The sequence below is a fragment of the Sylvia atricapilla genome, chromosome 6 (assembly GCF_009819655.1).
Source record: "Sylvia atricapilla isolate bSylAtr1 chromosome 6, bSylAtr1.pri, whole genome shotgun sequence".
Lineage (NCBI taxonomy): Eukaryota > Metazoa > Chordata > Aves > Passeriformes > Sylviidae > Sylvia > Sylvia atricapilla.
In genome coordinates, this window is record NC_089145.1 from 9,862,770 (window position 1) to 9,916,492 (window position 53,723).

A 53,723-nucleotide genomic window follows, 5' to 3' on the forward strand; every position below is an offset into this window, starting at 1 on the left:
AAATATCCCAGCTCCTTCTCTTGCCTTCCCCAGGCTGAGAATTTATATCCCAAATCCTCATAGGAAGAATATTTATGTGCAAGGGATGAATTAGTCTGGGATATCTCAGGATGCTCGGAGGGAACTGGCTCACTGTCAGTCACACTTGGAAATGGTGTGAACATATGGGCGGCCTCAGAGCGAATGTGGCTGCGCTCCCAGCACACAGCACCGGGGAAAATGGGACAATATTGCTACAGTGAGACTTCCCCTGCCAAGACAAAGCTGAATTGGGTCTCATGGGCCTCCTGCCCCTTCAAACACACTGCAAATTCAGCACATCTCTTATTTGCCTCAGTTTGCAGTGTACCAGTGCCCAGAAACATAACTGCCATATGCCTGCAACCTTCTCAGCCCTGGTATTGGGTCAACAACTATTCAGAGGTTTCCAGCACTGCAGGAGCCTCACAGAAGCCTGAGAAAGAGAGAAGGGCCCTGCATGGATCTCTCCTTTCTGTGCAGCATGTGGGCCACACTCCAGCACACACCCTGGGTAGAAATAATGACAGTCAAAAACAGCCTGTGAGCCTAATTCCTGAGCCCCTTTCAACCTCATGCCTTTAAGTGGTGCATACTGGTGAGGATGCTTTTTATCAACACTGCACAAATTTTGGAAGGTGGTGGCTCCTCCAAACCCATCCCAGTTCAGAGTGGTCACAAATGGCACTGAACAAATCTTATTCTTTTAGGTAGTTATACTTCTAAAGCCTCAAATTTTTGCTGCACCTATGAACCAGAAAAAGGCCATCATGGACCAGTAGCAAGCAGGAAAAAGGTGGGCTTTGTGGAGTGGAAACATCTGCAGAGACACACATCCTTCTGTGCACAAGGAAATTGCTTGTGCCTTGCTTCTGGAACAGCAGCAAATTAAACTGGCCGTGTAGAGGAGACCCAGCATCCATCTGGGCCTTTCTCTTCAGGCACTCAGCACCAATGGCTTTGGTGTGAAGTGTAAATGTTCAGACAAACAGCTCTGACTCAGGTCCTGGCACTGAAACCATGACTAAAGCACTTTCTATCTCTAAATGAACCTCTTCTGAAGCCTCAGAAGGTAGGCAGCTACATTCACCTGTAAAATAAGCTCTGCACAGTGAAGTGACTGGGGCTTGGTTGGCTAATGCAGCACTGCTCCCACTAGAGAGCTGTTCTCTGGCTAAGGAAGCAATTTCAGTGGCTGAGACAATGGGAGGTTTATGCAGCAGGAGCAGCCAGGACTGCTGCTGTACTCATGGAAATCTTCCAGCACGGGAGGTGTCTGGCACACTGTCACTAGCTTCGAGCAGCAGAAATACCCTGGCTATTTCATTGCTCCAGTGAGCAGTGACAAACCAGGCTCCATAAGCTGGCTGCAGATCCACAAGCCATTGCACATTGCCTGGAAACCAGCAGTCTGCTGCAATCCGAGGCAGCTGCACAATGATCTCCAGCCTTGCTTTGGCCATGATGACTCCAAAGGCTTGGGTATCCATGAAACTCATGACATGAGTGTTTTTGCACTGTGCAAAACATCACAATGGTGTCACCACTGCAAGTTCTTAGCTTTGAGCATTGCTTCTCTGAGAGGCAGGGTAGCACTGCCCGCAGAAAGAGAGGCAGGGATTCATCCCAGTCCAAAGAGACTGCTCCGGACCACTTGGCCCCATCCTGCTGACTCAGCCATCATGGCTCGCCAGGCATCGTGAAAGAAAGAGTTCCTCTGGATGAAGGATGTTCTCATCCTGATGGAATTGTCTTGTGAGAAGCATTTATGTTCCTAAAAGAGTTTGGAAATCCCAATTATTTGTTCTTCCTGCTCATCCTTAGGTTGTTTCTGTAAGGAGAGGAACTCAGGATCAGCACATCCCTCCACTGGAATGACGCTGTGATCTGCCTCACCAGTCTCAAACTGGCCAAGCACAAGGAGATCACAGAGTGGCAATATTCCAAATGACACAACTGCTCCTCCACTGAGAGGAGCATCAGCTTCCGGCTGATGGGAGAGGCAGCTCCTCCTCTGCTGCACTGCAGGGGCAAGAGCCAAGCAGGTTTTCAACTGAGGGACTCCTGGGTTCTCGGATTTGGCCACCACAGCCGGTCCCTCCCAGCCGTGGCAGTGCAGCAGCAGCCCCAGGAGGGACGCAGGCAGCGCTGCTTGTGTGCCTCGGGCAATGCTTTGCAGCCAGCTGGGAGCACAAGCCCTGCTGTAGCCCCTGGCTAAGGGCAATGAAAAATAATTAATCCATGTGTTGAATACCTTGCAGCAGTACAGAGGAAACCTGCCAAGCTGTGGGAGTGAGGAAGCGTGATCACCCCCACTTACCAGACAAGGAGTTCACACCTCGGGCTGAGCCAAACTAAAGCTGTAAGATGTGCCTGTCTGTCAGAAGCAGTGGGATGTTTGTAATCCAGCTGATTCCCACCATCCTTGCAGCTCCCATGGCTCTATTATTATCATTACTGTTGCAAGAATTATTATTTCACATCGGGAGGAATGAAAAGGAAATATCACCCATGTCCTTGTCACCACATTAATGCCAGCCAATCTTTTCAGCAGATACCAGGTTTCAGTCTTTCCTGCTGGGCCACACAATACACGCTGCTCTGGAGCTGCTCCTTGCAGTGGATCTCATCCTATCAAGCAAGTGACATTTCTGTGGCTAAGGCTCAGAACAGCAGGCTGATCCCCTGCAGCCGAGCCCAGCAGAGAGCACCACACTGGGCCAGCGTGCTGCCCATAGCCTGTCCTTGAAACTCCCTCCTGCTGGGTTTGGAGAGGTGTCAGCCTTCGGTGGTAGAGTCACCCACCCTGGCATTAGGAAAAGCTTTTTGTTCTTTAAACTGCCTCGGGCATTTAAGTCATTAAGGCAGGAAGGGCTTACTCTAAGCAGCTAGAGGATTAGTGGGAGTTATAGGATACTCTCCACTCTAATACTTTCCCTTTTTGCTTCAGCTGTTCTGTATATGTGAAGCAAAAAGGATGCCACCCTCATGAGAAAGAAGGTCACTGCCACTGTGAGGTCCACAGACATGGCCACGAGGAAGAAGAAGGTCACAGCTATCCCCACAGCCACACAAAGGATGATGACAAGGCAGAGAAGGTCGCTGCCACTCCCATGGCTATATACACAGCCATGATACACAGCCATGAGAAAGCCCCGAGCCCTTCCTACACGAGTCATTGGCATGGTCATTGGCATGAGAGCAGCTACAGAAGGAGCAGCCATCTTCCAACAGCTCTCTGAGAAACTGTCCCCATGCACAAGGAGCCACATGTGGCTATCACTCAGCTCAGAGCAATGTCATGGTATGGATAGACAAGGACTGAAGGATCCTGCAAGGTGATGGACATGCCTGACCTCCCTATGTTCTCCATGCTTTAAACTCAGTTGCTTCAAACCTACCATCTGTTTCAAAAAATAATTACTTATTTAGTGCTTCTAAAAGCCAACAATTCAAAACGCTGCCCTGCACCTGCCATACAAGGCCAGGAGCGCTTCTAAGAGCATTCCCAGCCCGGGCCAAGCAGGAGCACAGCTGCGGGGATGTCACCCAAAGGATGTCCGGTGCCCCCAGCTCCTGTTCCACACGCACACGCTGAGCCCCATCCCCGACAGCCAGGCTGGCCCCGGGGCTCACAGTTCCCCCCGCAGTTTTCCCGTCGCCGGCGGCTGCTCCCCCGTGCCCGCCCCGCGCCGGGCCCGCCTCCGCCTCCGCGGCCGCGCAAGCGCCGCGCCGAGCCGGGCAGAGCCCAGCCGGGCAGAGCCGCGCCGAGTCGAGCCGAACAGAACCGAGCCGGGCGGAGTTCAGCCGGGCCGGGCCAGGCCGGGCCAGGCCGGGCCGGGCCGGGCCGGGTAGAGAGGCGCCGAATTGGGCAGAGCCGCGCCGAGTCGAGCCGTGCAGAGCCGGGACGCGCCGGGGCGCTACCGCCGTCGTCGCTCCAGAGCGTTCAGCACCGCGGGCACGGACAGCGCCCGCCGCCGCCGGCCATGGAGGCCGCGCCCTCCCCGCCGCTCCGGGAGCCGCCACCCGAGGGGACTCACCGCGGTCGCGACCCCGCCTCGCCCAGGTAGGAGCTGCGGGATCGGGACAGGGGCGGGGAGCCGGTGCCCCGGCGGGTGGGAACTGCCGCCCTGCCGCCACTCCCGGCTCTGTGTGTGGAAGTGGTCGGTGTCACCAGGTTTTCCTCGGACCAGGGCCCCCCCGGTCCCGCCGAGGTGTGTTCCGTCCTCCCACCGGGGGTGCAAACAGAGTCTCTCGCTGCCTATCCAGCTGCCCACCCGCGATTTGGGCTCTGGCGATGTGCGCTGCCCAACGGGGGCCCTGGTTGCTCCTTCCCTGGGGTCAGGAACACCATACAGAGCCAGTCCTGCCGAGGGGGCTTCCTGGTTTGGCCTCCCGGGCAGGTTTCGATCCTGCAACGTGGTGTGCTCTCCCTTCTGCAGCAACGGGAGAGCTATTGTTGGGAAGCCCAGCGTGTTTCAGACAGAGCCCTACTGCACTCAGCTGTGGGCAAACATGGGTTTCAGTCCAAAGATCTCCTCCATAAACTCCCACATACCTCATTCCCCTGTACCATATACTCCCTTACATGGTGTCTTAAGCCAGGTTAGCAGCCACAATCATCATTTTCTGGAAGTATCAACAAGCCCATAATGATGGGCAAGGAGGCATCCCATATTCACAAACACATTGGCATTTGTTAGACCAGGATAACAGACCTAAGCTCTTCCGATTCTGCTTGACCAGAGCATGCCCCCAGGTCAGCAGCACACAAATCCTTTCTGAAAGCCCAGGGTTCAATTTCTGTCTGGTACAGGATATTCACGCTGAGAGAGCCCCACCCGCCCGGGGGCACTGACAGGGCACTCACTGCTCGTCAGACAGCTCTGATGTCCTCGGCCAGAGGCTGCCGTGCCTCTGGATCTCAGTCTTCAGCGACAGCCCAGCACTGGCTTGGACCTCGCGCATTCAGTGGGGCCCGAAATGTCGCTGGAGCCATTTTCTGTGCTTGTCTCGGTACTCCTTGGCTGTTCAGACAGGTCTTGAAATGAACACTTGAGCCTGGGAGAGGTAAGTTACAGAGAGTTAAGACACCTTACACAGGTGTATTTCAAACTTCACCCATGCTGCTCACTCAGTCTTAGCTCTGTGGTCCCCACCCTCTGCCCTAGCCAAGGCTCTTCATCATGAATTCTCACCTCATCAGCAGAAAAACACAGATGTCAGAAAACACCACCTTTCTTCCTGGCCTCTTTTAGCCTAGGACACCGAGGTAAAAATGTCTTTCCCTTTCCCTTTTCATTTCACTCCTTTTTTTTTTTTTTTTTTTTTTTTTTTTTTTTTTTTTTTTTTTTTTTTTTTTTTTTTTTTTTTTCTTCTTCAAAACAAGGCTTAGCAAACATGATTTTCCCAGAGCTATTCTGGTACTGAAGGCTGGGTGGGAACCTTGAGCCCTCCGTGTCTGGCTCTATCCCAGCACACACACCTGTACCCACGGCAGCAGCAACAGCTGTCTGGGGTAAAGGTAAGGTAAGGCTGTTCGCACGAGTCACTGGAAAGGATTATAAAACTAAACTTTTCCTGGCAGACTGTGGGAAGCAGAGTTTTGCAGTCTCATTAATTTTTCATGATGATTTAACATACTCGGGAGTCTCACTAACAAAAAGACTGTAGGTCTTCTCAAGGGTATGCACGATCCTGCTGCTAGACTGAAAAAGCAAAACAAAAGAACACCGCAGGAATTGTTCAGTGCACAAGGATTTGCCGCAGCCAAAGGGGGAGATGGATTGCTCAGGAGTGCCTGTCTCTCCCTGTCAGGGAGACAAGGAGCTAGATAACGAGGTGACAGTGAGATGCAATGAACCTTTCCCTAATCCAAGGGAAAGGGCATTCTTACCTCCTTAGAAAATACAAGGAAAAAAGATCTTTTTCTCAAGAGCTCCGCTGCAGTTTTGCTGGTGGTATGTTCAAAGAGAAATTTAAATTTCGTTATAAAAGCACATTCTTGAAAAGTCATTTACAGCTCTCCAGGAAAAAGCTATTAGTCTAGATGGAAGCTGACCTATAGCACATGGAATTAATCCAGAAAGAATTCATATTTCTTTTTCATTTGGGAACACTTGTACAGCTGATATGCAAACAAAACTTTGCTAGGGGGAGGAAAAAAAAGGGGAAAGAGAATCAAACTAGCTTCTTTTCTTTAATGAATGAAATTTTGTGGCACTTAATGTCTAATTGAGCAAAGTTTCTTCATGAAAAAGGGCTCTGGTTGTAGGCAAGATACAGACTTCTGCCATTTTTCTCCTTGTTTTTATACCCCCTTGAGATTCCTCTGGCAACAGAAAAAGTTGTAGTTTGAGTCAGGCATCAGACAGCTCCATTCACTCGGTAGGTGTTTCCCATCTTTCATATGCAAAGTGCTTCTTTCTTGATCCTCTCTTTAGTATGCAAAGGGGGAAATGATCTATTAAAAAAAAAATAAAAAGCAGTGCTTATAGAAATGAGTTTGAGGATGAGGGTGGAATTAGGCAGACGGAGAAAGGAGCCATTCCTGCAAAAGGCTGAATATTTTTGGCCCATTACCCTCTCAGAATCACATGTGCTCTCCTGCTGCGTGGCTTGGGGGGGGACAGCAACACCAGACAAAAACTGGAGTGGCTTAGGAAAAGGAAGGCGACCGTATGCTACTCCGTCCCTGCCTGCAAAGCTCCCTCCGTCCCAGCTCGGCTCTGTGTGCTGTAGAGCGAAACCATCCTGAGGGGAGCAAGAAGCCAACACGGCGTGTTTCCAGTAAACCACCCTGCTGGGGCCGAGAGAGCAGGTGAGGCCTAAAGCCAAGTCCTGCAGCCATTCTCTGGGGGACAGAAGGATGCTGGTCTCTGGAAGAGGGAGATAATCCCTGCCAGGGGTGGGGACTGACAGCATACAGCCCTTGGCTCCTGCCACAGACCCTGTATCCCACCATTGCTACACATCCTTGCAGACCTGGAATGGCAGAAGGCTGTCTCCTTAGAAATCCTGACCCTCTCTTTTCTGTTTTCTTGTGGGAATAAGCTCCAGTCCTTTTGCTGGGTCCCCCACACAAGGTGTTCGTGCCCTGACAGTCGTCTCAGAGAAGCACTGCTGCATTCAGAGTGGCTTGGGCAGGTCCATAAATTGGATTATTATTCTGTCTAGACATCTCAGGGCAAGAGATGGAGAGGCAAACAGCAAGAGCAACACAGCTCACTGCTGTGGGTAACAGGAGCAGTTAACCCTAGTCCATTCCTTCCTTTACACCCCTTCTTTTCTCCTTTCCCAGCATCTCTCTGGTCGCATCCAGTTGAGCCTGGAAGAGAAAACAAGCTGTCAGCTGCCTCTATAGGCTTTTCTGCAGCTGAGACTCCATTTTTGCCCATTTTATCCCAAAGATATTAAATATCTGACACAGCCCAGAGTGGGAATAAATGTTAAAAATAAAGGTCTTTGTCAGCGTGGCAGGCAGAGTCCAGTGTGGTGCTTTGCCCTCTTCTCCTCGTGCCTGACAGCAAACAGACATCAGAAATCCCCAGAAACATTTTTCTAGCATATTTCAGGGTCCTGAGGGCCCAGAAAAGTAATAGCGACATGGTTTTATGCAAAGATGGAGCAGCCTACGTGTCTGGTGCAGACCTCAGCAGACCGAAGGTTAAGCTCACCAGCACTACAGCTAATTGGGAGAGCAGCAAGTGGAGACTCGAACTCTGCCAAGCTGCCAGCAGTGATTATCCAAACTGATCATTATTTGCAAGCTCCAGGTTTCCCTGGAGATTATAGATAGCCAAGGTCACATCGTCATGGAGTTGGAGAGGGATGAGCATAAGGGAACTCATATCCGGAGAGTGATTGACAGAGCTGTAATTGTTTAGTCTGAAAAAGAGATAATGGAGAGAAGTCATGAGTGAATGATCCTAACTTGCAAAAGTTATTCCAGAATCTGAAGTCACTGAGCAGGCCAGGGATTGAGTTAGGAAACGACATGCGGGGGAAGAGCAGAACTTGACAGCATTTCACAGCAAAGATGGTAAACAAGAAGAGTGTGATTTTGTGTGAAATATTAGACTCAATGTTATCAACGTATGTGCAGAAAACCCGGAGGCAATCTGCGATATCCAAGGGTTTGGCATCTGCTTTCCCTACCCGGAGGTTTTGTAGCTGAGGGGTTTGTGGGGGAAGAAATTTTCACTGCATGGTCTCCTGCCTCTCCCAGACCATGTTCAAAGTGTATTTTGTAAAAGCCCTTTTGTTCCATCCAGTGTCCCATACTCACTCTTAGATGAGGCAGACGGGCTAATTAAGTCATGAAAAGACTCTGGTCCCAGATTACTGTACAGACATGGTAGTTTAAAGGGATAAGAATTTTGCTTTTCCTTTGGGAAAAAAAAGATTGAAAATATAGTACAGGTGTAAGGAACACCAAAACACAAAATGTCAGTGCAGCAGTGTCGTCATGAATTATTATGCACTGTAGGAGAGCATCACCTATTAAAAGTATGAAAAAAACTAGGAAAACAATGGACTCAAGGTCGAGGAAAAATATTAACTTAGAGGCAACAAAAAGGGAGTCAGAAAATGTCTATGTCAAAGCACAACACTACCATGACCTCAGCTCTCTGATGAAAATACCCCGCAGTACAAAACTGCAAGCAAGTCACTGGACACATGGGAAGAGTGGGATGATTTACACTTCAAGCTTGAGAGCGTGGCTTGAGGGACCCTCCAGGTCAGGTTTCCCAAACAGCCTCTGCCCCTGCAGCTCACCAGCATTGCAGGGGACGTGGTGGTTTAGCACCCTCCCATCAGGTTGCCTCTATAATTAGTAGTGAAATGCAATGACTAATTAAAGATGTAATTCTATGTGTTGCCTGCCACAGACCCTAATCTTTCCCTGGTCTGTCTGCAGCGCTCCTTCCCCGTGCTGCACCTGAATCCCTCCCCATGCAGGGATGGCTCTGATGAGGTTGTAAGAACCCCAGACAAGAGTTCAGATTGCATCTCCTGAGCAGCTTTGCTGGCACTGCCTTTGTAATCTCATATATGACAAATGTGGACTCTCCTGTTGAACTGCCTTTACACAGAGCTCTAACACAAATCACACGCTTGAAAGGCCAGGTAATCCTGTCACTAATCCACCTGGGACAGGACAGCAAGGACTTCAAGCCTATTGTTGATGTTATTTGACAAGTTCTGTGGGTGACTGGGATATCACTGTCACAGTTCAGGGACTTCTGCTTTGCCAGCTGCTCTCCCTCTTGCTGCATTGAACCAGCTCAAGTCTTACTATTACTTGCCTTGCAGTTCAGAGGCAAATGAGCACTGGAAGTGCTGGGGACAATCTTATCTCAACCTTATTTCGACCTTATTTCACTGAGGTGAGATAAGGTGTGTGCACACACCTGTCTGCTGTTTTTTCTGGCACCTGCTTCAGCACAGACACTGACTTCTTTCTGGCTACTTTTCATTTGCACATCAATTATGGCTTCTGAAGTCAGGTCCCAGGAATGTGCTATCTGTGTCTGTAACTGCTGCAGCTTTCTTTAGGCTTAGAAACTAAATGTAGCATTGGATGGCGCTTAATCAGTCAAGATTTCTCTGTTGCTGGTCCCTGGACTGGTACAGTGTGCAAGAGAAGCTAAGTGTGATGCCTGTGCCATGAGTGTCCACATATTGGTGTAACTGCTACCAGAAACATGGCTCTGCTGTAATGATTTTAATGAAATAAGCCCGTTTTGAACAATCGTGAAATATAGTTTATCAGTGTTGATAAACTCAGCTGATGTTGGAAAGCACACAGCAGAGACTGCCAAGGCAACTATGTCCTGCTTTCTGGAAAAAAAATTATCAATTTTCAAGCAATACTGAGCTAATAGTATTCACTAGATTCTTTTGTCTTTGATAATCTCATGCCAGTTAACTTTGGGTGCAATTCCAGAGATTTGTAATCATTAAAATTCTGCCCTTTTCCATAGCTGTGAGAAAAATAAGTTTTGTAGAGAGGGACTCTACAAAATACAAAAAAATATCCTTTCCCCGACTTTTTACCTTCATTTTTTTCCCCACATTAAACCAGGTGCCTTGGGCTAAAGTTCATCTCACTGCAGTCTTGCTCCAACACTCATAATTCTTTGATGACTTGAGACACTTTGTGATTCTGGCTGGCCTGAACTGTTTGTCCTTTTTAATCCTGGACGCCAGGCACTGCAGCAAGACACATAATTCAGCTCTGAGACCATGGCACGTGCTCTGAACAAGGACCAGAAACTGCTGGTGTTTGCATCTCTTGGGACAGCAATTCCTAAAGCATTTTTGGGGTCAGAAGGACCTCAGTCTATTTTGTGTGAAGGGGTTTTTGTGTCATACAGAATAAGCAGTCCCTCAAAGTATTATTCAAACTTTATCCAAGCTAGCAAAACCTCTCAGGCTCCATAAATCAAGAACTATAGGAATGAAATAATGCTTAAAATTCCTTGGAGAGAAGAAATTGTATCCTGCAGACACCTCATTACTTGGGAACTGGAGTCTGCAAATGTTTTGTCTAAATAAATTCAGCAGTCAGAAGACAGTCAAGTTTCAAAGGATCTATAGAGATCTCCTTCCTAGGAGGTAAGACAAATAAAATTTGTTGCTGTCATCCTTGGGAGATGTGTGCCTAAGAAGTTCCTGAAGAGCCCAGTGGAGCATGCAGGACATGGGAGCCATTAAGGAATGTGCCAGGCTGGAGGCTGAAGGCCCTGTTAGATGTCACAGCCCTCAGGTTCACTGCTCAGCTGTGCCGGTGCCAGGGATGACTCACTCTCCTGCTGATCCAACATGGAGCAGTGCCAGTCCTCTTGCAGAGTAATCACACTAATTAATCCTCCCAAGGAGTGCAGATAATTGAATGGCTTCTTCACATGCAGATTCCTTTGGTTTCTGTTTTCCAGGCCTCTGCAATCTCTCTGGGTCCTGAGTTAGGACCCCCCTCCAGAGTGAAAGATCCTGGAGAATTTTTTGGGTAGGATATTACCCAATTTTTCAAACTTTTGGAGCAACACACACAAAGTATGGATTAAAGGATCCTACATCACTTGGGATCCCTGAATGAGTCATGGATGTCTGTATAAAAAGCATAATCCAGTTTAGCCCTTAGGCTGGCTTCTGGTACAGGATACAGTGGGTGAGGTTTGACATTTGTGTTATGTGGGAGGTCTGTGAGCATCCCCAGTTCTTGGGATGCAACTCCCCAGTGCAGCCTTTCAACCTCTCCCATTTTACCTTTCCCTTCATTTCTCTCATAGGGAAAAACAAAATGCAGGACCTTGCCAGACCTGCCTTGCCATGCCAGAGATTGGGAACGCTGAGCTCAGCTACAGTGGCACTTCCTGGGAAAAAATCTGCCCAGTCCATCACTGCCCCATTCCTGCATCCCCCGGGCTGGGGGAAGACAACTTGCCCTCCTCCAGCCACACGCTTGGGCCAGTCTCCACCCAGTCCAATGGCCAGGTGCCAACCAGCTCGCAGGACTCACAGCAGCACCACCCATATTACCCCTGCAACCAGGAGGAGTCCCGAGGCAGCTATGGGCTGCCTGGGCATGGCGAGAGGCCCGTGCTGTGTTCCCACCTTTCCAGTGGTGATCTTGTGCCAGCTTCCCACCACGAGGCCTCAGGAACGCCCTGGAAGCAGTGGTCCCCCGGGCAGCGGCGGCCGGTGCAACATCACGTTGTCACAGTCAGGTAAGAGGCACACGGAGGGCGGCTCAAAGGAGCGTCTTCCAGACTTGGTGGGGGGAAGGGGGAGGGATGAGCAGAGTCTGAATTGGGATGGATGAAACATGAGTTTGCTCTTCAGCTCAGGGCAGCAGCAGCTCCAAAACACACAGAAGGATCCAGTTTCCTCTCTACCTCTGTGTGGGTGTACAGAGAGCTGCCATTCCCATGCCGGGGAGAGGTGGGATTTCCTTCTCAAGGGAGTGGCTGGCTAAAGCCAAGGTGACTCAATCACTCCTAGGTCACGCAGCTGTGAATATGCCCATCTTCCTTTACCTTTGTATTTTCTCCCTTTGCACTCCAAGCCACCAAGCTGCCAGTCCTTTATGTTGGCAGAGTTCTCAGTGATGGGAACAGAGTTCATTCTTTTCCTGCTCCCACAGAAGCTGCTGCCAATGCTGAAAGGGAGTGGTAGCAGAGGGTAAGCACTGGCTACAGCTGAGTAGTGAGAGATACAAAAGGGGGGAACATTATTTGGCTTTCCAGGTTCAGCAGCAAAGCAGCGTATGAATTCTTTGCTGTTTGTGACAGAATCAATTTGTGTGCAGTGCCTGGGTAACAACAGCCTGAGCTACAACCTCTACTCCTTCCAGCCGGCACCATCCTTCCTCCTGAACGTGCCTTTTAGAGTCCACTCTTGGCACAAGAGATCATGATCCCTTCACTGCCGTAGCCACTGAGTCCTGATAAGAGATGGCACAGGATTCCTTTCTTGCCTGTGTACAGCATTGCAGTGTTAGGCACAAAAGCTCTTTAGAGTCTCGTTTTCCAGCTATTTACACAGGATTTAATTTGCTTGTGTTTGTGTAGAGGAACTGCAGTCAAAGGCGCCTGGGTCCTTTTCCTGAACCGTTTTCCAGGATCCTTTTTCTGGATCCTTTTTCACTCATATGCTATCAACAAAATTGAGAACCATGTCCTCTGTAACAGGTTATTTAAGTAGGAAGCACAGCTGGATTGTAAATCCCTGGCAGAGTGTACAGCACCAGCAGTCAGAAAAGTGATAACATAATAATGCCAGAATGAGGTTTTTAATCCAAGCAAATCTGCTTGAAGAGCTATTGTGAGGGAATTAGCACAGGATGGGCAGTGTACTGCTGCAGAGAGGCCTTGCTTTGATAATCTGGGGAGGCTTTTGCTTTGCTCCTCTCTCCCAAATCTACAGAGCATTAGCATGACAAGCAAAACACAGAATCATTTATTACGTGAGCCACCCAGAGTGACTCTGCCATGGGGAGCTCCTCTCCACTGCTTTCCCGTTTCTCCCACTCCTAACAAGGCCAGGAAGGATGGGCTGTCTCAAGGTCCCCAGCTGGCTGTTGCAGGGAGGGGGCCATCTGCCCAACACAGATATTGGAGTGCAGCAGGACCTTCTCCCGGCTGAGGCAGGAGTGTGGGAGAGTGGGAGGAGGAGCGAGCACTGGCTGAGCAGAGCTTGGCACAGCTGTGGAAGGAGGTGGGAGCAGTTCTCTTGAAGCTGTGACCAAGCCAAGGCCTTGCCAGACTGGGGCATGTTTTAAGGGGACATTCCAGTGCAGAGAGCAGAAAAAAAGGTCCTGTAGATACCTGACCCACCAAAATGCAGCTTTTCTGACAGGATGCTGGTGGAAAGCTTGTCCTCAGGGATTCATTAACAAACTTTGGAGCCCCTGGGGAAGGCTTCTTTATTTCTCCCCTCAGCCCTTCAAAGTGACAGGAGTGACAAATGCTTCTCTGTGAAGAAAATCCAGATGAAATATTTTTGGCAGCTCCACTGGCTTTCTGCTCTTATAGCCTGAAAAGACACTGTCTTTGGAGAGATCCAGGAAAAAAATGAGTCACCTTTTTGGGAAAATCCTTGCTGAGCTAAACAGGAAATATAAGCTATCTACAGTTATTGCTAGCCCAGCTCATGCGATTTGATAAAGAGGTTTGCTTTTGTCAAGAAACACTTTAAGAAGTGCAGGAAAAGCACTTAAGCCAGATAGATTTTAATGGATCAGATCTGCAATGGGATTTCTACAGGACTGCGTTGCTAATGTCCAGTACTTTCTGCAGGGTTTTCTGAGAGGGGCAAAATGAGGAGTGACTGATGGCTTCCCATCCTGTTTGGTTAAAATGGGAGAGGAAAAGACTTTATTATTCATTAAACTAATTCACACAGTGACAGACCTGTGTCAGCACTGGCTCACCTTGGTGCTCATAGCCCTGCAGGGGTTAACCTGCTCAGGGATCAGCCCAGCACTGGGCATCCCAGAGAAATAATAAATGAACACATCTTTTTTCCTTTCTATCTGCAGACATGACAAAGCTTTCAGGATGCCAAAAAGGTATGTTTAACAGCAAAAGCTTCCTGTCCTTGTACCCTGTGATCAGTGCTCTCCTGTCCTGCTATTAGGAGAAGCAGAGTGTTACTGCTGGTGACATCCCAGCAGGCCCAGCTCCAGAGGCGAGGTCAGCGCTCCTGGGAAAGGTCTCCATTTGCTTGTGAGATCAATTTAAGCTGCATTAATGAATAGTAACATTGTCTCAGTAGCTGTTCATAGGCAGGTGCCTGGCTCTAACCCATATAGTGGCTTTCCATATATAACAATTCTAGAAGTGTCTCTGTGTGCATGTATATATACCATACATATATGTGTTTATATATCTATATATACGTAAGATTAATCCAGCTTGTCCTGTCAGAGGAGCAATAAGGAAAAGAGCCCATCCATTAAATAAACTCATCTTTTCTAAAGACAGAAAAGTTTAAATACATTTAGCAAAATTTAAATAATTTGATTGCTTTCTATTTCCCTTTAAAATCTGACTTTTGTAAACTATTGCTTCTGGCTGGTTTGGGTAAGCATCTTCCCCCATCAGGCACTGCAGCTGATTTGTTTTGTTCTTTTTTTTCTGGTAATTGGACATGGAAACACCCAAAACAACCTCCAGAAATTAGGTACTTTAATGAGTAAAGAGCAGTTTTGTTTATTTTCATAGTAAACACTTGGTCTATGAAAACAAACTTGATAAGGCAATTGTAAATTAAAAAAAAAAAAAAAAAAAAAAAAAAAGGCCAAAACAAAATTTTAAAAAATCAAAAGTCATGTGAAAAGGTGTCTGAAGTGCTTGTGATGACTTCTAATGATGAAATAGCTGTGGTGGAGTCCCAGGCAAAAGGGGCAAAAGAGCCCCAAAGGAGAAATATTCCATCTCAAATAAAGTTCATAAATATTTCAATTCCCTTCACAAATACTTGTCAACTATTTTTGAACAAAGAAAGTCTTGTATTTCAGAAATACATCAGAACACAAAAGAGCTAGCCTGCCAAACCAGAGCAGGAACCCATTCTGCTATCTTATATCTCAACTGATATTTCTGAGGAAGACAAAAATCTTGACGCAGTAAAACCTGCACTGGTAAAAAATGTGGGATAGTAACTTTCAGAGATCATCCTGTATGGGAGAGTTTGTCCCAAAGGAAAACCAGAACTTGGATAGAAAATTTTACACCAGTTCTTTAAGAACAAAAGTAACTGGCAAATAATACTTTGGCCAGAGTAAGCTGCTTCCCTGGAAGGGTTTTGATGTCATCCAAATTTTGTGATACATCATTAAAATTGTATGTATCCTAGTAAACACGTATGAATTTAGAACAGCGTCTAAATACACAAATTTAAACCAATGACAGTGGGCTTGCTCAGGTCAGTTACCCTCAGGGACTCTTCAGAATAATTCAAAGATTTCTCAGGGTCCAGTTTGGAAATCTGTATCCTGAACTGTTGCAGCCACCAGCTGACATTGCACAATGCAGAGGAAATTAAGAGGCTCTTTCTAAATGCAGTCTTTGAACTTAAATGTTTAAAGCTTCATTTTGCTCGAGGACACAAGAGTCTGTTTTTTATTATTTCTGATTGAAAAAGCTGGAAAACTCAGGGAGGCAAAATGTAATTACCCGAGTTAATTAGAGCTGCCTGCAAATATCCAGTTAGAGGGGTAATATGTTCATTAATAGCTGCACTACACAAGCTTCACAATAAATAACTGCACAAACCAGAGACCCTGATTTTTCCCTTCCTGTTCCTCACACCTCATTGGCTCGGCAGCAGGTTTTGTGCTCAGAGCAGAAGCATCTCACCAGCTGCACTTTTCCCCCTCCTGTTGACTGCAGTTACTCGCAGCTGATGGCGGAGTGGCCGCTGGCCGTGCTGGCGCTGTGCTCCGTGGTGGCGGCGATCTGCACCGTGGCCGGGCTGCTGCTTGGGAGCCTGCCCGACTTTTCACAACCCCTCATGGTAAGTCCCTGCAGCTGGGCTGTCAGTGGGAATGTGAGGAACACCCAAACAGTGATACCATCCCTCCAAGATGAGCAGAATGTGCCAGTCCTTCACAGCTGCCCCTGACACTCAGCAAGAACACAGCCCATGGCAGCGGCAGCCACCAGCCCATCCCTCAGCCGTGTTGTGCACTCCCACTAGTGCCTTCACTCCAGTGTGGAGACACTGCCAACACAAACTGGGATTGCTCCCTTTGCTTCCCTTCCAAGGCTGGGATTGCCCACAGTGAATAGCTAGGCTTGGCAGAAACTGGCTAGAGGAGCTGGCTTTGGCTCCTACAGTCTGTGCATGAGGCTTTGGATTTGGAGAGCATGCCCTGTTCTGAGCACTATGCACATGGAATGTTTTCCATGTGGAATGCCACATTTCCTACAATCATCCCTGCCTCTGCTTCATCAGAAATCTTAAGAAAATAAGAATACACTAGAGTTTGTCCACTAAAAGGAAAACTAGTTTCATTTTTGTAAAGGACTACTACTGCTTGAAAAGGAGGAGAAATTCTTAGAAGATCAGGGAGAGATAATTGTAGCCATTGTTGATGGAAAGGGAAAGGGAGAGGGAAAGGGTTCATGTTTTTTCTCTTGTCTCGGGGATGCAATATTTCCAGGGAAAGTTCAATCTGTGTATCTCTCCAAGATGCAGTAATAGTCTCACACAGTTTCCATGTGTTGGAGGAGGCCTGAGGGCAGCTGAGCTGAAGTGGAGCTGTGACAAAACCCTTTTCCTTGGTACAGGGTTTCGAGCCACGGGACACTGACATTGGCAGGAAGCTCATTGTGTGGAGGAATATCGAGAGCCATACAGGCTACAAGAAGACCCTTTCCCTTTCTCCCTATGCCAAGAAGAAAAGGTATTTGAGCTTGGTTTGGGGTTTGAGGAACATTTTGGTTGTAAAGTCATATATTCAATATGCAAAAATATCTATGCGAATTCCATACATCTTATTCTTAAAAGCAACTGAAGCATTGGAGAGTTTGAACTCTGTGTGCCTGCGATGGATTTGGGCTCCCTATTGCTGTGTGTGGCACCAGAGCCTTGGCAGTGAATGTAACTCCCCACCAGACACTCTCTTGTTAATAATAATGGTTATTAACAATAATCTGCCCTCTTGCTAGTTATGATGACCTTGGCATTGGCAGAGGACAGAAGGCTGCTCAAGGAGAACAAGCAGCGAGGACACGGAGAATGGTGGAAACCATCTATGGAGCAGACGGATTCTTCTGTGGTCCACCAGGTGACTGAAATCTTGATGGGGCACTAAATACTGCACACCCAGAACTTAACTGACAGAACTGTCAAAGTTCAGGACACAGGGAATACTCTGAATTTGCTCTATGCAAGCAGTGTCTACAATTCCACCTGTGAGAGCTCTGACACTGCCCTTCCCGGCACTTCATACTTCAGTGGTCAGAAAAGGCTGGTGCAGAAATTCTGAAAAGTTGTTTCTCCTTCATAACTCTCTGCCATACTTCTTGTTTTGCCTTTAGAAATATAGCTTGAAAGCACACATTAAAGGACTAATGTTTTCACCTTTTACCCATACCAAAAATGAATATTCTGAAAAAATAGCATATGCCCCACTTGCTGTCTGCTCCTTCTCCCTTGTCTGCTCCCTCTCTGTTCTTTTTCCTCTTGAAAAATGGCAGTAAAATCTGGAGAGAAAAGCAGAAAACTCCAACACCCCCCAAATTTGTCCCAAAATGAGCACTAGTAAGTAGAAAGAAGAGGAACAGTATGCAGATATTTTTATTCTCTTCCCTGCCTTCTATCCACTTCTGAAAAAAGTCACCAGACCTGCAGGTCCTTGGGGGTTTTGGGCTGAGCTCCAGCTCCTCCCTTGTTCCAGGGATGCAGAACCAGATGCCAGCAGTCACTAAAGGCAAGCTGACATTTGATTTTGAAAATGCCCTGATGCTGCTGACCAATTTCAAGGGGCAGGGCTGGGGTCACACAAGGCACATGCTCGCTACTGTCTTGTGACCTGCTTCCCTCCAGGGAGCCCTCCAGAGCTGTCCTATGGACAGGGATACATATTTCTTTTTTCTGTGCAGAGAGTCTGCTCCAAACAGCCTGGTTGATTCATCTTCATTACCTAATCCTTTTATGATTTTTTTCTTCCTTTTTTATTTCAGAAAAGAGCTATTCTCAGCTGGTATTTATGTCCACAACTGCTGGGAGCTTATGGAACTTGCAAGCAATTCAGTCTATGTGTCAAATGGAACAAGACAAGGTCAGTGATGGCAGGAAGAACACATGGTACAGGCTGTCTCTTTTCTGTCTGCTGCAGTCTTTGATGTCTTGCTGAGATGATGCCAGACAAAAACCAATGTAAGCTACGCAACAGGTTTCACCTGGAGGAATTCAAAACATTTCACCTACTTGGCAATATAGGGATGATCCCACCTGCCAGTTGCAAATTAAACAAGAATAAATGAAGACTGAAGAGGAGCTGGTCCAGAAACTAAAGGTGTCCATCAGAAGCTTCTGAGGATTTTGGGCAGCAGAATGTAATTAAGGAAATGGAGCTAACTGCTTGGAGAATTTTGTACAAAGTTTTACAAGTGGGAAGTTTAATTGGATGAGCTGCATTTGCCATAGGAGCCAAATTTTCAAGTCTGTGGTTATAAAATATAATAATGAACAAGGTTTAATTTTTGCAAAAGGCTACTGAATTTCCGTATCTTCAGTGTTTGGGATTTATCACTGGGAGGATGGCCAGGGATGGGTGGTACATCTTGGGAAAAGGAGAAAGGAGGAGAGGAGAGGAGAGGAGAGGAGAGGAGAGGAGAGGAGAGGAGAGGAGAGGAGAGGAGAGGAGAGGAGAGGACAGGACAGGACAGGACAGGACAGGACAGGACAGGACAGGACAGTAGAGTTACTGCAGCGAGTAAGGAACACTGGAGCTGCAAGAGAGGGTCTGACCTGGTGCCCCCTCATATTTTTCAGATACGCTCACACGTGCATTTTAGAGACCTCTGCCAGCGCACTGAAACCAATGAATGCTGCCCGAGCTGGTCCCTGGGGAACTACATTGCTGTCCTTTACAACAGGTCCTCGTGTCTGGAGATAACCCAAGGAGACATCTCCCACACCCTGGCCCTGCTCCGTGCCTGTGCTCCAGACTACCACCGAGGTGTCCTCACTCCATCCTGCATAGGCCCCGAGGCTGTCAGACAGAAACACTCTCAGTGTGCCCAAGTCCCAGAAAAATGTACCCGCTTCAATGCCATCTACCAGCTGCTTCACTTCCTGGTCGACAGGGATTTTCTCAGTCCCCAGACGATGGAGTACCAAGTGCCCTCTCTGAAATACAGCCTGCTTTTCCTGCCTACAAGAAAAGGGGCATCTATGATGGGGATCTACTTAGACAACCTTGAAACCTGGGATCTGTTTGATAACTACACGTCTATCACTGGAATGGACCTGGGCCTTAAACAGAAACTATTCCAGCACTACCTTTTACTGGATACTAAGTATCCAGTCCTGGCAATATTAGCTATTTTTCTAAGCATTTCTTTTTATTTACGTTCAGTGTTTATTACTTTGATGGTCCTGCTCGCTGTTGTCAGTTCTTTGATGATCTCCTACTTCTTGTACAAGGTGGCCTTCAGATTCACCTATTTCCCTTTTGTAAACCTGACAGCAGTCATCATTCTCAGCAGCATTTGTGCCAACCACACCTTTGTCTTCTTCGACCTGTGGAACCTCAGCAAGAGCCAGAACCCTTCTGCCGGGCTTGCTCAGTGGGTGAGTCAAACCATGCACCATTTTGCCTATCTCATGCTGGCCTCATGCTTCACGACCGGTGCTGCCTTCTACGCCAGCTACATCAGCAACATCACAGCCATCCGCTGCTTCGCCGTCTACATGGGCACCTCGGTGCTGGTGAACCTGGTTTTCATGATGACCTGGCTGCCCTCTTCGGCCGTGCTCTACGAGCGCTACATCGCAACGACCTGCGTTTACAAGCCAGAAGCCTACTGGAACAACAGCAGCCACAAGAGGGTCGCTCTGTCCGTCCATTACGTCCTCCGGGCTCTCCAGAACACTCTGTCTGAAACCTCCAAGCTACTCTTTGAAAAGCTTCTGCCTTGTGGGGTCATCAAGTTTCGGTACATCTGGATCTGCTGGTTTGCTGCCTTAGCCATAGGAGGTGCCTACATTTCCTGTTCCAACCCCAAACTCAAACTCCCGACTCTGGAGACATCGTCCATCCAAGTGTTCCGGCTGAGCCACCCCTTTGAGAGGTATGATTCCGAGTACTGCCACCAGTTCATGTTTGAGAGGCTAGAGCATGGAGAAGGGCAGCGTATGCCTGTCACCATAGTCTGGGGCATTCTGCCTGTGGATAACGGGGACCATTTCAATCCAAAAAGCAACGGCACCCTAGTGACAGACACCACCTTCACCATCCAAAACCCCGATGCCCAGAACTGGCTCCTCGAATTCTGCCAAAAAGTGAAGAACAAAACTTTCTATTACCCTGATGCAGAACAGAAATCTACTGTGTGCTTCATGGAGGAGTTCCTCAGGTGGATGGACAGTCGCCAGTGCTCCCAGCGAGACCACAGCTTCAACCTTTGCTGTAACCAGTTCTCCTTCCCTTACAGAAGCGAAGTCTTCCTGCACTGCATCAAAATGATGCTCCTGGAAGAGGGCAGGGAAGGGGCAGAAACGTATGATATGGGGCTCAGGTTTGATGGGGAGGGAAATGTCGCTGCCTTAGTGCTGCAGTTTCAAACTATTTATCACTATACCTTCAACTACAGCAGAGCCAAACAATTCTATGAGGAAATCAGCCTCTGGATAACAGAGGAAATGAAAACTGCCCCCGTGGGGCTTCAGAACGGATGGTTTACCAGTAAACTAGAGCTGTACAACCTCCAGCACAGTCTCAGCACAGAAACCATGGTGGTCATGGGGCTCTCCATAGCCATTTCCTTCGTGGTGCTGCTGCTCACGACCTGGAACGTTCTCCTTAGCGTTTTCTCTGTTACTGCCATTGCAGGCACCGTCCTGGTAACCACTGGCCTTTTGGTCCTCTTGGAGTGGCAGCTCAACGCAGTGGAGTCTCTTTTCATTTCAGCTGCAGTAGGTCTCTCTGTTGACTTCACTGTCAACTACTGCATCTCCTATCACCTGTGTCCCCATTCCGACCGCCTGAGCCGAGTGGCCTTTTCCCTGAAGAAGATGAGCTGTGCCACAGCCATGGCAGCTTCTGCTCTCTTCTCTGCAGGGATCATTATGTTGCCTGCCACGGTCCTGGCGTACAGGAAGCTGGGGATATTCATCATGATGATCAATTGTATCAGCTGTGGGTTTGCCAGCCTCTTCTTCCAGTCGCTCTGCTGCTTCTTCGGCCCAGAGAAGAATTGCGGGCAGATCCTTTGGCCCTGTGCCCACACCATGAAAGACTACTCTGATGATTCCGGGCCGAATGGAAACTTTGCCTGTGGGGGCAGCGAGAAGCAAAACCGGTTGCGGAAGGTCCAGGAGTCCAACACCGCAAACGAGCAATACGAGCTCCAACCCTTGTCCAGGAAACTCAGCGACAGTTTTGACAACAGCACTTCCACGAGCAAGCTGTCCAACCGGCCCTCTGTGCTCTCTGAAGACATACAAGTTGAAGACAACAGATGCCCTCGAGTGGGAACACACCCCTCCCTGGAAAGAGAGAGGCAGAGTCTGCAGGACACCCTTGGAGACCAGCAGGTCACTCTCTGCCAGTGTCCCGCCTTGCAAACTTCCTCTCCGTACAAGCACAGCACCTCAGAAACAGAAATTCACAGGGAGAGACTCTGCCGAGACTGTCGTTGTCGGAAGTATGGTCTGAAAGCATGGGATGGGTCTGGGCTGGACCACGTCCAGCCTGCTGGCGTGAAAGAAGAAGGGCAGCTCAATAAATCCCAGTGCTCCAGTGACACTGCCCAGCAGCAATCAGATTATACCTCAGAGCACAGCCCTCTCCCTGCTGCTGACATCTACAAAATTCACAGATGCCTTTGTTCTCTTGGCAGCTCTTTTGATATGCTCAACATCTCCAGCGAGACGTCGATCAGCGATTTTGAGCAAGGCCTGAAGCTGGCTGAATCAGCCAGTTCCTGTCCCGATGCCTTAGAGCTGTCTGACTCCTACGGTAACGCCGAGCGAGGTTACCTGAACGGCAAGAGAGATACCCTGCGGCTGGACCTGAGGGAGACTGTCTTTGATGTCTCTCCAGCTGCATCCCAGCAGAACAGCTCCTCATGGAAAAATCGGTTTGGCGTGGGGAACGAAGGGCCGGTCGTGCTGCCCAACAGCCAGCCAGACATGCCTGATGTTTGGATCAAACGATCCAGTGCACAAAGTTCCGGTTACAACAGCTGAGACCTTGCAGAAAACAAAGCTGCTGCTAGGGAAAGGGGAAGCCTGAATGTCCTTAGAGCTGTAAATATCAGTTTTTTCCTCTCACCTCTCCTAGAGCTGAGACTGAGACTATTTCTTAGTATTTCAGCTGTGCAAAACACGTGTTTTCACAGGGATCAGCAGATCTGATGCCAGTGAGAGGACGTGAGGGCCATCATGATGGACTACAAGCCCTTTGACTTCAAGTGTCTGGTGCCATGTTCACAGCTGTTCACAGGACTTACCGAGTAAACCTGGTTTGTCATTTCCTACAAGGTGATTAGATTTTGTTTGCTTGAGAGAAATAATGAGGTGAAGCTCCCCAGGTATTTAACGACAGAGAAAGAGAGCTCATGTAAAAAAAAAAAAAAAAAATCCAAACCTGAACTACTGAAAATCTAGGTATCAAGTGAAGTGTATTGTGAATAATAAAAATTAAATTATTTCATTTTCTACTTTATGCAAAGCCCAGATCCACAGACCCCATCAAAATAGCTCAGATATTATAAAAAGTCCTGTCAAGACTTCCAAGTTGACACAGCCTCTTCCTGACCATGGAAGAGGCTGCCAAATCTATTTCCAGCAACAACTTCAGTTTGTTTTATCCAAAGGAATTCTAATACTGCCAAAGATTTTCAGTGTGAATTTCCCCCTTGAAAAAAAGAGTCCTCATACCCCCCCGGACTCAGGTGCCTTGTTGTGTCCTCTTTAGAGCATGTTTGCACTCAAGGCATTCCCCTCAAACATGTAACTTTTTAAAATTTACCAATCCAGTGAATCTTGAGTTTTAGGGTTTTTCTCCCTCTACCAGAAATAAACAGGAAAACAAACACTTATTTGCCCTTATTTGTTGAAAAAATAAAACATTCTCTCTACAAGTTGACGTACAATAAATACTTATAACAACCTTTCCTAAAATATGTGTGATGCTTCATTTTCACCAAGAGAACTGTGGTTATTCATCTTTTAAGCGCCTAATATATTTTCCAAAGGGAAGTATACATCTTTAAAATACTTTTTCTTCTGACATCCGCAAATTGTCCCTGCGCTGTGGGACACAGACAACTCGCTGATATCCATTAGGGACATGGACTTTGAAGGCTAATAACAGAGTTTGAAATATGTCACACATGTCAGTTGCGTGGTTCTGTATTTTTCATGTTTCAGTTTCAGGGTTTTACCTGAAATGGTCATAGTGAATATTCAGGTGGGTATTTGGGCAGCCAAAGCCACCCTCAGGCTGGAACTACAGCATCTGCCTGAAGGAGCTGCTTCCTGCTGGTATGGGGAGAGATCGCCCACCCATTATGAAAACCATGTTAGCAAACACTGCAAAAATGTATTTAAGTGGGGAAACATTTTATCCAGATGCCTCATTTCACCTTGCGGTATTAGAGGGGCAATTTTAGTACCTCACACACCAGCAGCGCCGGCACTCTCACAGCTTTTGCCTCCTACACGTCCGCACAGACGGCCACAAACCCCTTGATCTTCGGGCCTCGAGTGCCCAAACCACGGGGTGAGGCATGAGATGCAGTGGGAAGCAGTGAAGGAAGGGAGGAAGGAAGGGAGGAAGGGGAATTGCGCTCCGTTGGAGCCTCGCTCGCGGCCGGCGCCCCCGTAATGGCCGCCAACGGCGCCCTGAGGGAGGGGGCGCGAGGCAGAAACGGCGCGAGAGACGGGGCGCGAGCGCTCCCGCCCTCAGCGCCCCACTCGAGCGCGCCGCCCCGCGCCGCCCCGCGCATGCGCCCACCCGCCCAACCGTCCCCGCGCGGTCCGGTTTGAACCCGTGAGGGGAGCGCGGCCGCCATGGAGGGGCGATTCTCCCGTATCCCCGTGCACGGCCGCCTCCACCGCCCAGAGCCGACCGCAGGTGAGTGCGGGGCACGGAGGGACACCCGGGGGGCACGGCTGGCGGGGTTCGGCCGAGGGGTGCAGCTCCACGCTGCCTGCCTACGTAGTGGCTGTGCTAGAACATAGTCGGAAGCTTTATTCCAGTGTTTTGTCCGTATTTAGGACTTAGGTTAACGCTCAGCCTGCTGTGTGTACCCTCCACCGGCTGAAGGCAGCGGTCTGTTGATGTGAAAGATGCTTCATTCACAGTCTCTTACTTTTCTAAATCTTTAAATGCTGCTTACAGCACTTTATAGCATTTTATAAGCGGGAGGCACTTAGGATTAGCGATAAGAACATGGGAGCTGGGCTGTATCGGTGGAAACTCCGCGTTGCTCCAATGTAAATGTGCTCATGGGTTTATCATTTGAAAAAAACTCGGGGGAGAAAAAGCAATTTCTAAACCCACTGAGTGAACAAAGCTTTATATACTCAAACAGTCGTGATTTAAGAGAAATAAATTCTACATAAAAAGCCACTTTGCTATGTTGTTTTAGTAGCTATTCACTCATAGCAAAATATGGAGGTCTCTTAACAGAGTTTCACGTGGGGCTGTGTTTGTTTTGCTTCCAGTATTGAACAACAACCTTGTGACGTGATGTCTGTTTGATGTTTAGACCTTCTTTATTGTTTATTATCATTTAAAACTCTCATTAGTGCTAGCCTGGTAATTGTATTTTAACACTGTCTTACATCTGACCTATTCGTGGCTTATTCTGGACCCTTGATCCTGGGTAAGACTTAAGGACTGCTCTTAGTTACTTCTACCTTAAAGTCTCCATTTTAGCCAGATATAAGTGCTTTACCTCAAGTTAAAGGCTTAAGAGACCTTAAAGGAGGTTACTTCTAGGCCGTGGCGTTTTCACAGTTGCCTTTTTCTTGCAGAATTGCAAATGGCTTTCCCTTCAAAGAGAAAATGTGTCAGCAAAACATCAGAGCCAGAGTTCAGCAAGGTTCCCAACCTTAACTTTCCCTCAAACGTTACAGTGGACGGTGTCTTCAAGGCTGCGAACCAAGGGTAAATCAAAGCAAAATATTGCTGGATTTATTGGGCAGACGTCCTAAAGATGGCTCATATTGCACATTTTGTCAAGCTAATAGTCTTGGTGACCTGCAAGGACATAGTAGTCCTCTGCTAATTGTATTTTATCTCCCTTTCAAGGTTGCCTAAGTCTGACAAGAGAGTTGAAGCGGTTTCGAAGAAGACAGTGGCAAGACGGTTTGTCCCTCCCATCTCTGGTAGTTGTCCTGGTGCTGTGATGTTCCTCTGCAGAGGGTCATGAGGAGCTCTCCCCCGTGTGCAGCTTTCTGCCAAGTTTGCTGGTTAAATCTGTTGGTCAGAAACAAAAGCAAACGCTTAAAAAGGGGCATATCTGTGAGATTAGGAGATGTGCAACACTGGGTTTTTTTAGCCCCTGAGTCTTTGCTCTTTAACTCCACAGCCCTCTCAGCAGACACCAGCTAGAGGCAGAGCTGAAAAACAAGAATCAGTTGGTGGAAACACTCAAACAACGACTAGCAAGAGGAGAGGTAAGGATAGGGGAGAAAAATAAATAAATTGTTGAGTAATTTCTATGTTCTGATCCATAGAGGGTGTTGTTAAGAATTGTCTTGCTTGTTTTCTTGTCTTCATCAGAATGTCCTTGTATTCTTCTGCAAGTTGTTTCTCCCATCTGCTCAGCTCTGGGGAAGCTAATCTGGGAATATTTTGTCTGGTTCTGGGCTCCTGGTACAAAGGAGATATGGATGTACTGGACAGAGTCCAAGAAAGGGCCACAGAGATGGTTAAGGGAGTGGGGGAAAGGCTGAGAGAGCTGGGACTGTTCAGGGACTTCTGTTTCAAACAGATCTGTTTTTGTGGAATCAGAAGGTGTAGATCCAGAATTGGCACTTCATTATTCCCTGGCTCTCAGAGATAACTCTAGGATATGTCTAGTACTACTTCTGTCATGTAGAGCAGGCCTCCTGGTAATGTACAGCTGTAAAATCTCACTTTGTTTTCTCGTTCTCAGTCTGTGGGATGATCATTCCTCTTATCTCACAGCTTGATTTTCTAAAGAGCCTCTGAGACCTCCTATGAAATATTCCCAAAGCTTGTGACACTATCAGCCAGATCACCCTAATCCACATGCTTATTGATCCTCTTGGAGAATTGCATTCAACTTGGGAGGTTGCTCAGCTTATCCAATTGCCTGGTAATATCTGGATTGTGTAGGGAATAATGCTGTGCCTTAAAGAGATGACACCCTTTTCTTCACAATGTTTCTATGCTCCTCAGTGAGTGCATTATTTATATAAATGGGAGGGAGCACAAGAAAAGCTAGAGCTGCCTTAAAGGAATTCCTCCATGATCAAATTTTTCTAGTAATTGCTCTGATGTGTGGATGTAATAAATGTATTAATCCTGTCAAGAAGCAGGAGCAAGGACCTGCAACAGCCTAATTTGCTGTGGTGACAGGGACAGAAGACAAGGTCTGATTCTCAGTGCCAAGTGCAGCACTTGTGAAGTTGTTATTGTCAATATTACTAAGAAGAAAATCTCCTTGGAAACTTGCCTCACGTTCAACCTGTGTTAATGGCAGGGCACGATTAAGTTACGGGTGTTACAGAAGGAGAACGAGAGGCTGGTCCGTGAAGTTGAGAAGCTCAAGAAAATTCAGGAGACATGCATGATGATTTTAGAAAGCAAAAACATCAGTCCTGGTAAGGAATTTGCACTTTGCTTACATCCTGCTACTCCTTCTCCAGAATGTGGTTTGGTTTTTTTTGGTGTTTTTTTTTTTTTTTTTTCTTTTCTTCTGTTGTGACTATTCATAAGAAATTTGGACTGTGCTTCCTTTTTTAGAGATTAGTGCTGGAATTCCGGGGTTTGGCGGGTCTGGGGAGATTTTTGTGGCTTAAGAGAAAGAGTAGTAGGCCTGAATTAACTAACTTTATTTCTTGCTGTAGAAAGTTACTTTGAAAAACCATTTGTTCTCTGAGTAATGTGTGTATTAGAGGTTCATTAATGCAGCTCCTGAATTACTTACAGGTAACAGCATAAAGGAGGAAGAAGAGATTCATGCTTGTCGGGAAAAGACAGCAGTAAGGAAAACTTGAAGTGACCTTTGAGGGGTCTGTGTGCCCCTACCCTTCTCTCCTGATGCTGAAACAGCTGAGATTCACATTTATTTGCATCCTATTAAAGATAATTTTCCTTTTGACTCTTCAGACGCTGACTAAGAAGGTCACAGAAGAATTGATGCAATTTTGTCACACAGTTGAGAAAGAGGAGGAGATGCTTGAGGTAAGACTGACTTGACTAGGCAGTGAGGCCCAGGCCCTCGGGGAGGTTATTTTACTCCTCCCAATCCTCCTTTCTCCACATGAACCAGATGAAAACCTGCAGTATTTCTCTTGTAATGTAAAGACATGTGTTAAGGAAACTGTTACTCCCCTTTTAAATGGAGGGATCCCCCAGCCTGGTTGTTATTCTGGAAGTCAGAGCACTTGATTTAAATTGGACAGTGTTGCAGAGCAGTGGCCCAGCAATGACCCTGGGTAACCTCCGGGGGAGCAGGGAAGTGTGAGTGCGAGTGGCCTCAATAATTACCTATATATACACCAAAACAGTCGTTAAATTATAGTTCTACAATGTTTGATAAGACCTAAAATATGACGTTATGGGAGACTTCCTAAACTTTGGTCATAAATAAATTTACATTTTCCACAAGCAACCTAGGTAAAAGAAATCACAGACTTATCTTAGGTTAGGAGGAAGAGCTCAGATTCTTTAGGATTTGGCGTTTCTGTTCCATACTCTGGCGTTAGTAAAACGTGGTGTGCACTGACTTCTCCACAGGCTGCGATGGCCAAGTTGAAATCAGCGCAAGAGGAAAACCAGCGTGCCCTGGAGAAGCAGTCCTACTTCCAAGTTCAAATTAAGGAATGCACAGCCATGCTTGAAGATCTGGGGGAGCTCCTGGCAATGTGAGACACGAGGATGGACTGGGATTTTTGCTTCTTCACCCCTAGTTCGGTGGTCCCTGTTTGTCAAGCCTAGTCTCCGTGTTCGGTGATCCGAACGCCAAGCTGCTCGCTGCCCCCCGGCGGGGTAGGGACGGACGGGGGGCTGAGGCAGCAGCGATGGCCGGTTGGCCTCGTGCCGGGCGTTCGCCGCTCCGTTCCGGTCTGTGGCGTCGGCGGCTTCAGTTCATTAAAGGCGCTGCAATAACGCCGCTCCCGGCTCTCGAGGGGCGGGGCGCTGCGGGGCCGGGCCGCGCCTGCGCGCGGGGCTGCGGCGGGGAGCGGCCATGGCGGCGGCGGCGCTGGGCCGTGCGGCGGGCGGGGCGCGGCGGTGGCGGGCGCTGGCGGTGCCGCGGCGCGGCGGCGCGGGGCTGGCCGTGGACGACACGGTGAACGGGCTGAGCGCCGAGCAGCGCCAGGTACGGGCGGGCTGTGCTGTGCCGGGCTGTGCTGTGCCGGGCCGGGCCGTGCCGGGGGCGCGGCGGGGCGGGCGGGCGCCGGTTGGCCGCGGCCGGGGCGGGCCGCCCAATCCCCGCGCGCGAGGCGGGGGCGCGGCACCCACGGACACGCGGCCCGCGGGAGTCGCCGGCCCCGCGCCGCCTGAGCCAACGGGCCCTGCGTCCGCGGGCTGTCGGAGCGGCCACAACCGTCGGACACGCCATCGTCACGGAAACGCTTCGGTTCGCTTTTGGTGGACGTCACGTCTTCCCGTGAGAAGTGTTGCAGCGCTGCCAGCTTGTGCTCCTGCCCAATGGAGCGCGAGAAGATTTAGGATGATTCTTAGAACTCACTGCGGGTTATGGTTTTCCTCTAAGGGGCAACACATCTGTGTGCTGGTGACCAGTGACAGGAACCCAGGGAAGGGCAAGAGCTGGGTCAAGGGAGGTTTAGGCTGGAGATTGGGAAAAGGCTCTTCCTCCAGAGGGTGATGGGGCACTGGAACAGCTCCTCAGGGAACGGTCGCATCCCCAAGTCTGCCAGAGCTCAAGGAGCATTTGGACAACGCTCTCAAGCACAGGGTGAGATTGTTGGGGTTTCCTGGGCAGGGAGTTGGACTTGTTACTGAGAACCGCTGAAAATGCTGGGAAAAATAAGACTCTAACACTGTCTTTAGTGTTAGTGAGTAAGGCATTACTTTACCAAGAGGTGTTTGTGTGACTGACGAAGTTCTGACCTCCACACCAACCCAAGACATGAAGCTTTTTCACTTACACATTTTTAGCAAACAAATGAATATTTATGGGTTCTAAATTGCATCATTCCCTTTATTAATTAGTATTCTGTCCTCTGTTGGTTATTGATTTCCTACTCTTCATGCTAATCTGGCCCACTTTCTTTAGTCTTTTTATCTTTTTTTTTCAAATGGGGAGTTTCCAGCTTTCTAGGCTTCAGTCTCCTCTGTGTCTTCTGGTTACTCCAACATGTCTTTGAAGGGCCATAAATATAAAATCCCACGTGTCCAATCTTCAGCTCCCTCAGGCTTTGTTTATTGGAGCTTCTCAGGATTAGTTTTACCAAACTTAAGGTTTTAGTGATTTAATGATTAAAGTATCAATAAGTGTCTGTGAAAAAGAAAACTAGTGCTGACTACAAGCGGGCGTGCTTACAATTAATTAAAACAGCTAATGAAAAATTAGTTAGGAAAGTTAGATCATTTCCAACAGACTGATGATCCTTGTGGGTCCCTTCCAGCTTGGAATGCTCTGGGATTCTATGATCTTTAGCTTTGCTGTGTTCTTCTGTGTGCAACAGCAGCCAAGTGCTGACCATTCCAAATGCATTCCCTTCTGCCCCAGGGCTTGGAGTGAAGGGCAGTGTCTTTCCACGGCTGCTCCACACAGGCTCCTGCCAGTGAAACACTGGAGCTTCAGCCTCACTTCCCAGATAGTTCTGATGGTGCAAGCATATGGATGTGCAAAATAAACTTACTTGTTCTTCTTTCTTGCTACAGAATTATTCCTTGCCACGTTTGTGTTCATGTTTGTGGCCTTATCAGCTCGAACTGATGTTTCTTTGTACTTCTATATGCAGCAGATATAAAAGAAAGTGTCAAATGTTCCTCATTCCTGTCTGTCTGGTGGAAAAGCTAAAAAAAAAAAAAAGATCAGAAATAATCTTCAGTAATATTAGTGAAACTGTGAATTAAAAGCAATATAACTGTTATAAACTGGTCTGGGGTATCAGGGCTGCCTGAGTCTATCCTCAGTCTCTAATTGCTAAAGATTTTTTTTAATTACAGTTTTAAGCTTTTTTTAATTTATTTTAAGCTTTTTGCTGAAGTGTAATGCAGTCAGCTTTGTCACAGTGGAAATATATCTAATGGCTTTTGGGCTGTTTTTTTAAGTTTCTAAATCCAGCAATGGGGAGAAAGCTTGTTTGGTAGTACTGGAATCCAGCATTAGTGTGACTCTGGAAATTTAACATATCTTCTCAACTGTGTAAAAGAGGATACTTAGGTTTGGGGCCTCAGAGAAAGATAGAGGGGTGTCTTTCTGGAAAAAAAGCTTACCATATGATCCAGACCAAAATTTTAAATCTTCCTGATAAAAATATTTAAGATACTGTATGTATTTTGTTAGTATGTGTATAGAGTTCTGTGGCATACATTTATGTAAGTGTTCAGGGTTTAAAATTTAGAAAAATATTTTGTGTTTTTAATAGTTGGATCAATGAACATTCCTGGCTCTATCAAATTGCCCCAGTGTAGATGTAGTAAGGTGGATAATGTAGTTCCAGTTAGACACACAAACAGGTTTTACTTGGTGTCCCTGCTTATTACAGGCATCTGTACAGAATTAAATGATGCTGTAAACAGCTACTGGATGGGGTTAGCACATTGTAAACTCAGTTCATCAGCTTCCAAAGTTCCCTGCCCAAAAATATTCCTGAAACCCCAGTGCAGGCAGGAGTTCAGGAGCCTTCTCTCATGTCAGGGTACAATTAAAGTTAAATACTGAGAGGGACTAAAGTACATCAGCTCCTTTTAAAAAGGCTGAAGAAATTACCCTTTTATGTGGCATTTCAGCCAGTAACCTGACCTATGGATTTCTTTATGGTCTTGTGCTTCAGGGTTTGGGATGCTGGAGTGGCCTGGTGAAGGAATTCTGTCAGGATCCAGGAGAAGAAGACAACAATATATTGCTGAGATGTAACGGATGTGTTTTTCCTCCCCTCTTTTCCCAGCTTAGACAGACCATGACAAAGTTCTGCCAAGAGCATTTGGCTCCGAAGGCCCAACAGATTGACCAGGAAAATGAATTCAAAGGCATGCGGGCAAGTATTTCATGTGTGGTTCTGAAAGCCTCTCTGGGCTTTGATCTCTACATTAATCCTAAGCCACACCACAGGAACATGTGCATTAACTTTTCAAACTTAAAAGCCACAGAGAAAACCTTTTCTTGATTTCCTGTTTTATCATTTGTTACCAACTTTCAGCAAGCTATAGCAGAACCCAGCGATAACGGCCATAATAAAGATTGATCATGGTCTCGTTTGGATTCTTATAGTGGGATTTCTGACTGTCTGTTCTGGCTCCTTCCCCTCCATGTGCTTTGTATACTCCTGGCTCAGTCCCTTTCTTGGACATGAATTTCCTCTCAGATTTGCTGTGAAAGTATTGTGTGCAAATGCTGAAATGTGGAGTTTTGACTGTTCAGCTGAAACTTGCCTTTCTAATAAACCCAACAAATTCTATGCCACGGGGTGCTTGGATTGATGGAAATGAGAGAGCTGACTATTGGTTTTTATAAGCTCCACAAGACTCAAAAAGCTCTAAACATCTGCCAGGATTTCCCAGAGCTCTGATGTTGACATTTCCAGGGATGTATGTGCAGCTTTGAAGTGAAGTGTATAAATTTAGCCTGGCATTCCAGATGTCATCCAGAGCTATTGTATGATACTTTTTGAAGTCTCTGGAGATATTCCCTGATAGTTATTGCTGGACATTGAGGCCGTGTGAGGAGTGCTCACCTATGTGTCCACCACGCAGCAGAAGAAAGGAGCAGCAGGGAGATGGCACCATCAGGACACGTGTGGGCCCCCTGGTGACAACATCCTTTGCCACTGCATTTTATCGTGGCTGTAACATTCCCATTTTTTTTAATCTTCCCCCAAGGCAGCTTCCTTGGCTTTAGTTGCCAGCTCTTGTTTTACTGGAAGAGTGCCAGCTCATACCAACACTTCATATTTCCAGGGTTTTAGTAAGGGATAGTTTATACTATTACACAAACATTTTCCTTAGAGTGGGCAAGAGTTAAATATTAGGAGGTGTCCTTCCAGAATTAAATTTCAGCATGTGAATTTTCACTCAATTCCACAAACTCCTCCCATGTGTAGCGTAACTTGTGTCCTTGAATCTGTGTGGTTTCTCACTTCCCAGGATGGAGGTGCACTGCGGGAGAAACAGGTATTAGGGTTGTATTTGCCTCATTCCTGTAATATCTCACAGATAAATGGATGTGTCCAGTGAATTACCTGGGGAAACTTGTTATGCTGATGCCCAGACTGCCAGTTTGGGCTGATTTCTTGTTCTGTATTCCTAGGACTTTTGGAAGAAACTTGGAGAGCTGGGAGTTTTGGGGATCACAGCCCCTGGTAAGTCTCTTCCGATCTTTTACCTTCTGGTGGGTGATTCCTCAAACAAAAGAGAGACTACTTAAACTCTCCAGTTCACAACAGCCTTGTCTGTCGTGTGGCATCCATTTTGTCCTATCTTTATGTTTTAAAGAACTCTTTCCCAACTGTTATTTTTTCTTCTCTGACTTTGAATCCTTTTTCCTTGTTAGACAAAATGCCTTTCACAGTTTAAAAACGCTGCTCAGAAATGGTTTCTCCAGATGTAACATATGTAGCTCAAACGTATTTCTGCTTCTCTAATATGAAACAAGTTTTGAAGGAGGAGAGGTAGAGATAAAAGTATCCCAGAACAAACATCCATCTGTAATGGGAGAAGTTGAAGGGTCTAAAATAATGCCCTGAAAAGCTGTGATAACTAATGGGGAGCTGACCACAGCCAACCAGTCGGAAAAAAATCAGGGGAAATCTTATTCAGCCTCGTGCAGGTTAGTGAAAAAGTGTTGTGATGAGTGTTACAGACGAGTGTGATTGTGCTGAATGCACCAAGGCAGGGTAATGAGGAGAAGCCCTTAGTGGAGAAAAGCGGCTGATGGGGCCTTTCTTTCCCCATGGAAAAGTCTGTTTTCTAGATGTGGCTGTGCAAAGGCTCTGCAGAATCCAGCTGAATAGCAATGCGTCGGAATAATGCCTCCGCCTCGCTTTCAGCGCTGAAAGATTCTGCATTTCTGCTTTCTCTCTCTCTCCTCTTCCCCATTTACTGCTGCTCCTGTTTTTCCTCACTCTTACCTTCTTTCTTCTTTGATGTTGTGCCTGAGGCTTACAGCAGTTTCCCACACTATAAATAAGCCATCCCCTCATGAGTCCTGTCCTTCTTGATTTCCTCAAAGGTTTACCTCTAAAACCCTCCTACACCCAGGATTTTTTGCTTTATTTTGAATTGTGGAGTTGTTTGTTTCTTTATTGACGTTGGTTTTGTTGGAGGAGACTGGGATTTAGGATGTGACAATTGTGTGGAATCTTAGGAGGGTGTACACAATTAATTACACGTTTGGGCTCCGATGCATCAAGTCTATTAAGGGAACATTTTGAATAACAGTGCTGTTTATTTTCTCCTTAAAAAACTAAGATATCTGTGGTGTTTGTAATTTTCCATTTGTTTTATGAAGTGCAAAGTGAAGAAATGTAAATATGTAGTTTCTATGGAATGATAATACAGGCATGTCATATGCAAAGAGTAGCTTTGAAAGGGCAGCATCATTTGAAATCACACCATGCTTTGTGCGATATGAGGAGATGTCTGTCAGGATCATTTTCTTGTTCCTCTTGCAGTGTAAAGCAATCCTGGATTTGTGCTGCTCATGGTTACCTCACCTTTCTTGAACCAAAAGCACCAAACCCAGCTATTATATAGGAATTAATTAAAAGCCCTCTCGTTTTGGCATATGTGAGAAATTGTTAAACCCATCTTTTAGGATACTGATAGCAAACCCCTGAACTTGTGTTTGTGGTAGAGAGAAAAGATTTTAGAGGATAAAGGGCCCGGCAGACAAAAGGCAGGAGTCAAAATGAGGGACATGGGAGGAAAGGCTGCGTGTGGTGCCAGTGGCTGTGGTGTTAATTTGAGGAATTTGGGACAGCAGCCCCCTGGAGCTTTGGTCGTTCTCAGCACACCCAAAGATTTGCTCTTACCCTTGTTGCTCTTGCTTGCAGCCTTCACATTGATGACAAGTAAGTGCTCCCAGTTTATGTCCCCAGCTGCTTCTCAGCGTTCATGTCCTGTTGTAGTGCTTCACTTAGCAGTGCAACCACTTGCTTCCTACCTGGGGAACAAAACTTTTAGGTTGGGAGGTGACTGTATTTGTGTGTATATAAATGTGTTCAGAGGTACATGTGTGTATATTTATGTAGGCTGTTGCCTCCTCAAGGCCGTTATGCATTTCTCAGCCTTCTCTCTTTACCTGCCTTCTCTCTCCCTGTTCCACTGTGTGACTTTAATCTTTACTATCAGTTTTAGGCTCAACTCTAGATGCCTAGCTGGGCTCCCAGTGCTGCTCTGTCTTACTTCATCCTCTCTTGAAATCTACATGCTTGTCACTGATGAATTACGTTTACGGATCATTCTCCTTCTCAGTTGGCCACTCATCAAAATTCTGGTGTCCTGCACATATGTGGGCTTAGAACAGTCCTTAGTGCCACATTTTTGAGCAGTTTGAGAATTCCTCACTTGTTAAGGGGCAAACATAACGTGGATTTTACAAACTTTGCCTGTGTTCCTTTGTTCTCACCTTAAGGAGGATGCAACTTGGTGATCTAATCTTTGTAGTAATACTAAGGTTGATAAGAAGGAGTCTTTATTGTGCAATGTCATGAGCATGTTCAAGATGCGTCCTTGTGCATGTTCTACGTACAAACTGGGTCAATTACGGATTATGCTGAAGACAAAATATCACTGTGACTTTAAGATGAGAAAACTGAAATTCAGAGAGGATGGGGAAAGCCAGAAGTGCCCAGCTCAGGACTGGCAACAGTCAAACCCAAAACCTTTCTATTGAGTCCTGGATCTCATTGGATACTGAGCAGGATCTTGTGCATGTGGTGGGTAACATGAGCTTTTTCCTCTTTTCCCAGCGGAATACGGTGGATCTGCCCTGGGATACCTGGACCACGTGCTGGTGATGGAGGAGATCTCCCGGGCATCAGCATCAGTGGGACTCAGTTACGGGGCCCACTCCAACCTGTGCATCAACCAGCTCGTGCGCAATGGCAACGAGGCCCAGAAGCACAAGTACCTGCCCAAGGTATTGGCCTGCAGGAGGGACAACTGGAAAGCATTGGGTTCTGGCTGCAAGCATGACATCTTAAGTACCAGCGGATTTCAGTGACCAAAGCTTAAGAAATACTGAATTTACCAAACTTGCCCTTTTTCAGCTATTCAGTTTTTTTCCTGTTAATCCGTATTGACCTCATCACATGCTCAGGTCCTTGTCTGCAGGCAGCACAGCCCAGCTCTCTGGAGCTGTGTTACTAAGGGAGGCTTTGAGGTGACACTGGAGAATATTCTTTCAAATTCCCAAATAATTTTGAGATCTCTGAGTGGAAGTCACTGCTTTCCTATTTTATATTCTCTATTGCTCACTGCCCAAATGCTTGGTTTGGCTGGTAATTAACTACATGTGAAGCTTCATCATCACTTGGGGCATTGATGTTGTAACTCATAAATGCATTAATTAGATTTCAGTTTTTAAATGCATGTAAAAACAATGAGCACATTGAATCCCAACTACTGACATTATCAGTGAAATTATCAGCATAGGGAACTTGATTTAAACGACGTGCAAAGTACAGTGTCACTTCCTCAAAGCACTGTGCAGCCTGCAAGTGTGTAACCCCGAATTGTCCTCCTTCCTCAGGTGTATTTTCATGCCTCATTCTCTGCCTTTCAATGGGATGTGAAGTCACTTCAGCTCTGACTTGTTTTGGCTCCTTACAGAGCACTTAAAGTGCTTAACTAGATTTGAGCACTTGGGGATTTCTGTAGCAATGCACTGATGGATTGAATTGGTTGAGCATATCCTAAGATTGAGTCTGCTCTTTAAAAAAAAAAAAAAAAAAAAAAAAAAAAAAAAAAAAAAAAAAAAAAGGAAAAAAAAAAAAGTAGAGATCAAAAGGAGGAGAAGATAGATGAAAGTACACAGGGAGGAAAAAATAAGGCAAGGAGAAAAGGGCAGAATGAAATAACAGTGAAATGGGAGCAACAGCTCTGCCAGAGCCTGGTGTGAGCAGGCACAGGAGGAGGGTCCATCTGCTGCTCTTGGGGGGTGAGTGTGGGGGGACTGGGCTATGAGAATGTTGCAGAGAACTTTCTCATCCCTTTTCACCCCTTTGTTGGCCTTTTGTGTTCACCAGCTCCTGTTTGTGTAAAAGGGCAGCAGAAAGCCCAGGCAGGATGTGGGGACAGGCATATGGCTGCCTGCATGGTTCCTTGGCACCTTCCTCATGTGTTGTGCAAGCAGGGCTGTGCTTGTCTAGCTCAGACAGAGCTGAGTCACCCTTCTCATCCCACTGGGATTTGGTTCTGTTCCCTCAGCGCAGCACAAGGGAGCTCCTTGCTCAGGCTGTGCTGGGAACAACAGCTCTCATTTGAGTCCTTGCAGAGAGCAGCAACTGTGGAGGCTCAGTGCAGGAAAACAGGTGGAGAGGGGGCTAAAAAGGGAACACAAACAATGCTGCTGGTCTTCATCTTCTGCTAATATTTGTCTTTTCTTCCAGCTAATCAGCGGGGAGCACATTGGAGCCTTAGCCATGAGCGAGCCAAATTCTGGGTCTGATGTTGTGTCCATGAAGCTGAAAGCAGACAAGAAAGGTAAAGCCTGTCCTGTGCTGCCCAGGGAGGTGCTGGAGGCCCTATCCTTGGAAATGTTCAAAGAACATTTGACCTTGCAGTCAATGCTCTGATTCACAAGGTGGTGATGGACCAAAGGTTTGACTCAACCATCTTGGAGGGTCTTTTCCAACCTAAGTGATTCTGGGAAGCCTGTGTAGGGAATAAATGGAGTGGGAATACCAGTGTTGCTGTCATGAGCTAACAGATTTCATCTCTTGGCTTCCAGGAGACTACTTTGTTTTGAATGGGAACAAATTCTGGATCACCAACGGGCCGGATGCGGATGTTCTCATCGTCTACGCTAAAACCGACATCAACGCTGTCCCAGCTTCCCGAGGCATAACTGCCTTCATCGTGGAGAGGGTAGGTTTAGTCATTCCCACAGGGTGTTAAAGCAGAATCCTTCGTCCTAACTGCCTCTTTTGGAGGTCAGCTGGTTTTCCTTCCATAATTGCTAGCCTCTTTCTTAAAGACAAACTGCTTTCTGCCTTTCAGACAGGAAAGGAACCTTTAACAAAATAAAATCTGAGATCAGTAAACCTTCTGATGGACGTAACTTCATTATTAGAATAGTTCAGTTACTGGCAGAGCTTGCAACCCTTGCTGTAGGAGAGCCTGTGTTGGCAGCTCTCCAAATAATTTATTTATTTGCTGTTTGTGTGCATTGGAAAATGAGTGCACAGTGTTCATATGTGTGTGTTTCTCTGTCCATTTGCTTCCTCTGCACTTGCACTTAGACCTGATCTTGTTCTTAGATCAGTTTATCTCCCTCGTTGCACCCTACACATGTTCCTGTGGTCAGGGGAATTTCACTGATCTCTCATGATTTTCTTTAGTCTGTCTGAACTGAGAACTGAGATGTGAAATGTATTTTTACTGCCTTGACTTTGCAGGGAATGCCGGGTTTCAGGACAGCCCAGAAGCTGGATAAGCTGGGAATGAGAGGGTCTAATACCTGTGAATTGATCTTTGAAGACTGCAAGGTCCCCGGTGAGTTGGGTTCAAATCATGGTGGTTTCCTATATTCATGATCAGATAAATTGGATCACTAATTATACACATGTTTAGCCAGCGACCTGGAGGGCTTTGCAGATGCTTATCTGCGCCCTGGCAGCTTCTGAGAGAGATGGTGGAACTGGAAAAATGCAATCTGCTGGATTGCAGGGAAGGAGCACATCCTTTGTTAGGTCACTGCTCTTTCACCCTCATGGACCTAGTTCTTAACCACTGCTTCTCCAAAGCCTTGCTGAGGCTTCCCAAGAAACTTGTTTCCATTAGAATGCCTGTCTTGTATGGAGATGACCTACTTTGCCCTGAAGGTTTTCTCACTGGACATTTTCCAGCAGGCTGTTGTAACATTTCTGAGTTCTTTTGGGGCTGGGGCCTGAAAATGGACATCCTTTCCTCCTGTAAGTTAGTACAGCAGAGACCTCTGTTATAGCAGTATTTGTTATTCCAGTGGCAATTTTTGTTGATAGAAAAATTCCAGCCGTTCTAGAGCAAATGGAGAAGGTGTCTTATCCAGAATCATAAAAATCCTGATTGCACATTTGCAGAGCCAGGAGCTCTCCTGCTCCCCATATAGACCTTCAAAAGCTAAAATGGAAGAGTTTCAGCTGAAATCTAACATGTCTGACTGTATTGGATCCTTCCACCCTGAAATCATAAAGGCCAGTGGTGCAGTGTCCCAGGAGTCATCGACAGGGAACAGCATGTTCTCGTGGAAAGAGGATGATGACATGGAGAAGCACATCACTGCAGTGTTGGAAGTTAACGCACTTGGCACTCTGGCCATTAATGCTCCTTCTGATATTTGGCTTTGGAAGCTGAAGTAGTTTTTTTCCAGGAAATTGTTCAGGCTATTCAGTCATTTTTCATAGAATCCCAGAATGGTTTGGGCTGGAAGGATCCTTAAGTTCATGCAGTCCCAGCCCCTGCCATGGGCAGGGACACCTTCCACTGGCTCAGATTGCTCCTCCCCACAGTGAATGTAGGCCCTCAGTGAGTAGCTTGTCTGAGTTTTGCACATCAATAAACCACTTTTCCTTTGCTCTTTGCAGCTGAAAATGTCTTGGGGACACTGAGCAAAGGAGTCTATGTTCTGATGAGTGGATTGGACCTGGAGAGGCTTGTGCTGTCTGGGGGCCCCTTGGGGTAAGGGTTTGTCATCTTTTATAGGTTGTAAGGCCAGAAGGGTTCTTTAGTGATCACCAGGCCTGGTGAGGATCCCTTGGGGCCTGCAGCTCTTGGTAAGATGGATCCTGGATGGAGAACTGGGTTACTGGGGCAGCAGAAGAGGAGAGGCTGTCTCAGATGTGGGAAGGAAGCAAGGTGCAAGGAGATTCTGTGGCTGCTGGGTGTCCCAGTCTAAACCAGCACAGAACTCCAGCACCAGCACAGCTGCTTGACTGGTTTCTCCCAGAGGTGCTCAGTGCCCTCTCTGCAGTCACCACTCACTCATATGTGCTCAGCCTCATCCTGGAGCTCTCAGCTCCTCCTGCAGTGGTTTTCAAATTTGAAAGCATCTCTGTGGAGCCCCCTGTGAGGGGCAAGGGATATGGGAGAAGCAATGCCAGAAAGGAAGTTTGCAAGTCTGCCTGCCAGTGTCGACTGAGCCTCTTTTTATCAAGACTGATAATTTCCAGAGCAGGCTTTGGAAATTATCAGTCTTGATAAAAAAAATTCCAGAGATACAAATCTGCTTCAGTTCCCAGTTGCTGGCTTGTGTATCTTTATGTTATTACTCAGGGAATAACCAGTTCATTTGTGTTATCAATTCCTTAGAATTTAACATCCAGAGACTCATAGACTGGTTTGTTCTCCATTTATTCAATCCTTAAGCTCCACAGTAATTATAGGCACCCCACAAATCCTTTTGTCCTCCCAAGTGGTCTCCCTGGACTAATCCTCTAGCGGAAAGACCAACTTCCACAATGCAGGAGGAGGATTTTATCCCCTCCTTGTTCTTACCTGTGCATTTTTTATGGTATTGGCTGATACTCCTTGAGTTGAGAGGTTCTGGAGATAAGAGGCAGCATGAACTGTCCTGGCTGTGGTTGTGAGAAAGCTCTTCAAGTCTCAGTCCCCTGAATTAAAAGCTCAGACTTTCGCACGGGATGTCCCAAATGAGCACTGGGGGAAAATATAGCACCTTTGGATTTTATTCTTGGCTTTGTTTGAGTGGAGCTGTAGGAAAGACAGCAGGATATCACTTTAGCTATGAGAATGTTTTTGCCTTGGGTTGCACTTCCAAAGTTTAAAGTATTATTAATTAATAGTTCTGCTGTTTCCCTTTTCCCTCTGCTCTTCTTAGGCTCATGCAAGCTGTTCTCGACCATGCAATTCCATACCTGCATGTCAGAGAAGCATTTGGACAGAAAATTGGTCACTTCCAGGTGAGGCAGAAAAGGAATTGGGAATTTTTGTCCTCTTTTCTCTTTAAAACTGAGAAGACTGACAGCTTTGTTGTGGGAGCTTTGCATGGAGAAGGTCACCTGCTGTTCCTGCTGGGTCTGCATGATGTGATAATTAATGGCCAGGGCTAGTGAAAGGTTCCTGCTTATGACAAAGAGATGGAGCTGGATGAACTTTAAGGTCCATTCCAACTCACTGAATCCTGGGATTCTATGATGTGGTGAGAAGGTGGAAAGACCTCTGAGCCTGCTGCCCTGAGATCGCTGTTGGTGGGTGAGGAACTGTGGCTGATATCTAGGGGTCTGTGGATCAAGAGAGCCTCCAGCTCCCTCATGTCTGTTGGGTCCCTGTCTCCTCCCGTGTGGTTTCTCTGTGGTATTTTGGGGAAGGGGTGGTCCCCCTCACTCACGTTAACTGACCTCCCTTGTCTTTGGGCTGTGCAGCTCATGCAGGGCAAGATGGCAGATATGTACACACGGCTCATGGCCTGCCGGCAGTATGTCTACAACGTGGCCAAAGCCTGTGACCAGGGACACTTCAACGCCAAGGTGAGCTCAACTCCTGCCTGGGCTGTGTGTCCTGGGAAATTCCTCCAGTCCCAGAGCCTCAGCTTGGGGGAGCCTCTGTACAGTGAGTTCCCACAACCCAAAGGGTGTTTTTTTCACACCCAAAGTACCTTTTTTCATTCACAAACTAAAAGCAAGCCTCCTTCTACAAGGCAAGAGATTTAGCAGCATCAGTAGGGGTTTATTGGAAGCCCAGACAGATGTCCTGGCTGTTGTAAATGCTGTAGCAGTTGTTAGAGGTGTTCTCACCTCCACCTGTCACCACACCTCTGTTAGAGGAGGATGTTGAGTATTTAACAGCAGGAGCACAGAGTTCTACATCCCAAAGCAAATCCTGTTGGTCTCCTGAGGGATTGATGGGCCTTTGTGAGAGTGCCGGCTTCTCTGGGACACTTTTTATTTTTTCCTTCATCTGTCTTCATGTGGCCTTTACAGACCTGCAGTGAGTGTTCTGTAGTAACAAGGACACTGCTGGAGCTCCCTGTGCCTCTGCTTTGTGATCAAGTAGTTCAGGGTTCTTAGCAGGTGTCTGTAGATTGAAAGCAGCATGAGGGCAGCACAGGGACTGGAGATGGGCAGGTGACACCTTTCCTGAATGTCCCGTTGTCACTGTCCTGTAGGACTGCGCCGGAGTGATCCTGTACTCAGCAGAGTGTGCGACACAGGTGGCCCTGGATGGGATCCAGTGCCTGGGTGAGTCACTGACAGCTGGACAGAGCCAAGCACAGTGCAAGAGCATTTCCCCCTGCTTTCCCACCCTCCGCCCTGAAACTGGGGACGAGGAGTGACCTGCGGCTTTTTCTGTGTGGCAGGTGGGAACGGTTACATCAATGACTACCCCATGGGGCGCTTCCTGCGCGACGCCAAGCTCTACGAGATTGGGGCGGGCACCAGCGAGGTGCGCAGGCTCGTCATCGGCAGGGCCTTCAACGCCACCTTCAAGTGACACTGCCAGAGCAGAGGCAGCACCGTGACCACCACGAGGCCTTGACCGCGAGGCTGGAGCGCACAACTCGGCTTCTTCCTGCCTGCCATTCCAGCATCGTCACTTGTGGAGTCCCCTCTGCCTCCTGTGGGGACAGATGCTGCTGGACTGAGCTTGGACAAAATGAATCAGAGGGTACATGGAAGGAGAAGTGGTTTTCCCTCTTTTGTGATCATCCTGATTCATGGTGTTCATGAGCTGTTGATTCTCAGCTTTGCAAGGCAGAGGTTCATCCCCACACCAGGCAGGTTGGCAAAGGGTGTGCAGCCACTCCTGCACACTCCAGAAAGTCAACCCAAACCCACCAAAATGGACAATGAGGGAACAACTTTGTTCTTTCCAAAAAGCCTGAGTGCCATTAAACAGTTAGAATTTAGCATATTGCCATTGGAAGGTGAAACTTCCTGCTGTGACCTTCCAATGGGATTAATACCTTCCGTTTTGGGAACTTGACACCAACCACATTGTGGGGTTGCTAATGTCAGTGCTTAAAATTGTCTGTGCACAAGCAGCATTTTAGGTGCTGATTCCTAAAACCTCCTTAAATCCCATGTGTGTTTCTTTGCAGAATTCCTTTCCTATTTGCAGAATTCCTTTCCTATTCTTGCTGCTTCTGGAGTTATTTGGGTGCAGGGCCGAGTCCTTTCTGTGCTGACTGACTGCTCCCACCAGGTCATTCTCTGAGTTGTCACCATCAATCACTCTGGGGACAGTTAACACATCAAAGCTGTGTCGTGACATCTGTGAATGAAGCAGGCAGAAAGAGCTGACTTCTTTGGGGTTTGGTTCCCTCTGAAGGTTGTTGTTTTGGCCAAGCCTGTCCTCACACTCCAATTCCTGGCAGCTGAGCAATGTGTTTGTGAGTGATCTCAGTGCATCTTGTATCCAGCAAATTGGGGCTTAACCAGCTTCTTAAAGGAAATCTCTCAGCATCCGTCCTGCCAGCCTTTTAAGTGTGAATCACAAATCGAAATGGGCTGCTGGAAATGTGATTGAACAGTTAATTAAACAGTTGCCATGTAGGCAGCTCCTAGCAGTTTTAACAAAACTCATCTTCAACTGTGTGTATTTTTTTGTTGTTGTTGTTGTTGTTGTAGTTGACTCCTGTCTATACCAGGTAGACAGTAGACTAAAACAGAATTTTAAAATGCTACAGATTGAATACAGTTACTTTTCCTGAATTGCCAAGTATGTCACCAAGAATTTGTAAAAGTGAAAAAGGGCAGAAAAAGCTTCTGAAGTCCTGGTGGTAGCACTTTGCTCCAAAGCTTTATATTTATTCAGCTTCAGTGGGTGGCTGTCACTCAGGAAGTGTCCCAGGGTTTAATTTTCAGCCTAAATATCTGGATAGAGGGTGGACAGAGGTGCTTTGTCAGGAATATTTTGTTGAGCTGCATCTGAAAATGCTGTGGAAGTGAACCTTGAGGTGCACTTCATATGGGAAATACTCAGTGTGTTTCTATCCATGGATATAAGAATTTAGTTATGTGACCAGACATTTATATTTTATCACAAAATGATTTCTGGATCACTGTTAAGATCCATTCCTGCCAGAGGAACTTTTCTAGGAAGTGTCAGAGCCATGACAGGATGGTGTGAGGTTCAGATTGTTAAAAATAGGTTTTCTAAGGTGGAAGGAAACCAGAGATTTTTAAACCTGTCCTTCAGCACTAGATAGGTCTGACTTTAATACACATAATAAATAATGCCTTCACTTTCCAGGCTGATCAGCACCTTGGAGTTGAAGGTAAAATGAATCAATATCTAACAAATCTTGGGACAGGGGCAGGGACAGATTCATAAATCCTCAGCAGCAGGGTTGTGTTATTCAAATCTCACTCCCTTTCACAGCAGCTGCCTTGGGAAAAGGATGGGATATCTTTTTTTTTTTTTTTTTTTTTTTTTTTTTTTTAAAAAAAAGGCGTTAATCTTTATGCTATGCTAATAAAATAAGCTTTTGCTGTGGCCTGTGCTCTTGGGGGGGTCCCAGCAGAGGAGAGGTGCAGGCTCTGGTACCCACCAAAGCACATCCAAGCTGGCAGCAAGCAGCAATAGCTGCAGTGTTGCTTTCCCTGCCTATCCCTCTGTCTTCCCAACCACAGCTTTTCCCCATAATTCTCATTTAAAAGAAATACATTTACAGAGATCATGCAGGCTGTGCTTAAGCTCCCCTGGAGAGCAGCAGAGTTAACAGGGTAAACACAGGGCTGTGCCACTGGGTATCATCCCAATAGTTTCTGCTGTGGATATGTGATGGAAATTGTCCTGGCCTGACAGCTTTTGCCTGGTGGCAGGGCTGGATGTGCTGCAGCTTCCCTGTTTTTCAAGATCCTTGCCCGGTTTGCAGCTGGCTGGCGACTGAGCAGAGAAGGCATGGGGAGCAGTGGGGGGAATTATTCATGAAGGTATGCAGTGGGTTGACACTGGCTGGGTGCCAGGCACCCACGGAAGCCTCTCCATCACTGCCCTCCACAGCTGGATGGGGAGAGAAAATGTAACAAACGTTCATGAGTTGAGGTAAGGATTGGGAGAGATCCCTCACCCAAAACTGACTTGAATTAGAGATGTTAATTGAATTTATTACTAACAAAATCACAGCAGGATAATGAGAGATAAAAAAATCTTAAAAACATCTTTTCCCCCACCCTTCCCTGCTCTAGCTCCTCCCCCCACAGCAGCACAGGGAGACGGAAATGATGGTTACAGTCAGTTCATCACAAGTGGTTTCTGCTACTGCTCAGGGAGAAAGAGGAGTCCTTCCCATGCTCCAGATGGGGTCCCTTCCCACAGGAGACAGCTCTCCATGAACTTCTCCAATGTGAGTCTATCCTATAAGCAGCAGTTCTCCATTCTTCCACAGGGTCAGTCCTTCAGACTCAGCCTGCTCCAAGGTGGATCCCCCACGGGTTCACAAGTCCTACCAGGAAACCTGCTTCAGCGTGGGCTCCTCTCTCCATGGGTCTGCAGGGCCCTGGACAGGCATGGGCTTCCTATAGGTTCACACCCTCCTCTCAAGCATCCCCCTGCTCCAATGTGGGGTCCTCCACAGGCCTTAGGTGGATCTCTACACACTCATGGCCCTCCATGGGCTGCAGGGGGACAACCTGCTGCACTGTGCTCTGTACCATGGGCTGTAGGGGAATCTCAGCTCACACCTGGAGCAGCTCCTTCCCTTCTTTCTGCACTGACCACACACCTTCCTGTCTGCTGTTCCTCTCACATATTCTCACCCTACTCTTCTCTGGACCAAATTCTATCTGCTTAATAAGGTTTCTTTTTTTTTTTTTTTTTTTTTCTTAAATATGTTATCTCAGAGATGTCACCACCATTCCTGATTGGCTCAGCCTTGGCCAGCAGCAGGTCCATCTTGGAGCTGCCTGGAATGGGCTCTGCTGGACGTGGTGAAGTCTCCTGGCAGCTTCTCACAGATGCCACTTCTGTAACCCTTTGGCCACCAAAACCTAGACATGCAAACTCAGTACAAGGTAACAGAGAGTTTATTTCAGCAGTGTGGGGTTTGGAATGAGGTTCAGTCAGTGACAGGAAGAGAGGGTGTAGCCCCAAGCTGCGCCGGGGAAGTTCAGATGAGATAAAAAGAATAATTTCTTTACGGAAAGAGTGGTCAGGCGCTGAAAGGGGCTGTCCAGGAAGGTGGTGGAGTCCCCATCCCTGGAAGTGTCCAAGAAATGACTGGACATGGCGCTCAGTGCTCTGGGCTGGGTGACAAGGTGAGGATTTGGCAGAGGTTGGACTTGGTCATCAGCTTATGGTAAAAAAGCTGGGCTCATACTGAGCTGGGGCACTGCCAGTGTTTGATCCAGAAACTCCAGGGAAAAGTGGAATATACAAGGGGGAAGATGGGCTTGGATGTCTCTGGTGTTCTCCCTCATGCTTCTCAGGGCAGAGGGGATCACGTCTCCTTCCACTTTTGGACAGAGCTGGAGTTTAAACAGAGGCTGTGTTTATGGGGCTGCCCACAGCGTGAGGGAGCTGTTTGCTTTATGAACACATCAGGAACATGGTGTTAAAATCTGTTTGTGAGGTAAAACTGCTGCAAGGGTCTGTAAGCCAGGCTTACAGCCCATTTGCCCAAGGAGCCGCAGCCCCTTCATAAGGCTGGGCTGTGGTTAAAGCAAATCCTGCCTTGTCAAGAGAGGTCAAACCACACCAAGAGGTGCAGGATGTGGGAGAGGAACTTGTGTTTGTACGGTGCCTCAGGCAAGGCAGTGGGTCTCCCCAGTCCTCCACAGGGACCTGGGTGTGGTGGTTTACCTCCCCAAAAAAAGATGTCCTGAGTCCTGCTGGGGCTGCCAGATGGGATTCTGTGGGACCATTGGCTCCCTTTCAGTAGCTCCCTGGAGAGCCCCTCTGTCCCCTGCTCTGTCCCACTGCCTGTCCCTCGTACTTTCAGGGCAGTGGGGAGCATGTGTGCTCATGTGTATGTGGGACAGAGGATGTGGTTTCTTGCCTATGGAGCTGGTCCATGAGAGGAAGGGAGGCTTTGGTAACCTGAGTGAAGGATGATGTTTCCCTCCCGTGCTGAGCTCTGAGCAATTTCAGTACTGGGTGACACATAACGAAAGTATCATCGCATCCTGATTTCACTGTACAGAAATGTGCTGAAGCCAAGCCCTACGGTGATGTTGCATCCCTGTTCACAAGCCTCCCTCCCGCTTCTGCCTCCCTCCTGCAGCCCAGCACGATGTGTTATTCAAAATCCCTGTGTGTTTAGATTCCCGCTCGCCTCAGCCTCCCCGCGGCTCCGGGCAGCACTCGCCGGTTCAATGCCGCTGCGGGAGCAGGGACCTGCTGCTGTGTCATCTCCGTGTTCCTCATGTGGGTGATGAGTCGGTTTCTTTCCCAGGCTGGAGCGAGAGCCCACGGAGCCACATGTCTCCGCTGTCACGGATGCAGGCCGAGAGGACGCGATCCCTGCATCCTGGCCGCTCTGTCCCTGCGTCCTGCCCGGCAGCTGCCCGCTCCTCCGCACAGCTGTGCCGGCCACGCTCCCTTCGCAGCGAGGCACCCGCTCCTCCCAGTCACGGCCCCGCAGGAAGATTAGAAAGAGATTTCTTTTCAATCTATACAAGAATTCACAACTGTGAAGGGGAGACAAAAACATTCTTGAGCCGAGGGCACAATATTGTGCGAGGGAGGCCCGGGGGGGCTGCGGGATTACTGTAGCGCAGCCCAGGGTCGCCCCGCTTGCACCTGCTGTTTGCTGAAAGGCTGATGCTGAGCAACAAGCAGCTGATGCTGAGGCCCAGTTGTCAGCCTGAAAGGGGGGAAAAAAGGCTGGAGCAGCGTGCACGCCAAAGGGAAATGGCAGGCGGCCCAGTGACAGCGGGAGGAGGGAGCCGGCAGTGGGGAGACGGCAGCCGGCTCCCCCTTGGCACGTGGACCTCCGGGCAGACCCGGAGATGTGGGTCTGCCTGAGGATCTGTCATTCCAAAGGCATCCAGGAGAAAGGGGATGATCCTGAACCTGTGAAGAGGCTGAGGAGGTTGAGCACGAGCTGCCCCCAAACCACCCTGCTGGCTCCAGCGCTGAGCTGCCACAATGGGCAAGAGATGATGTCTCCACCAAAGCCGAAACTGAAGTAGTGCTACTGCAGGGCACCCTGCCCTTCGCCTCTGCTATTCCTCAGGCAGGAGAAAAGGTACTTTCCAGGAAAAAATTTCTTCATAGAAGGGTTTGTCCAGCATTGTAATGGGCTGCCCATGGAAGTGGTGGAGTCACCATCCCTGTAGGTGTTCAAGGAACAACTGGACCTGGCACTCAGTGCTCCGGTCTGGTTGAGAAGGTGGGGATTGGTCATCAGTTCAACTGGATGATCTTGGACATCTTTTCCAACCTAAATAATTCTGAGATTCTCTGATCCTGCTGTTTCTACTCACAGCCCCCACTCTGGTAGGGACAATGACAATCAGATAGATGTGCCCCGCATCACGAGGATCAGAGTGGCACTTGGGTCACTCTGCATCACCCAGAGGTGTTGAGGCACCTTGATCTCTCTGGGCTCTACAGTGAGCACTGAAGCGCCCTGCTCAGCTCATCCATGGAACATCACCTCTGTCCCCAGCACTGTCCACATGGGGCAGGGCAGAGAGAGAACAGGGAGTTTCTGAAGGATGTCTCAGTGGGCTAAGGGGCTCGGCACAAGCACAGCCCCCTCCTGTGTAGAGCTGTCTGGTGGCAGGGCTGGGACTGGCCAGAGGAGGATTTTCCAGCCCTCTGCTGCAGCTGCCTCCCAGAAGAGAGGGGCAGGAGTGTGTTTTCCTGCAGCTGTTGGTGAGATGAAAATAATCCACGTGCCCTGGGCGTCTGCAGGGTGAACGGAGCTGCGTTGGATTGATGTTCCTCCCGTGAGCCAACCTGTGCCAGAGGCATTAGGAAACAGCCTGTGTCCTCCCTGTGCCTTGTTGCAGAGCTTGGAGCTTCTCCAGAGGGACAACAAGACCAGCATTGGTCTGAAGGAAAGAGTGGTAGCTGCCTGGTCAGTGCGATGCAGAGGAGAAAAGCAAATGGTTGTTTTTGCAGCTCAGTGGGGTTCCTACTGTGATTTACTGCCTGGGTACTCCTGCTGGCATGAGGAGAGGGAGCTGCAGAGAGGGGATGTCCTGGCCCCATCCTTGCCGACCAGACACGCTCAGGAAATCCCCAGGGATGATTTTTATTTTTTTTTTTCCTGCTTGGGTGTAGCTGAAGCTTCCAGCACTGGGAGCCTCCTTGCAGCTCCCCTAGGCCCCACCTCCCCAAGGAGCTGGCGTCGTGAACACGCTCGGCTGGGGCTGGTGCTCCCAAGAGCCAGTGCTTCCAACACAGCTCACAGAGCTGCCTCGTGGGACCGTGACACTGTGTGGAACTCAAGGCTGGTAAGATCTTTCCTGGATCTTTATGGGGACCATCTCCTGCTCTGGGGGCAGCCCTGGTCTCACATCCCTACTGAGATGGGGCATCACTCCTTTGCAGGGATCACTGTGTCCATGGGAGTAGCCACTATATGCCTGGGACTTGGAACTAACTGATTTCTGCATTGCAGCACGCAGGAGCACTCACCCTCCTGTATACTTACTTAGCATGTCTTGGAAAAGTGGAAGTCTTCCTGCACCTTCCACAGGCTACTTTTTTTCTTAGACAACCTCCTTCATCTCTGTTTTCTCCATGGAAATCTCCCAGGAGCCACAGGCATGATTGAACCCTTTTTGCCTGGTGTCCTTTCTACACAGGTGAGAACCTCAGCACTCCTGAGTGCCCCAAAACCGCTGCTGGCAGCGTGCTGGGTCTCCCTTCCTCTGCCCCCAATCCCAGCTGGAGGTGAACATCCTCGGAGGCAGGAATCCTTTGCCTCCTGCTTTTTGCTTGATTTGCCTTTGCTCCCAAGCCAGGGTGCAGCTGGAGAGAGGCTGTCCTCTGGCATGGAGCTCATGCCAGGAGGCCACCAGGAGCCACAGACAGGCAGATGATTGAAAAACCAACACACTCCAGCAGGGCTGGTTTGAGTTGGAAAAAATCTGGTTTTGGTGAAATGCAAAAAATGCTGCGAGTTCTGGCAGGTCCAACTCCGGGCTGTGGTTGGCGAAGGCAGGGGTGGCACTGGGCCCCCAAAACTCAGGCCCTTGGAAGGGCGCAAAGCAGAACCAGCCACAGCATCCCTTGGGAAGAGAGGGCTCTCTTAGGATTAGCAAGATCTTGGGATTCCAGGGAATCCTTACCTCCATGGCAGCTGTGGGTTTGCCAGGGGAATTTATTTACCCCTGCCAGTTGAGCACCTTCCCCACTGGAAGGACTGGGCCATGCTAAGGAGTTAAGTAACTTGCCCAAGGTCGCCAGGGTTGTCTGTAGCAGAGAAGAGCAAAAATCCTGTGGGCTCCTGAGTCACCATTATTTTTGACCCATCTCCTGATTTAAAAATGCAGTTTGGTGTTTCTGGGTCTGGATTTGGTGTTCAACTATCTATGATTATTACATCTTTCTCTGTGGAATTAAAACATGTTTCAAGGCTCAACATATTCCCTTCCCTCCCAGAGCCCCAGGATAACCCAAACAGGCTCATTTCAACTACAGGTGGACCAAGACCAAAATCAGCTTCATTTTCCTCTCCCTGTCTAATATTGAGGTAGGATAAAGAGGTAGAAAAGCCGCAGAACAGCCAAAAAAGAAAGGCTGAGCACAGTCTGCACGGAGGCAAGTCACTGCTGTTCAGACCAGTGTCTTTAATTGCTGCATCTCTTCTGCCCAAGGAGCTGATCCCAGGTGACTCCAACGGACAATGTCATTTAAATCAATTATCTCCCTATTTGCAGCCATCCACCCTCTCTTTCACCACACAGCCACGAGTCCCATAATTTATTCATCCTCGGCTGCACTTAAACATCTGCTCCACTGCCATTTGAGTTTGGCAGAGCATTAGCTTTAAAATTTCATGAAACATAGTGCAGGTGGCAAAATCAGAAATTAAGGATTATAATCACGGCAAAGCCAGGTTGGTGAGCTGGCTCCAGCTCAGGACAAGAGACGCCAGGAGAACTCCTGAGGATTTAATGCCCCTAAGGTGTTCAAATCACATTTTTATTCCCTTTTCCCAAAGGCTAGGGGTATTTTTACATCACCACTGCTCTTAGGTAGATGTTAAAGTGAGGAGAGCATCTTGTGCTCAGTGCTCCTTGGATTTTGTTGCTCCACTACTGCTGCCACAAAATTTTTCTGGCCAAGGTGTTGTGTTTGAAGGGTGATGTATCCCCTGAAAGGTGCCCAAAGACATCTTTGCCCACCAAATTGAGATTATCAGGATTTAATGATATCCTTCACCTGGCTGTGCTTGTGGGAAGAAAGAATCATGTTGGAGCTGTGCCACAGTTCTCACTCCAGCCCTAGGGATGGGCCACAAAGTAGGGATGGGGTGCTGAAGAAATGCTGGTTTTAAGAAAAAATCAGAAATCCATGTGTCCCCAATCCCTGCTTTCACCACAGAGCCACAACCCTCTAAAACATGTAGGGTTATACGCAGCAGTTCCCTGTGTTTATAGCTAATGAAGAGAGCTTTGGAAAGAAAATATTTGCTTTTGCAATTCCTCTTTCATCTATTAACCCAGTTTCCATCGTCACGCAGAGCTGAGTTGGAGGGATAGAGGAGCAGGAAGGAGGGCAGGGGGCTGGCTGGGGAGGTTAGAGGGAATTAAGGGACCTCTGTGCCTCTGGATCTGGCACCGGCAATGCTGAGGAGCTTCAGGATCCAGCAATTTCTGAGCTGTCAGACATCCTGTCCCACAGAGGAGATCAACTCCTACTCCTCTTCCCAAGTGTTAAGAGGAAGACCAAGGGGATTATTTAGTGCTCAGCTGTGCTTTGATGCCTGGGAAGCTTCTGGAGTACGGGAGGTTTTAGATGTATTGAAGCATCTGGCAGATAACCAGGTGATAAAAGAGCCAGCATGGGTTTGCCACACAGAGATCACATCAAACCCTTGAATTCCCCTCTTCGCTGAGGAAACTGGATGTGTGGATGAAGAAGCTGAAATGAGACATATCCTGACTTTAGGAAGGCTTTAGAACTCGTACAACATTTTGGGAAGGAAACAAAGCTGTTTGGGCTAGACACAGACCCACTGTGCTGCACAGCTTGCTGGAAAATTCTCTCTCAAAGGCACAGCCAGCTCCAGCCTTGGCAGTGCTCTGAGGGGCTTCCCTCTGCACCAGCCTCCTGTCTGGTCCCCTGTGTTCAATCTCCCTGGATCAAGGGTGTTTTTTACAGAGAGGAACCAGTCAGCTCTCCAAATCCAGTCCCTGTGCAGCAGGAAGGACCTGTCTGGACACCATCAACCCTCAGTGCTGAGTGAGATGGCACCAATCTGGGCAGTCCAGGGCTGCATGTGTTCTAATGTGACAGAGAACAGCACAAGGACATTTGGTACAGAGACGATCCACTCAGACCCAAATTTAGGGCAAGGCACAGGAGTAAACATGCACTGCTGGAATTTTCAGGTTATGCTTTGAAGTCTCAAGGATAGGAGGAAGGGAGGAGCCATCTCCAAGGGTTTGAGGCTTCAGTTTTAATGGGTTTATGGAAAGAAAACAAGTGGGGGGAAAGAGAGTGACTTTTACCCAGTTTTATGTCCACAGGTTTGGATAAGGCTCCCATCAGGACCTGCATTGTTCCCCATTTTAGCTTTGAAACTTCATACTCTGGAGTCTCAGAGGGCAAACTGAACTTTACACTGACACTTTTTAGCAACTATTCCTCCCATAAACTCAGAAAGGGCCTTTTATGGAGTGGGGGCTGGCTGGAACCTATACCAGCATTCTGAGCAGAACAGTGCCCCAGTTCCCCCTGGTTAGGGGGATAAGGCAGGGTTGGGGCAATCTCTGACCACAGTGATGGAATAAGGAGGATTTATCAGAGCTGCTGCTCTCAGGTGAAGTTTGGGAAGTTCTTACTACACCAGTCCCTCACACCCAAATGCATCCTCAGCACCCCCTGGGGACTTTTTATACTTCAAAAGCCTCCACTAGATCCTGCATAAGCCCAGGCACAGATCTGAGGCTGTGAGGAGCCCCAGGTGTGTGTTCCTGGGCAGGAAGCTTGTTTTGGGGTGTCACTGTGGGTAAGGAGCTGGGGACAGCGGGATGGAACCTGGATGTGGATGGGCAATACTGGGGAAGACTGTAAATAGGACAAACACAGCAGGACTGTCAGCACCTAAAGAGCCCAAGGTGCAGGTCCAGCACTTCCATGTACCCCCAGTGAGCCAGGTTTGTCCAGGGCTTCATTTCCATTTCACAAACCAGGTCCCTGTGAGTGAGGAGCTGTCACTTTGATGGAGTGATCCATAATTTCCCTGGCTAATTGTCAAAGCACAGCACTCAATCCAGGGCACTCTTCCCTCGGGAAAGTGGCTTCTCCTACCTGAACTGGCAGGAGAGCAGCCCCGGCAATTGGGAACATTGCATCATTCCCATGGCAACAGCCTGAGAGGCTGTGAATGGAGAATTATGACTTTGTTCCCCGTTCTGGCACGAGGAGAAGCTGGGCTTTACGGGATTAAGCAGATCCCAGCTCAAACATCCAGGGTACCACTGGAGGGAATAATGAATAGTAATAGCAGAATAAATGGGGTTTGATCCAAGGCTCTGTCCAAACAGTATGAACAACCCACTTTGTTTAAGTTTGGTCGGTTTCCAGGCTGAGTGTGAACCCGCTGGGGGCTTCTGAGCTGGGACACGAGCAAGGCTGTGCCACCATTCACTTCATGAACACTTCTGAGGAATAAACTGGTCATTAAATATTAGGCCAAAAGTGATCACTGTCATCCAGGGTCTCCCGAATTACAGTTCCCTTTACTCCAGGCACCTTCGTAACTCAAAAGAGCAGAAATCTTCACGCTGCAAGAATACGCTGGTGGACTACAAGTCCTCATGTGAGGATCTAATGAGGA

At 47.8% G+C, this 53,723-nt stretch overlaps 3 protein-coding genes across 4 annotated transcripts; all 3 read left to right on the plus strand.

Moving 5' to 3' along the window:
- The first annotated feature begins 11,072 nt into the window (after window positions 1-11,072).
- Window positions 11,073-23,364, plus strand: DISP2 (dispatched RND transporter family member 2). Its single transcript, XM_066320668.1, is given in 8 exon segments — window positions 11,073-11,275; window positions 11,278-11,750; window positions 14,063-14,092; window positions 15,918-16,041; window positions 16,818-16,933; window positions 17,199-17,317; window positions 18,216-18,313; window positions 19,030-23,364. Coding segments are annotated over 8 exon segments (4,533 nt in total). The 5' UTR covers window positions 11,073-11,122; the 3' UTR covers window positions 22,450-23,364.
- An 868-nt stretch (window positions 23,365-24,232) lies between these two features.
- On the plus strand, window positions 24,233-28,577 carry KNSTRN (kinetochore localized astrin (SPAG5) binding protein). Its single transcript, XM_066320671.1, has 8 exons — window positions 24,233-24,340; window positions 25,246-25,378; window positions 25,523-25,579; window positions 25,803-25,890; window positions 26,943-27,063; window positions 27,392-27,444; window positions 27,572-27,646; window positions 28,202-28,577. Exons 1-8 carry the CDS (start codon window positions 24,277-24,279, stop codon window positions 28,331-28,333), a joined length of 723 nt encoding a protein of 240 aa, XP_066176768.1. The 5' UTR covers window positions 24,233-24,276; the 3' UTR covers window positions 28,334-28,577.
- IVD (isovaleryl-CoA dehydrogenase) lies at window positions 28,257-44,022 on the plus strand. Of its 2 annotated transcripts, none has more exons than XM_066320670.1 (12): window positions 28,257-28,329; window positions 31,549-31,638; window positions 32,907-32,958; window positions 35,569-35,738; window positions 37,210-37,303; window positions 37,551-37,687; window positions 38,218-38,314; window positions 39,385-39,478; window positions 40,638-40,719; window positions 41,182-41,286; window positions 41,925-41,997; window positions 42,117-44,022. In XM_066320670.1, exons 2-12 carry the CDS (start codon window positions 31,561-31,563, stop codon window positions 42,248-42,250), a joined length of 1,116 nt encoding a protein of 371 aa, XP_066176767.1. In that variant the 5' UTR covers window positions 28,257-28,329; window positions 31,549-31,560; the 3' UTR covers window positions 42,251-44,022. The 2 variants fall into 2 exon arrangements, with proteins under 2 accessions (XP_066176767.1, XP_066176766.1); XM_066320669.1 differs by lacking the exon at window positions 28,257-28,329 and adding an exon at window positions 28,653-28,784.
- The last annotated feature ends 9,701 nt before the right edge of the window (window positions 44,023-53,723 follow it).

Coding starts and splice junctions, on each gene's coding strand:
- KNSTRN (XM_066320671.1), top strand. CDS start 24,277: ATGGAGGGGCGATTCTCCCGTATCCCCGTGCACGGCCGCCTCCACCGC. Junction 25,891..26,942: donor AACGACTAGCAAGAGGAGAG/GTAAGGATAGGG, acceptor TGTTAATGGCAG/GGCACGATTAAGTTACGGGT. Junction 27,647..28,201: donor AAGAGGAGGAGATGCTTGAG/GTAAGACTGACT, acceptor ACTTCTCCACAG/GCTGCGATGGCCAAGTTGAA.
- IVD (XM_066320669.1), top strand. CDS start 28,653: ATGGCGGCGGCGGCGCTGGGCCGTGCGGCGGGCGGGGCGCGGCGGTGG. Junction 31,639..32,906: donor ATGAATTCAAAGGCATGCGG/GCAAGTATTTCA, acceptor CTGTATTCCTAG/GACTTTTGGAAGAAACTTGG. Junction 32,959..35,568: donor TTTGGGGATCACAGCCCCTG/GTAAGTCTCTTC, acceptor CTCTTTTCCCAG/CGGAATACGGTGGATCTGCC.